This window comes from Abrus precatorius, unplaced genomic scaffold, assembly GCF_003935025.1.
Source record: "Abrus precatorius isolate BTA unplaced genomic scaffold, Abrus_2018 Scaffold8, whole genome shotgun sequence".
NCBI classification, from domain to species: domain Eukaryota; kingdom Viridiplantae; phylum Streptophyta; class Magnoliopsida; order Fabales; family Fabaceae; genus Abrus; species Abrus precatorius.
This window is the reverse complement of record NW_020874428.1, coordinates 15648068-15720156: the sequence shown is the minus strand read 5'-3', so window position 1 is coordinate 15720156 and position 72089 is coordinate 15648068. Positions and strand designations below refer to the sequence as shown.

General features: G+C 29.0%; 3 protein-coding genes and 2 non-coding genes across 7 annotated transcripts; 3 read left to right on the top strand and 2 right to left on the bottom strand.

The window, feature by feature from the left end:
- Window positions 1-11642: 11642 nt before the first annotated feature.
- LOC113874302 lies at window positions 11643-12659 on the bottom strand. Its single transcript, XM_027512537.1, has one exon. The coding sequence runs from the start codon at window positions 12657-12659 to the stop codon at window positions 11643-11645; it is 1017 nt and encodes a 338-aa protein (XP_027368338.1).
- Window positions 12660-13813: 1154 nt separating this feature from the next.
- On the top strand, window positions 13814-13920 carry LOC113848723. The gene has a single exon (XR_003501983.1). It is a non-coding gene; the product is annotated as a small nucleolar RNA R71 (small nucleolar RNA).
- A 4846-nt stretch (window positions 13921-18766) lies between these two features.
- Window positions 18767-24460, bottom strand: LOC113847196 (protein disulfide-isomerase-like). Of its 2 annotated transcripts, none has more exons than XM_027476143.1 (11): window positions 24153-24460; window positions 22944-22974; window positions 22562-22849; window positions 22297-22485; window positions 22080-22205; window positions 21025-21162; window positions 20814-20933; window positions 20511-20628; window positions 19442-19554; window positions 19050-19243; window positions 18767-18925 (listed from the first exon to the last, which is right to left on the bottom strand). In XM_027476143.1, the coding sequence occupies exons 1-10, from the start codon at window positions 24323-24325 to the stop codon at window positions 19055-19057; spliced, it is 1485 nt and encodes a 494-aa protein (XP_027331944.1). In that variant the 5' UTR covers window positions 24326-24460; the 3' UTR covers window positions 18767-18925; window positions 19050-19054. The 2 variants fall into 2 exon arrangements, with proteins under 2 accessions (XP_027331944.1, XP_027331945.1); XM_027476144.1 differs by lacking the exon at window positions 24153-24460 and adding an exon at window positions 23316-23434.
- Window positions 24461-36486: 12026 nt separating this feature from the next.
- Window positions 36487-36593, top strand: LOC113848731. The gene has a single exon (XR_003501991.1). It is a non-coding gene; the product is annotated as a small nucleolar RNA R71 (small nucleolar RNA).
- A 16490-nt stretch (window positions 36594-53083) lies between these two features.
- Window positions 53084-64551, top strand: LOC113846165 (aldehyde dehydrogenase family 3 member H1-like). 2 transcript variants are annotated; one of them, XM_027474124.1, is made up of 10 exons: window positions 53084-53305; window positions 60993-61061; window positions 61142-61238; window positions 61363-61569; window positions 62087-62202; window positions 62301-62405; window positions 62482-62654; window positions 62767-62857; window positions 63311-63460; window positions 64052-64551. In XM_027474124.1, the coding sequence occupies exons 1-10, from the start codon at window positions 53084-53086 to the stop codon at window positions 64283-64285; spliced, it is 1464 nt and encodes a 487-aa protein (XP_027329925.1). In that variant the 3' UTR covers window positions 64286-64551. The 2 variants fall into 2 exon arrangements, with proteins under 2 accessions (XP_027329925.1, XP_027329924.1); XM_027474123.1 differs by lacking the exon at window positions 53084-53305 and adding an exon at window positions 58631-59166.
- Window positions 64552-72089: the final 7538 nt, after the last annotated feature.

Genomic DNA, 72089 nt, shown 5'->3' with positions numbered 1-72089 from the left:
TAATTTCTTATGAGAGCTAGCTAGAACGAGAAATTGGAAGCGACTTTCAGGCTTCATCTCTTGAGGAATCAGGGTGAAAATTGGATTTTTGAAGATGTTCTTCTACTCTTCTTCTTATTCTTCTCTTGCGTTTCCTTCTCCACTTGTAATGTTGTTCTAAACCTTTTATGTTAGGGATTTATGGATCCATATTTGATATTGTGATTTAATTGTGGACCTAGACCTTGAAGTTTTAATTGATTTGAGCATTTGATTTTTTTTTTAATGCAATTGTTGGACTGATTAATCAATTGAATTAAACCTAGAGAAATTTTTATCAATAAAAATTAAGTTAGTTTCTCATATCTGAATCATATGCCAAGGTTAATGATATCTTAGGGATAAGCATTCATAACCTTGTAATCCTATAATTTTCAGAACTTAATGCAATGTTTAATTGAGTTACAAATAAGGAATTAGGATAATTTAGTTAGATATTAGGATCAATGAAGCAAGGAATTGTTCTTTAGTTAAATATATGAAGTTGACTATTAATCAATTAAAATTCTGAAGACTCTAAAACATGATTAGATTGCAATTGAAAATCTAGTGAAGTAATTCCTAACTACTTTTCACATATCATTTTAACACAAATTCGTAACTTTGTTTTATAGAACTTTTATAGCTTTCTATTGTTGTTATTTCTTATTTTTACATGATACAAATCTTCCAAATCAATTGTATGGCTCAACTAATTGTCAAATTGTGAAGTGATAGTTGATAAATAAGATTCTTAAGGACGATACTTAGGACTCAAAACTGAATTCCAAATTTTATTACTTTCTACAACTACCTAGTACACTTGCTAGTTAATTTACTTTAATGCACACACTGCGAAAAGGTAACATGTGCTTCATCATAAGGAATTAGCAAAGAAGTAATAGGTTAAAGTTGTAAACATTGTTTTCATACAAAACAAACTTCCTACATGTGCTTTGTAAAATCAAACTCCTTTTGAGTTTGGTTTAGTTTTAAAGCTCTTGATTTTTTAAAAGAATTTGGTTACTCATGTTACTCACATGTAACTCAGGTTGAGCATGACAAGCTTGACAAAAGGGCAGAGCATAGAATATTTACTAGCTACAACATAATCTCTAAGGCATATAGGATTTTTAAGCCTCAAATTGGAAAATTTCTTATAAGCAGAGATGTTAACTTCATACAAGATGAAAATTGGTGCCAAAATGACTTACAGAAGAATCATGTATTGAAGCTTGAAGATACAATAAATGATCCACCTATTTGAAACACAAGATTACTTACTTATATCTATCAAAGAAGCAACGTAGCAATATGCAATATAGTATGCATAGTAGTCAAAATCGAGATTCTACAAATGATTGCAAAAAGGGTTAAAGATCGTAAGTCGTAGAATCGTAACACAGATTGTAAGATCCTACAAAACTGTATATATGCATATGTAACAATATAAATGTGAAAATTAGGAAAGCTAAACAAAGACATATAAAGGAAGCCACTCTCAACTCAAAATGGAACATGCCCATCAAAACAGAGCAAAGATAGAGATGAGAAGGGAAGAAGGAAAAGATAAGTTAGGTGATGTATTTTGATGAGAAGACTATTTTACCCTTAAAAAACTTAAAATAGGGTCATTTTAAGGGTAAAAAAAGAAAGTTAGTTTATTTATAAAAAGATAAGTCTTTTTTACCCTTAAAAAACCCTAGAACATAAATGAAAATACAACAGTATTCTTTGCATAAAGTTCCTAACTAGCAAGTATACTAGGTAGTTGTAGCAAGTAATAAAATTTGGAAATCAATATGAGTCCCAAGTATCGTCCACAAGGATTTTATTTTCAATTACCAATTCATAATTCAACAATTATTTGAGTCACACAGTTCATTCAGAAGATTTGTACACATGTAAAAGTAAGGAACAAAAACAATGAAAGGTACCAATTGTGCTGTAAAAACAGAATATGAAATTTGCATTAAAAATGCTATATGAAAAATAGTTAGGAATCACTTTACCATATTTTTAATTGTAATGTAATAATGTTCTGGACTCTTAAGAATTCTGATTAATTGATAATAATTTCACTTCTTTAATCAAAGGACAATTCATTTGCCTCATTGATTCTAATATCTAATTAAGGTGAAATTCAATCACATATTGTATTAAGTTTTGGAAATTATAGGATTACTATATTATGATACTTATTCCTAAGATTCCAATAACCTAGGCATTTGATTCAGATCTAAGAAATATACTCAATTTCCATTGATGAAAACTCCTCTCAGTTCAATTGAATGAATGATTAGTTCACAATTGCATTAAGAACAGAATCACATACTCAATTCAACTAAAATCTCAAGGTCCAGATCCAAAACTACATCACAATGTCAAATCTGGATCCATACATCCCTAACTAAAAAAAAGTTTAGAATAACATTACAATGGAAGAAGGAGAAATAAGAGAAGAAGAAGACAAGGACCAAAAGAATATCTTTCAAGACCCAATCTTCACCCTGATTCCTCTAGCAATGAACCTCTCTCTCTGACTTTCCTTAGAAGTTAAAACAATTACAAAGTGAAAAATAACAAAAAATGGACAAAAGTTACAAATCTGAACTTTCAACTTCTATTTATAGTGTTTTTCTCGCCTTTTTCACTTCCACACATTATTCTCTGAAGATTAAAACATGAAAGGTCTTCTAGAAGTTTCTATAACTGAATTAGGAACTCAAATCGTCCAAAGTTGACAGTTAAAAGTGATTTTCAAAATTTTGTTACTTTTGTGTAGACACTCTAAGTGGTCAGAGTGTTAATGCACAAGTGTTTTCTAAGCTTTTGCCTTGCGTGTGTTCACTGTGAATGGTTAAGGTGTTAACGCACAAGGTTCCTAGGCAAATTAACCTTGGGCTTAACTACTCTGAATGCTTGGAGTGAACATGCGCAAAGTTTTATCATATTTTCTGCTGCTGGAGTGTTCACTTTCATCACCTAGAGTTGGTACTTACTTACTCTTCATGAACTTCTTCTTCAAAGTGTTAACTCTATATGCTCAAAGTGGTTACGCCCAACACATAACACTTGATTCTTCATCTTTAAAGCTCAATTCCTCTACTTTCTTAACTTCAATCTTCAACTCAAATATCTTCAGCTCAAGCTTCTGTACAGGAATTAAATCTTTTCAAGTCAAATTGTTCAAAATTAGAATAAAATCTAAAATTCTCAACTATTTACACAATTATGAATATTGATGCAATTTTTTAATTTTTCCAAGTTTATTTAACACTTTACTACTTATTTATTAACAAAAACTATACTAAAAATATTGTAAAATGTGGATTTATCACCATCCCAAACTTAGAATTTTGCTTGTCCTAAAGCAAATTAAATCAAACAAAAGGGAAAGTTCATCAACTTTTCAAAATTCAATCAGCAAGCTGCCTTTCTAAAAAACTTCTAATTTTCAATTCTGTGTTTTTCTGATCTCTTATTTCAATCAAGTTATTTATCTATTCAATCATCATGACAATCACACTAAATTAGACACATTATAAACAAGGTTCTCCATCTGAGTTCATGTATTTTAGTAAAGATTCATATGAGCAAAATTGAAAAACATGATCACAGCTCACAAGTAGTATTTCCCTCATCACTCAACAGTGTTTAGGTTCAATGTTTACTCTCAAATATCATCATTTTTATCACACTCTACCATAGGCTTGCAATTATTCTCAATCTCCTCTACAAATATACAATAAAACACATATAAAGAGGACTTTTTCAGGTGTAATTAAGGTTAATGGACATGTAGGTTTTCAATCAATTAGGAAATAATATGGTTGTTTCCAAACAGAAAAGATGCAATTCAAGTAGATGAAAATCAAAACTTAAATTCAAAATTGCATTCTCTTTCTCATTTATTCAAGTCTGAATATAATTTCATACTTTTTGCAGCATTTCAAGTACTATCCATGTATCAATTATGCACAAAATTCTTTTGTTTTTTACACTTTTTATTTCTTCTTTTTAACACTTTGCTTTTTATTTCTCTTTTCAAATAACTCAGATTATGCTGCTGCTCTCCACCCCAAACTTAGAACTTTGCTTGTCCTCAAGCAATGCAAAACAAGTTACCACTCCAAACTTAGTTTTAAAATTCATCTTTGATTAAACTCAAATTGCCTCTTTCCAATTTGGATAGGTCTCACAGTTTTTTGGTAAGGCTTATATTAGTGCTTTATCAAAGAAAAGGTTAAAGGCTCATAAGGGTGAACTAGGATTCTCAACATTTAGGGAGGTCCATCTAGGCAAGCTAAGCATAATTAAAGAAGGCCTCCATCACACTATGAGATCTGAAATTTACAAATTCAACCAAGAAACAAAGCAAGTTCTAGAGGTGCAGTAAAATATGAGATCAATTATCACACCACAAAGAATACATGAGCCTCAAGTCTCACCAATGAATTTAAAATGAACAGGTCAATCATTCAAGCTCACAGTCCACTATTTTTTAGAAATATATGCACAAAATGGTAATACTACCTCATTTTGAAAATTACAAGTGTGATCGTATATAAGAATGGGAAAAATAACTTTAAAAAAATTCAAAATTCACAGAATTTTTAATCAAAATGCAGTTAATTTACAGAGTGCAGCTCAATATCTAGACTAATATTTTTGTGTTTTTCTAAAAAAAATTTAGTGTATGTGAAGCTAAACTCATGAACAAGAGGTACAGAATTCACCCCCTTTCATGACAGCTTGTGCAAGTGTCAAAATCCATGTTTTTAGGTATTGTGTGATAGTGACAAAATCTGCACAAAACACCAAAAATTTTAAAACTAAATGAAATTGTACTTTATTACAAATGAAAAGTATTAAAATTGTTCTGAATAACTAACAATTACTAGCTAAAATTACAGAAAATAAAATTCCTAAATGTTAAAAATTACATAAACTGAATTTTAAAGAAGAACAACAAAATTAAAAATCCTAATCTAATCTTCTGCATCCTCTTCATCTGCACTATCCTCTTCTTTTTCTTCTTATTCTTCTTCCTTTTCACTTTCATCACTTGTATCCGAATTAACTCTTGGAGGAGTATTAAAGTAAGGGTTAAATAGAGAAAGGTTGTTGAATGTAGTATGTCTCACACATTGTGCATTTTTCACCTTTGATTCATAGAGCTGCTCCTTGGACATGCCCAAATTCTTACCAATATTCATCATGATGTTTTCCAAGAGCAGAACTCCAGCCTTATTGCTTTCATGTAAAACATTCTACCTCTCAGCCAAAGAGTCCTGTCTATCCAAAATTTTCTACAACTGTGTCTTAAGTTTAAAAGGAGAATCCTTCTTAAATTTTGTGGGTACTGGTGAGGCAGCAGTGACTGGGGTATTAGCATAGATTTCCTTGATCATAGCTGCTGTAATAGGAGCAGTAGCCTTTATTTTCTCATAGAATTCACCAAGATTTACACCTTCATCTTCACAAAGTAAAGTAATTAATCTTGTGAAAGCTAGAGAATCTTTCTTTGATTTCAGAATTGCCTTGATGCTGTTGTTAATTACTTCTCCCACATTGATGTAGAAGTCACTAACTATTGCAAAGATAAGTTCAGCTCTCTTCACAACAAGTGTAGAACTGTGCATCACTGGCATGAATGAACTAAGTATGAAAATACTCCATATTTTGGCAAAGGGCAGCAAATTCTTAGTCATAATATTCTTTGGTGTCAATATATTCTTAGCTTCATCCCTTGCATTCATTTTCCATGTAGTTCCAGGTCTACCAATTATGTGAAGGATTTCAGTGTAATCCTTATCCATGTTTCTCCCAAATTCTGAGAAGTCTTGTTGTCCTTCTTCCTTTTCCACAGCACTTTTCAGAACTTTGTTGATATTTTCAGCAGAGAAATTCACTGCAGTTCCTCTAACAGCAGTGTGATTGTAAGGTAGATGTTCTCCTTTGGTTCTCAAAGCATTGACATAAAATTCTTGAGTTATTTCTTTGGAACCTTTTCCTACAATAGAGGTGAAAATCTCTCATCCTCTTTTCTGAATTTGTTCAGAGAACTCAGGATGTTCTCCCTCTTTTAACTCAAAATTTTGATCATGCACAATCTTCCTTCTTAAAATGTTGGCTTTGAAATAATTTTTATGTGCAATGGTTCTAAATCTTGGATCATGGTCAGGAATAGTTCTTGAAGAGGACCAGCTGAATATCTTCCTCTTTTGGTCCTTGGAGTTCCCCTTAGTGTACTTGCCATGTTCTTTGCTTTAATTTCATATTGGAGTCAACAATCTTACATAAATTGCCCCCAATTTCAAGTTCCCAAATTTCCCCAAATTCATGCTTTGAAGAACCCTAATCATAAATTTCAAAATTAGAGAAAGAATTACCTGGAATTGAAGTGTAGAAATGATGTAATCCTATTCGCAGATGATGGAGAAGTAGATAATCAACAAAAACGTGATCAACAGTGAATAGGAAAACAAAGATTAAAAATGAGGGTTTTGAGATTTTAGGGTTTGAAACAGTGTGTTGTTACTCTGAGGGTTTTAAATAGACACGCAGAGCAAGTAATCACTTTAATTAAGGAAAGTAAGCACTCTTAAAGATTTTAATGAAATATAAAATATGGGTACTTACTCTAATCAGTCAGGGTGATTACTTAAAATGCAATGTGCAATTCATGTGACTACTTCAAGTGACTGAAGTTAAAACCTACAAATTCTCACCTATACGCGTGTTCACTGTAAATGACCAGAGTGATAATGCAAAAATTGTACTCAGGTGCGCGTGTTCACTGTAAATGACTAGAGTGATAACGCGCAAGGTATATGTGTGCGCATTAACACTCTATGTGATGAGAGTGTCCACCGCAATGCCTCTGTATAGATCCTTTGAAAATCCTTTGCACGTGTTCATTGTGAATGATGAGAGTGTCAATGCGCAGTTGCTCGTTTTAACTTTTGCTCCCAAGAGTGATAACGCCCAGTGCAAATCATTTGTGTGTTAACACTCTCATCACCTAAAGTGTTAATGCGCAAATCTTCAACTTAAAATCTAAGAGTAATGGCCTCTACGTACACACTTTATGCACTTAGAGTGTCAACCTGAACAATCAAATTCAGAATATAGCCTCTGCATTACAACTCTTCTACCTCACAGTGACTACTCATTTGCTGATCATCCTTAAAAACATGATTTCATCACTTTATTCTTACTTAACCAAACCCTGCAATCATTAAAATCTAAATTGTAATTCATTATTACTTATGAAAATTCAGAATTAATCACTACATTCAAACTAACAATTCAGAAAATGCAGAATTCTAGAATTCAAAAAATAACTAAAAAGTAAAAATTTCTAACTAATTTCTAACAAGAGTAAAAGGTTAGAAAATGTGAGTTGCCTCTCACAACCACTCTTTTAACGTCACTAGCTTGATGCCTTATGTTTCTCAATCAAGAGAAACCAATTTAACACAAGAAATATTCTTTGTGAATGTCTCTCCATTATAAACTTTCAACCTTTGGCCATTGACCTTGAACTCTCCCCCTGTCTTTTGATCCTCAATTAAAATTGCTCCAAAATTGACTTGCGCTTTCTATTAAACAACAAAACATGTTATCCAGGGTTAAACTCTCTTTTCAGAATGAACTGATCATGGATTCTCTTAGTTCTTTCCTTATATAATTTGGCATTTTCATAGGCTTGCTACTTGAATTCTTCCAACTCATGTAGCTGTAAAATCCTTTTCTCTCCAGCATTAATTGAGTCAAAGTTCAGTCATTTAGTGGCCCAATAAGCTTTATGTTCCAACTCCAAAGGTAAATGACATGCCTTTCCAAAGACTAATTGATAAGGTGACATACCAATTGGAGTCTTAAAGGTAGTTCTATATGCCCACAAGGAGTCATCTAACTTCTTTGACCAATCCTTCCTTGAATTATTCATTACTTTTTTCAAAATTTGTTTAATTTCTCTGTTTAACACTTCAACCTATCCACTTATTTGTGGATGATAAGGAGTAGTGATAAATCCACATTTTACTATATTTTTAGCCTAGTTTTTGTTAGTAAATAAGGAGTTAAATAGTAAATAAACTTGAAAATATCATAAAAATTGCATTAATATTCATAATTGTATAAATAGTTTATAATCTTATATTTTTGGTCCAATTCTAAACAATTTGACTTAAAATGACTTAATCCTTGTGCAGAAGCTTGAGATGAGAATTTGAGTTGAAGATTGAAGTGAAGAAAGTAGAGGAATTGAGCTTTAAAGATGAAGAATCAAGTGTTATGTGTAGGACGTAACCACTTTGAGTACATAGAGTTAACACTTTGAAGAAGAAAATCCATGAAGACCAAGAGAGTAGCTACTTCAAGTGTTCTGAGTAGCTACGCAAAGCGCGTGGACACTCCAGGTGCTGAGAGTAGCTATGCAAAGCTACGTGTGGACACTCCAGGTGCTAAGAGTAGCTACGCAAAGCTGCGCGTAGACACTCTAAGTGTTGAGAATGTCTACGTAAAAGTAACAAAATTTTAAATATCACTTCTAAGTGTCAACTTTGGAAGATTTGAGTTCCTAATTCAGTTATAGAAGCTTCTAGAAGACCTTTCATGCTATAATCCTCAGAGATTAAAGTGTGGAAGTGGAAAAGGAGGAAAAAATATTATAAATAGAGGTTAAGAGTTCAGAATTGGAAGTCTTTTGCCATTTTTGTTTTGTTTTCTTTTCATTTCTACACCTTAGAAGAGTTAGAGAGGGAGATTAGGGGTGACTTCCAAGCTCTGGACCTTGAGGAATCAGGCTAGGAATTGGATTTATGAAAAATATTTACAGCTCCTCTTCTCCTACTCTTTCTTTCTTTTTTTCTTTTAGGAACATGTTCTGATTTCTTTTTGTTATGGATTGATGGATCCGATTTTGATATTGTAAATTGATTGTGGATCTGGATTTTAAGATCTTAATTGTATTGAACATTTAATTCTATTCTTAATGCAATTGTGAACTAAACCTTCGTTCAAATGAACTTAGAGGAATCTTCATCAATGGAAATTGAGTTTATTTCTCATATCTGAATTAAATGTCAAGGTTATGGATATCTTAGGGATAAGAATTCGTGATTTTGTGTTCTCTTAATTTTTAATGACTAAGGCAATGTTTGATTGAATTACACCTAAGAAATTAGGGTAGTTTAGTTAGATATTAGGATCAATGAGGCAAGGAATTATCCTTTGATTAATCTAGTGAAATTGATCATCAATCAATTAAGGAACTTAGAGTTCAGATCTACTTCAGTTTGGCAATTGATAAATAGGTGAAATCAATCCTAACTTCATTTACATATCATTTCATTTCTAAATTTGTACCTTTATTTTGTTGTATTTTTCAGATTTATGCACTTTATTGTTTTTGTTTGTTAAATGATTCAAAACACTCCAAATTCGTTTGGCTCAACTAGTTATTGATTTGTGAAGTGGTAATTGGTAGAACTAATCCTTGAGGACGATACTTGGGACTCATTGATTTTCAAATTTTATTACTTGCTACAACTACCTAGTACACTTGCTAGTTAGTTCTTCAATTGTGTGACAAGTAGTAACTTTGTGTTTCACACCATACTTTGTTAATACTGATTCAAGATGCTTGTTGCCGAAATGAGCACCTCCACCATTTATTAAAAATCTGGGCACTCCAAATCTTACAAACATGTTCCTTCTTATAAAAGAAATTACCACCTTAGCTTCATTTGTCCTTGTTGGAATGGCTTCCACCCACTTAGAGACATAATCAACTACCACAAGAATATATTCATGAGAGAAAGACGTGAGAAAAGGTCTCATGAAGTCAATTCCCTATACATCAAATAATTTCACTTCCAAAATGGTTGTTAATGGCAGCTCATGTTTTCTAAAGATGTTGCCTGCCCTTTGACACTTATCACAGCTCTCAATGTAATTCTTGGCATCTTTAAAGAGTGTAGGCCAAAAAAATCCTGCTTGCAAGACTTTTGCAGTAGTTCATGAACTCCCATGGTGGCCTCTATATTCTGAATTATGACAATGCCACAATATCTCAACTTGTTCACTTTGTGGGATACATCTTCTAAGCAGAATTTTGAACAGATAAGGGTCTTCCCACACATAAAATTTGTTCTCATGAAGGAATTTCCTCTTTGTTGCCAAGTAAATCTCTTTCGAATGAGTTGAGTGGCCTTAAAGTTTGCAATATCAGCAAACCAAGGCAGATCTTCCACAACAAGCAATCTTTCATCTGAAAATTCTTCATTAATGTCTAAAGAATTAGAGGTTAAACTGTCCAATGGAAGTCTAGACAAATGATCAGCTACCCCATTTTTCTTTCCCATTTTATCTCTAATTTCCAATTCAAACTCCTACAGCAGTAAAATCCATCTCAATAATCTTGGCTTAGCATCTTGTTTAGACAACAAATATTTAAGTGTAGAATGATCAATATTGAGTATTACTTTTGATCCTATCAAATATCATCTAAATTTATCAAAAGCAAACAAAATAGCAAAGAGTTCCTTCTCAGTAGTTGTGTAATTTACTTGTGCAAAATTCAATTTACTGGAATAATAAATGACATGCAATTTTCTATCCTTTTTCTATCCTAGAACAGCACCTACTGCACTATCACTTACATCAAACATTAATTCAAAAGGTAAATTCCAATCAGGTTTTGCAAGAATAGGTGCAGAGATAAGCTTCTCTTTCAAAACAGAAAACGCATGCAAACAAGAATCATCAAATACAAAGTCAGCATCCTTAGCAAGTAAATCACTAAAAGGTTTTACAATTTTTGAAAAATCTTTAATAAACCTCCTATAAAAGCCTGCATGACCTAAGAAACTCCTAACTCCTTTAATATTAATTGGTGGAGGCAGTTTACTAATAACTTCAATTTTGGCCTGATCCACCTCCATCCCTTTTTTCAGAAATTCTATGGCCAAGGACAATTCCCTCTTGGACCATGAAATGACACTTCTCCCAATTTAAAACCAGGTTGGTGTCTTGACATCTTTGTAAAACAATGGACAGATTAGCTAGACAATCATCAAAATAATTACCAAAAATAGAGAAATCATTCATAAACACTTCAATAATTTTTTCTACTAAATTAGAAAAATGGACAGCATACATCTTTTAAAGGTAGCGGGAGTATTGCACAATCCAAATAGCATTCTTCTATATGCAAAAACTCCAAATGGACATGTAAATGCAGTATTCTCTTGATCCATAGGGTCCACCGCTATTTTCTTGTAGCCAGAATATCTATCAAGAAAACAATAAAATGCATGTCCAGCTAGCCTTTCCAACATTTGATCAGCAAATGGCAATGGAAAGTGATCCTTTCTAGTTGCATCATTTAATTTTCTATAATCAATACACGTGTACCAGCCCGTGACAGTTCTAGTAGGTATTAATTTATTTTTCTCATTAGGCACAACTGTTATCCCTCCTTTTTTAGGGACAACTTGGACTGGACTAACCCATTGGTTGTCCGAAATTGGGTAGATAATCCCTGCATCCAGCAACTTCATCACTTCTTTTCTTATTACATCTTTCATAGCTGGATTTAATCTTCTTTGTGGCTAAACTACTGGTTTGTAGTTGTCTTCAAATAGAATTCTATGCTTGCAAAAAGATGGATTAATCCCCTTTAAATCTGAAATATGCCAGCCAATTGCTGACTTGTGTGCTATTAGAATTCTCAACAATTTCTCTTCTTCCTTTCCCTTGAGATCATTATTAATAATTACCAGATTTTCATGTTCTTGGCCTAAGAAAGAGTATCTCAAGTGGGAAGGTAGTTGTTTCAGCTCAAGTTTCTCAACCTTTTCTTCCTTTATTTCCATTTTCAGTTCTTCCCTTACTGAATTTTCTGAAGAAGAAATAATTGGCAAGGTGTCAAGTTGTTGGACATATTTTCTCAAGTGCTCTTTTGTTTTTACAACAGCAGAATAATTCCCTATAACTATTGTTTCCTTTAACAATGAAATCTCATCAACATTATCAATAAAATGAGGGAAAGTAATAGAATCTAAGATATCAACCCTTATGCAAGTAATATAATCATTAGGATGTTTGAGTGCCTCAATTACATTGAAAATAACTTTCTCATCATGCACTCTCAACATAAGTTCTCCCTTTTGAACACCAATTAAAGCTCTCCCTATAGCTAGGAATGGTCTGCCCAAAATTAAAGGAATGTCGGCATCTACTTCCATGTCCAATATTACAAAATCTGCAAGGAAAATAAATTTGTCAATCTTAACTAGCAAATCCTCTACAATACCATAAGGATATGTGTAAGATTTGTTCGTGAGTTGCAAAGTTATGCTAGTAGGCTTGACTTCCTCTATTCCAAGTCTCTTCATGATAGCAAGATGCATAAGATTAATGCTGGCCCCAAGATCACATAGAGCTTTCCCCATAGTACAATTTCCAATGGCACATGGAATGCTAAAAGAACCTGGATCCTTTAATTTTTGAGAGAGCTTCCTTTGTAAAATAGCACTGTATTCTTCAGTCAAAGGGACTGTTTTATCATTCTCAAGCTTCCTCTTCTTAGATAACAGCTCCTTCATAAATTTTGCATAGGAAGGCATTTACTCAAGTGCTTCAGCAAAAGGAATATTTATTTGAAGTTTCTTGAAGACATCCAGAAAACTCTCAAACTGTTTTTCTTGATTTGGATTGGGCACTCTTTGAGAATAAGGGAGTCTCCTGTATTTTTCTTCATCAATGGGCTGATTTGCTTCTTCAAGTATTTGTCGCTTTATCTTTCTCACAACCCTTAGAGACTCTTCTTTTTCTGAATTTTCTATTTTTAGCAAAGTGAAATTTTCTTCATCTAAATCATATTTAAACTTCTCCTTTGCAACAGAATTATTCAACCTCATTTTAGCTGGTTTGGGACTTCCCACAATAGCTCCACTCCTAGTCATCATAGCTTGATATTGTTCTTTTGGGTTGACAACTGTATTGCTAGGAAATATTCCCTCATCTCTACTGGAGAGTTGTTCAGCCAACTATCTGATTTGAGTTTTAAGCTTTTTTATAGAAGATTTTTTTATTCTTGAAGCTTGTTTGGGTCACTTTCATAAATTGCAGCATGGTTTCCTCCATTTCATTCAACCTTTCAGTCATAGGTTTGGAAAAAATTTTATTTCCTTGAGGTTGAATGGCTGGATTCCTTTGAAAATAAGATTGTTGTGTTGCTGGACCTGCATTCAAAAAAGGCATACCAGAGTTAGAATTCTTGGCAACAGAATATTGAGTATTCCAATTAGAGTATTTGTGATTTCTGCTATTAGGATACTGAAAACTAGGTGGGAATGAAGGTTGTTGTCAATGAAAATTTTCCATGTAATTAACTTGCTCTTGTGGTTCAATTGTAGATGCATCACATGCACCATTGGTTCCTCCACAAAAATCACAAGTAAGTTGAATGTTCTAGATTGGAGCAGCTTGTAAGTTGCTTATTTGTTGAGTTAGTGTAGGAATTTGATCTGAAAACAATTGGCTTTACAGCTAGTTCTGTGCAAGGAAAGTCTCAAGAATTTTGGCTTCATATCCTCCACTCCTTGTAGGGTGTCTAGAATTAGAATTTTGGTACATAGATAAAGCCATCATCTCTATAATTCGCTGAGCTTCCTCTAATGATTTAGTATTCAATGATCTTCCCACAACTGCGTCAATCATAGTTCTAGTGACTGTACTCAATCCATTATAGAAAGTTTCCAATTACACCCATTTCGGTATGCAATGGTGTAGACACTTTCTCAACAACTCTTTATATCTCTCCCAAGCTTCATACAAAGATTCTTCTTCTTGCTGCACAAATGATGTGATCTCACCTCTTAATTTGGTACCTTTGGAAGGTGGAAAATACTTGGTAAGGAACTTATTAGCAAGGTCTGCCCAAGTGGTTATGCTTCCTTGTGGTTGAGCTTGTAGCCAACATTTAGCTTTATCTCTTAATGAAAATGGAAACAATCTCAATCTAATTGAATCCTCGTTGACTACATTCATCCTTATTGTGTCACAAAGCTACAAAAAGTTAGAGCTATGTAAGTTAGGATCATTTGAAATTGAACCAGAAAATTGATCTTGCTGAACTAAATGAAGTAAAGCTGGTTTTATTTCAAAATGGTTGGCTTATATGGTAGGTCTGACTATAGAGGAGTTATATCCATGCATATTAGGTACTCATAATCTCCTAAAGTTCTCATCATGGTCTGTTCAGCCATTTTCTTCTCTTGAGGAGTTAGTGGTGTAGGAGAAGGAATTTGAAGTTTTTCCGATTTAGGAGTATAAGGTGCAGATTCCAATTCTTCCTCCTTGCTTACTGAATTTTATACTCCTAAATCCGGATCAAACACAAGAGCAGCCTTGTTTTTGTTTTTTCCACACATAAAACACAAGAAAACTAAGCACAGCAAAAAAACTTGAAATTGATCAAAATATAGAACAATATAATGTAAAACAAATACTAACAGAATATCCTACAAGAAAGTAAGAAAGAAAACTAACATGTAAACATTTAACTGAATACAAAATATAATGACAAAGAAATTATACAGAACTGGACAACAACAATATATATAAAAACTAGTAAAAAGGTAATACGAAATTCAATTACTAAAAACAAAATTTAGAAAGAAAACAGAAAACAAATAGCTCAATCTAATTGTCTCCTTGCTACTAATGATATTGAGAAATGAAGATCCCTGGCAACGACGTCAAAAACTTGGTACACGTAAATTGGATTCAAAATACAGCAGTATTCTTTACTTAAAATTCCTAACTATCAAGTATACTAGGTAGTTGTAGCAAGTAATAAAATTTGGAAATCAATATAAGTCCCAAGTATCGTCCACAAGGATCTTATTTTCAATTACCAATTCACAATTCAACAATTATTTGAGCCACATAGTTCATTTAGAAGATTTGTACACATGTAAAAGTAAGGAATAAAAACAATGAAAGGTAACAATTGTGCTGTAAAAACAGAATACGAAATTTGTATTAAAAATGCTATATGAAAAATAGTTAGGAATCACTTCACCAGATTTTTAATTGCAATGTAATAATGTTTTGAACTCTTAAGAATTCTAATTGATTGATAATCAATTTCACTTCTTTAATCAAAGGACAATTCCTTTGCCTCATTGATCCTAATATCTAATTAAACCTCCCTAATTCCTTAGGTGAAATTCAATCATATATTGCATTAAGTTCTGAAAATTATAGAATTATTAGATTATGATACTTATTCCTAAGATCTCAATAACCTAGGCACATGATTCAGATCTAAGAAATAAACCCAATTTCCATTGATGAAAACTCCTGTAAGTTCAATTGAATGAAGGATTAGTTCACAATTGCATTAAGAACAGAATCACATACTCAATTCAACTAAAATTTCAAAATTCAGATCCAAAACTACATCACAATGTCAAATCAAGATCCATAGATCCCTAACCAAAAAAGTTTAGAACAACATTACAATGGAAGAAGGAGAAATAGGAGAAGAAGAAGACAAGAAGTAGAAGAACATCTTCCAAGACCCAATCTTCACCCTAATTCCTCTAGCAATGAAGCTTGAAAGTCATTCCCAACCTCTCTCTCTCTAACTTCCCTTGGAAGTTAAAACAATTACAAAGTGAAAAATAACAAAAAAATGGACAAAAGTTACAAATCTGAACTTTCAACTTCTATTTATAGTGTTTTTCCCGCCTTTTTCACTTCCACACATTAATCTCTGAAGATTAAAACATGAAAGGTCTTCTAGAAGCTTCTATAATTGAATTCGAAACTCAAATCATCTAAAGTCGACACTTAGAAGTGATTTTCAAAATTCTGTTACTTTTGTGTGGACAATCTAAGTGGTCAGAGTGTTAACGCACAAGTGTTTTCTGAGCTTTTGTCTTATGCGTGTTCACTGTGAATGGTTAAAGTGTTAACGCGCATCTGCGTGTGGCTACTCTCAGCGGATAGGGTGTTGCGCAAGGTTACTGGGCAAATTAGCTTTGGGCGTAGCTACTTTAAATGCTTGGAGTGAACACGTGCAAAGGTCTATCATATTTTCTGCTGCTAGAATATTCACTTTCACAACCTAGAAATTACTACTTACTTGCTCTTCATGAATTTCTTTTTTAAAGTGTTAACTCTATGTGCTCAAAGTGGTTACGCCCAACACATAACACTCGATTCTTCATCTTTAAAGCTAAATTCCTCTACTTTCTTCACTTTAATCCTCAACTCAAATATCTTCAGCTCAAGCTTCTGCACAAGAAATAAATCTTTTCAAGTCAAATTGTTCAGAATTGGAATAAAATCTAAAATTCTCAACTATTTACACAATTATGAATATTGATGCAATTTTTATAGTTTTTCCAAGTTTATTTAACACTTTACTACTTATTTATTAACAAAAACTATACTAAAAATATAGTAAAATGTGGATTTATCAATAAACTCGTAAGGTCAACAAATTAAATTGACAAGAAAAAGAATCTAGAGAGAAAAACAATAGCACAACATCACACAACAGCAGGACAAAACAAGCTGCAGGTTGTAGAACAAATCTTCACAAGTCACAAATGAAAGTTTCACAGGTTGCAAATTGCACAGTCGTCAGATCAAACCACAGTCGTTGAAGCAAAGCAAAACAGGGTTTTCTAAAGTGGAATAAAATTGCAAAGCAGAGGAAGGAAGGAAGTTTTGAATAGATTTTAGGGTTTTGATAGGTATTAAGCAAATTGGATAAAAAAAAATGCAAGTCACAGGTCATTGGGGATTTAAAATTGGGTTTTCTCAGCATGCTGGAGTTGTTCGTGCTTACCAATTTTACGATGCAGCACGACAATCCCACCTAATCCTAGTTATTTGTGATTTTGAGAGCAAGCTAACACATGTGATTTACGAGCCAATACACAATTTTGACTACCATAGTTGTATGCGAATCAACTAATTTTGAAGAAGCTACTACAGAGAAGAAATGGTTAAGTGCAATGCAAGAGGAGTTGTCCATGATTGAAAGAAATTAAACTTGAGAGTTGATTTCAAGACCTTATGATAGAAATGTCATAGGGATGAAATGGTTGAGTAGAACAAAACTCAACCTTGATAGATCTATAAACAAGCATAAAGTAAGACTTGTTGTGAAAGGTTATTTTCAAATATTTTGACTTGAAATCAATTACTTTTCTTCTAGTTGCAAAAGTCAACACAATGAGATTGCTACTTTCTAGGGTAGATAAAAAAAGCTGCCAAGTGTACACATGGACATCAAGTCACCTTTCCTTAATGATTTTTTGTAGGAGGAGATTTATGTGAAGCAACTTGAAGGTTTGATCAAAAGCCAAAGAGATAAAGTCTAGTTGCTAAAAAAAACCCTATACGACTTAAAATAAGCCCCAGGAGTATAGAATGATAGAATTAATGACCATTTGCTACACTTAGACTTACAAAAGAGTCTATTCATAGCTACATGTCAGGAAGCAACCTAGATTGATTGAATAATTCAAGTAAGAAATAAAAGTTGTCTTTGATATGACTGATCTTGATCTTATAACTTATTTTCTAGGCAACTGAGATCAATCAAAAGAAGAACGATATTTTTATTTGTTAGAAAAATCTGCAAAGAGATTCTCAAAAAAAAATAAAAATAGCTTGATGAATGCAAAACTATATAGCTCTTATGCATCAAAAGGAAAAGTTCATTTAGAAAGATGGAGCTGATAAAGTAAGTGAATCACATTTTATAAGGTTAATTAGGTGTCTAACGTATTTACATCTCTAAAGCTTAATATCTTATTCTTATTAGCTTGTTTTTAAGATTAATGCATTGTGTTAGTGAGCTAGACTTAAAAACTTAAAAACAATAAAGAAAGTTGTGAAATACATCAAAGAAAACCATCAATTATACTGTCAAGTACTAAAAGGTACAAGACTTTAAATTATTTGACTTTTCTAACAACGGTTAGACAAATAGCTTAAATAATATGAGAATTGCTTTAGAATACTGTTTTAAGTATAAGTTCAAGTCTTTTCTCTTAATGCTCCAAGAAGCAAGAAATTGTAGCTCAATCAACAACAAAAAAATGCGTTTGTGGCTACCACAATATCTGTAAATCAAGCTATATGATCAAGAAAAATTTTGGCAAATTTTAGCTTAAAGCAAGATCGAAGCACAATTTTTTTTTTGTTGATAATTAAACTACAATTTAATTCGTATAATTTTGTGTTTCATGGAAAAACCAAGTACTTTAATGTCAAGTTATTTTATTTAAGAGAAGTCCAAGAAAATGGTGATACAACTTTAGTTCACTGTAAAATCGAAGAGCAAGTTGTTGATATGTTTACCAAGTCCTTTCCATTGAAGAAGTTTGAATTCATGAGAAAGAAGCAAAGTATGTTTTTTATTTTCAATTTACTCGCAGTTCCTAAAATCATGAACCTGATCTCTTGTTCTGTTATTTTTTCTCAAATGTATTTAAATTCAAGTCGATATTCAATAAAGGAGCACACATATTGCAGCCAATACTCTCTACTCCCTTACAACTTAATACTTTCTTTCCTTCTGTTATTTTTGTTTAACAGTGACCAAGACTAATCGCATCTATTGATTTAACAACGATCCAAGGATTTTACAGCCATGGATTTTTTATTATTAAACTAAACTATACCAAGAAAAATTAATCTCGCATCTTATTCAGAAAAAAAAATGTATAAACGAAGACAAAATTGAAAGGGTAAAAGGTTCACAAAGAAACTCACTAAGATGGTTAATTTAAATGCTAAAAAGATTCGAGATCCTACATACAACTTAGTGTGTGTCTATATACTCGGAGAAACAGCTGCATTCCTGCAAGGGCAAAACAATTAAATCAAAATATGAATGAGGAACTCTGAAAGATAAATGTGAGGGTTGGTTAAAAAGGCAATCCAAGGACAAAGGGAAGCTGAACTAATGATATATACATATTAACCTCATTCAAAGCTCATCTTTTACTTGTTCTTGTTGATCCGGTTTATCCCGGTTCTTTTCAATGAAATCTATGATATCTTCCTTCGTCCTATTTCCATCATACTGTGATATCTTTCCACTTGCTGACCTGAAGTACAGAGTTGGATATCCTCGTACATCAAAAGGTTCACTAGGGATATCGTTGACAGTTGCATCCTGGAAAGGAGGTGCATAAAAAAAAGTTGAGCAACGTTTAATTATATAAAAGCTTTATACGTAGTTACAGTCATTTTGTGTCTGTTAGTGTACAAATCCATTTCCATTATTCTCTCATCAAGCTGCTTACATAATAGTGCAAAGTGATTGTCTAAAATAAATATAAGCACGATCCTTAAAAAAAGATACATTTCTCACCAGTTTTGCAATAACAACATCAGGATTACTTTGATATGAAACAGCAACTTCCTCCAATATTGGAGCCAACTTTTTGCAATGACCACACCAAGGTGCATAAAACTCCAGCAAAACTGCAATGTAGTTATGTTAATAGTTTTATAAATTCATTCTCAATAGTTAACAAATGAGAAGTATGCAAGACGATAGTTGGAAAAATGAGTTGAAAAAAGATCATTACTCCTACCCATGAAATGTCTATGTGACAGCTTTCTTTTATAATAGTAGTCATTAGGATAGTAACAGTAATCCTTCGACTTATAATTTTAAATACAAAATATCATACAAGGACTACTTCAACAAACAAACCTTAATCCACTAAACAAGATCAATTCTATTGATCACACAATGCTATTGAACTTGATCAAAAATTAAATTCTCAAAAATATTTATCAACAGATCTCTTTAAATAACTTCTTCTAAGTTTCTTCGAAGTCTTTTTTTACCCTTTTTAACCGAATTAAAAGTCATGTCTAGTGGATTGTTTATTTTAAAGGAGCTTAGGGATTCTAATGGGAGGGAAGAGAAAAATAAAATCTTTCCAACCAAGCAGTATGTAACTCTGGAGAGGTATTCATTATTTGAAGGCTTAAATATATTTTTTGTCCTCAAATTTTAGTGAATTTTTTGTTTTTGTCCCTTCAAACAATTTTTTTTTATTTTAGTCCCTATTTTTATATAAATATTTTTTTAGTCCCTAATGCTTATGTGGTCAAATAAAAAACTAACACATGGCAATATCTCAATATGGACCAAATCACTATTAAGGACTAAAAACAAAAATTTATAAAAAGTAGGGACTAAACAAAAAAATTTATTTAAAGGAACTAAAACAAAAAACTTACTAAAATGTGAGGACTAAAAACATATTTAAGCCTATTTAAATAATTTTTATCAGTGCATAGTTCTCTTATATGTGCAAGAAATAAAATCTACCCCAACAATATGATATTGAATTAGATCGCAGCAAAAGCCGAATTCTGGCAGAAAATTGACGGAATAAAATCAAATTGAAGCAAAACAATTATACCATTTTTCCCTGAGTTGAAAACTACGTCCTGAAAATTGTCTGCAACCACCACTTTAACAGGTTCATTGTTAACTTCCGGAATAGGTTCAGACTTCTTAAATGGTTCAACATTTCCATCCTGAAATTATACAGAGAAATAGTTTGATTAGATAAAAAGAAACAAACTGAATAGCAAATAATAGAAAGAATACAGTTAAGTAAAACTAAAGATATTACTAAACCTCAAACTACTAAAATAAAGATACCAAATTAAAGCAAATAAAAGATACATGTTATTAATTGAAATAAGCATCAATGCATCACCTTGTATGCCTTCAACCAAGTTGCAATATGATCAGGTTCCAAATTAGTTTTCAAAAATTTTGACCCGTCATTATGTTGAACGATAATTAGAGGCACTTGGTCCACCTTAAGGCCAAAATACTGCCAGGACAAGCCAAAGTCATGATGTCAAACTTCAAAATTAAGCAAAGCATAACTATAGAGTCAAAGCGGAAGCTTTTTTTATGCAAACCTGGAATGCACCTTGACTGGCCTCAACGTCTCCCACTAGAAAGCTTATGCCCTCTTTTCTATATTGCTCGGCAGTTTCATGGTATTTTAATTTCAGAGAATCAGCCGTGTCAGCAGTGAAGTTGATGAACATCATTGCCTAACAATTTCAAAATCTGAATTTAGAAATTTGGAACATCAGAGAACTAAAGAACAAATTAAAATTATCTGGTCCTAAAGTAGTCAAAATAGAAATCTAAATAAATATATGATATATTGGCAATAAAATAATACCAACTGGAATATTGCATTAAAAAAATGAATTTGATTATGTTGTTAAGCAATATGTATATATGGGAAATAGAAGGGTGAAAGAAGGAAAAAAATGATATCAATGATATAAATTTTTAATATCTAAAGGCCAATGGGTCATCTCACATTCTCATGAAAGGCAGTGTAATAAAAACATATTAATAAATCCATCTATAGACGTATATATATTCCTAAAACAAACAAATAAAGCCACAAGTCAATAGAAGATTTTTAGAACAAAAAAATCTTATTAGAGAGGCTCAACTATAGAATTCATACCTAACCATTCATAGAGAAGCAATGGTAACAACAGGACTTATTCATATCTAAGATTTAATTAAAAATAGATCTTAATGACTCACTGGTGAGATGGCACAATAAACTAAGATCAATCCTTTGTTCAGAAGTGATGGCCTAACCCTACATACCTTACATCTGAAATTGATAATGAAATAAGTATTCGCCCACAATAATTTGAATTTTATTGAATTTATAACTTTTTGAAAATCCAATATGATAAAAAAAAAATAACTGGATATCAAATAGGAGTTAGGGGAACAAAAACAAAAGAAAATAATAAACAATATGGAGAAGAAATGTCATGAAAGCAAGCAAATTATGGAATACAGAAGGTAACCTACAGGGGGATGATATTAGTAGAAGGGTGAACTCAGTGACAAATATAAAACAGTGCTACAATAGTATGATTACAATGAATCCTCGAGCTTAACATTGAGCAAACAAACGTGTTAGATAGAATATTACCTTTACATGGGGATTGTTAAAGAATTTGATAACAAACGGGTGATTGCTTGGGTCATTGTTAAAGATAGTCACAATAGGGACACTGGATTCTTCAACAAATTTTTCTAAAGCTTCCACATGGAAATCCTACAACCATGAGGCAATTATACACAACCAAATGAGATTAAATATGTTCAAATCACATAAAAGAAATCCATCTGCAGAAATCAACACTTGCCTTGAAGTCAATAAAAAGCTCATCAAATGGCTTAAATAATCTAATTACGGGCCCAGTCACTGATGATTCTCCCCGAGGAAGGTGTTTGGCATCCAAAGTGTGACCAAAATCGTATTCAGAACGCAATGTCTCTGCCAATGCAGTAAAGTTCTCAAACTCTTCCCCAGAAAATTTTGGGAAAATCCCAACCTGATAATAATGAAAATATAATTATACCCCAAAACAATTCAAAAACAACATAAAAGTGTGATAGAAGATCACTTACAATAACAACTTTATTTTCACCAATAATAACACTAGCATCATCAACAGATTTAATTTCAGTTGTTGCAGGACCACTTTGCTTTTTCAAATAGTCAACAATACCATTTGTTTCACGTGGACCTTTGTATTCTTGCACGACCTTACCCCCATTTCTCAGAATCTTAATTGTTGGAAATCCCTGAACTTCAAATTCGTTTGCAAGTTCTCTGTTCTTTTCATCATTGGCATCAACTTTAGCTAAAAGAACTGGAGGATCATGGCTACTCAAGATAGAAGCAGCTTTCTCATACTACAGGAACAAAATATAATAGAAAATTCAGAATTCACATAACCTTACCAGATGAACTTAATGGAAATCCTAAAATAAAAACTGAAAAAAATACCTCAGGAGCAAGCTTCATACAGTGGCCGCACCTAGAAAGAGGGGAAAAAACGAATTATAAAGAGTTGAGAAAAATAATTGTTAAAACTACATTAACAATGAGCCAAGAATAATCAGCTGGATGACTATGATCATAATTTATTGTATTGCATAACTGAAACTATTTTCACTTTTCAGCATGCACAGGTCTAACCCCTCTCCTTTCAGCAAATAAAAGCAAATATGTAACCCAGTGTTAATAGCACAGCGCAGCACAAATGCTTGAATCTCAAAGAATTTCATTCCAGCATAAAGATCAAGAAATTAAACAATCTGAATAATCTTAGGCAGCATTAAATTAAACACATTTTTTGGTTTCTCAGAGTATCCCCACCAGTAAATGAGACTAAACGTCCAAGTTATAGCCAGGTTAGTCAACCCAACCATATTTACTATTTCAATACTCATGGATCCAAGATCCAACCAAAAATCACATGTTGATTTCACCAAGACTAACACATTAAAACTAACAATCTATGGCCTGTTTGGGTAAATGTATATACGGTTGTGAGAAGTAGAAATTTACAATTATGTCATTATTCTGTCAACAAGGGTATACAAACAGACACTTAATACCAGCTTGGTTTACAGTTAAAAATATTAATTCTCGTGCTCTCCGATGAAAAAACTCTCTTACTTTCCAATAAAATTGTATGGCTAAGAATATTTTTGGCACATGTCCTAATTACTTTCACAACAACAACCAAGCGTTATCCTATCCCACTATTACTTTCAACAATTGAAAATTAATTCTACTCAATTTTTTATTCAAACAGGCCCTTAAGCTCTTTTCAGTCATAAGCAAATCAAGCCATAAATAACCAACTGGAAAGTGCAGCAAATTTAGCAGCAAAAGCCACAACTTCACCACTTCATGCCAAACGCAAACCAAAAGATGAGTACATAAAACGATGAATCAATCCAAAACACTTCGCTCACCATAACACTATCAAAAAAAACTTTAACATGACACTTAAAAAAACCTATCTAAGTAGTGACTCTACAAAAATTAAAAATAAGAAAACAAATAGTAAGTTTAAAAAATTAAATTAAAAAATCATATCAACGTCATTTTTAATAAATATTATTTATTAATTTTTTTAACTAACGTACGAGCATTGGTTGGCAAAAGAAAAACGAAAAAAAATAATAAAACGCAGATGGAAGATACCAAGGAGCGTAGAACTCGACGACGATGAAATTGTAATTGCTAACGGTATCGGAGAAGTTGGAATGATCCAATGTGAGAACGAACTCTTTGGCTTCAGTCTCGTTTGCGGAGATCTGAGATGCGAAGAGAGAGAGAAGGGACACGAAGAAGAAGAACCAAATTGAATGCGCCATTGCTAAACACAACTCTGAAGCGCGCTCTCAATTAAACAGTGTTTGGGAGATGCCGTTGGGTGTTTAAATTGAATGAAATGTGAACGAGACGAGAGAGGAACATGACAAACGCATGTGACACAGATTGATGCAGATCAAATGTTTATAACTTTCGCACTTGCACCGGCTCCAATTCTACCTCTTTGTCTTTTTTGTTATTTTTTCTTCAAGCTCTTAATTAAATTATGATATGATAAACAAAAATTAAAAAATGTATTATTATATCTTTTATAAAAAAATTAAACTTTAAAGTTTTTAATTAATATTTTGGAAATACCGTAATAGCCACTTAAGGATTTGTCCTGGAATTTAAAGAAAAGAAAGAAAGGTTGAAGAAAAAAAAAGAAAATTAATGAAAAAAATTTTAAATTAAAAATTTAAAAATATGTGATTACGAAATTTTCTAAAATATTTTTATTTAAAATATTTCAAATAATATAACAATTAAATAAATTGTTTTCCTTCCATTTCTCCTATAAAAATTAACTCACAAACATAATTCAAAGAATTTAGTTATTTAGTTCAAATCATTTCATCTTATCATCTTATCATTTTTCTAGAATAAATTTTTTTCAGTATTTTGCGTTATCATTTAAGCGGTTTGATTTTAAATTATAAGTTTTCTTCTTTTAAATATAAATTCAATAAAATTTAACGTAAAGCAATTTTGATTAAGCTTTTTAATTTTTTAAAATAATCTCTATATATAATTTATAAACATTTGTGAGTGTTTTTTCAAATAAAAATGCTTTTAGGGATAAATTTTCCTTTTTATCATTTCTAGTTTTTTTTTTTTTTGGATTAATCACTTTTTTAATTTATTTTTATTTTTTCATAATTTATTTTTAAATTTCATCTCTTTATTTAATTTTATTACATAAAATAGAATGTTTATTATTTTAAAAAAATCATACCTACAAATTATATACAGAGGTTGATATGTTTCAAATTAAATGCTATTATCTTTTTAATTATGTCTTGTAATTTTTTGTGCAATTATTATTTAGTTTTTTTATTCAATCGTTGATTTATTTTTTTAATTTAAAAAAGCCTCTTTTAAAGTTTGTCTACTATTAATTAAATATAGAAGTTTTTTTAAGTAGAAAATTAATAAAATAATAATAAAAAGAAAGCTAAAAAAGCCTTGTCAAAAAGCGAATAAAATATTCTAAAATTCTAAAAGTTGAATAAGCTCTCAAACTCATCGTAGCAAGACCGTTTATAATGATATTAACATATCTATAAGCATATTTAAATTAATTATCTAAAACTTTTTTTATAACACTCAAATGTTTCATATTAATTCTTCATGTGTTAAAGTTTTCAAGTAAATCTAAGTTAGCAATTAAACTAAGTTAGGTGAGTCAAATTTACAATAAATCTATTTGTACTCTTTAACTCAAATGAGACACAAATTGTTATAAATAGCATTCAACTAAGTGAATAATATGTTTCTTGTACTTAGTAGCTTAAAAAAATAAATAGCTACTTCTTAAACTTAAACATAATGCACCACCACATCCTATCCTTGTAGATGAGGGATTCTAATTACTAATTCACCATTGACATTAAGTTTGATTTCACTATTCATTAGTAGCTTCTATAGTTCTAAGTTTTCTTTGTTTTTTTTAATAATTTCTTATAAAAAAATATCAGTCTTGATGGTTATAGTTAAACATTGCCTTGTAACATAATCAATGTTTCATTTGATTAAGTTCATGCAAAAGTTGTTCCTCTAACACCAAATCTACTGCACTACAAAAGGCTACTCATATTATATGTAAGTAGACAAGTTGTCTATATTATCAATTTTCAATGCTTAGCCTTGTCAAAATAATGCAACGAACATAATTCTGGTATCAAGTGGTAAAAAATTGAAGAATCTACCGTTTTGAAAAAAAAGTAAAGTTGGATCTCATCTTCCTCTATATTTTCCTTCATTATTATATGATACAATAATAAGGAAAGGTAGAGAGAGAAAGAGAGAGAGGGAATAGAAGAAAATAGAAAGAAGGATGTTGATGACTTTTTTCCTGATTTTTTCATTCATTCTTCAATCATTACATTTATAGGAAATTCTCTAACAAAAAGTTGGTAAAAAGGCCTACATATCACACCTAATTCACATGCACAAACCAATATAGGAGAATATTTCTAAACAGCCTAATTTAGAAACTTAGCAGGTTTCCTAATCATTCTACCACTAACACATGATATGCCAATCATTTTCTTTCCTTTATTGCCCTTTTCATTAGTTGTGCTTACATCATTTCCTGGTCCTTAAGGTGAAAATCTGGAAAATCATAAGTGAATTCATGAAAAGGCTCCAAGTGGCTTTAGTGGTAAATTGGTTATTCCAACAGACTAAGATTTGTTGAATATGAGAGTCTTGAGACAACATGCATTATTTGATTTTTCATTCTTCAAGTCCAATTTTTCTACTTTCTTCTATTTTCTTCCTTTGATTCTCAGCCTCATAACTTCCAGTTCAGATTTTTTTTGCAAAACTTCATTCTAATTAGCAAATTATATAAAAAATTAGATAAAATCTAAAACAATTAAACTACTTAAGGAACATTGAACATTTAAGCATTTGTTATGTGATTTTCAACTTTACTAATCAACTTTATTACTTAACAACTACTAAAAACTGAACTAAAATACTAGTAAAATGTGGATTTATTACCACCCCAAACTTGAATTTTTATTTGTCCTTAAGCAAACCAAAACATATCAAAGAGCTAAATTTATCCACTTATTGAAATAAATCATGCAAAGGCTTTTTACAAAATTGAATTTCAATTTTTTTAAAGTTTCCTATTTCCTTCCATCCTAATGTTTTCTAATTTATCTTCTGAACAAGTCATTTATCTATTCAATCACCATGATAGTCACACCGAATTAATCTTTTGGCTGCAAAGTCTTATCATCTGAGTCAAATAAATCAGCAAAACTTAATGCAAACAAAGATTGAAAGACATAATCACAGCTCACCAAAAGTGTTTCCCTCATCACTCATCAGTATTCAAGGTCGGTGTTTGCCCTCTAAATCATTAATTTTACCACATTCTACCATAGGCTTGCCTACATTCTCAATCTCCTCTACAAATATACAGTTAATCATAGATCAAGAAGACTTTTTCCAAGTAACAATAAGGCTGAAGGATAGGTAGATGTTCAATCAATTATGAAAACAATGTGGTTGGTTCCAAACAAAAAAGATACAATTTAAGTAAATGAGTTCAAAACTTAGAATGGAACTGCATCATCTTTTCACTTATTCACCAATTATGTAGAAAAATTACAAAAAGTTATAATTACTCAAGCTTGCCATTATCGTATCAGTTATGCAAAAAATTTCTTCTAATTCTTTTCTGTTTTTCATTCACCAATTTCTTTTTTTTTTCCTTTTCTTTACAACACTTTGCTTTTCTTTTCATTTTTTTTTCTTTTTAACATAACTTTGCTTTTCATTTTCATTTTAAATAACTCAGATACCTTTGTTATTCTACTCACCCCTAACTTAGAATTTTGCTTGTCCTCAAGCAATGTAAAACTTGATGTCATCCCAAACTTAGTTTTAAAACTCATCTTTGACTAAACTCAAATTACCTCTTCTCATTTGGATATGTGCCATGGTTTTTCCAATAGGGTTGTATTCCAGTGGATCAAGAGAAAGACTAATAGCTCAAAAGGGTAAACTAGGATATGCAAGTAGAGGTTCATTAAGGCTAATCAGGTACAATCAAGAATAGCCTCTATCATATATATGACTACTGAAAAATTGCATATTCAACCAAGAAACAAAGCAAGTTCTAGAGAGTGCAGCAAAATTGAGATTAATCACACACCAAAAAGATAATTTACAAGGCTCGAGTCTCACCAAGAAAATAAAGTGATAACATTAATCGATCAAATTTACAATTCACTTTACAGAGTTACATGCACAAAATGGCAAGACTTCCTCATTTTGAAAAATACAAGTGTGATAATCATATGAAAATGGAAAAAATAATATTTTTATGTTTTTCTAAAAATATTTTTGAGCAACAATGAAGCTGAACTCATGAAATTAGAGGTACAAAATTTATCCCCCCCCCTTTCATTGTGCAAGTGTCAAATTTCCATGTGCTCCACTTCAAAAAATGAGAGCATGGTCTTCACAAAATGTCACCATTATTCATTAAATGATCAGAAAAAAGAATTCAATGAAAAATTGAAAACTAGTAAATATTTAAACTGTAAGTGCTTACAAACAAAATGTATCCAAAATATTCTTAACAACTGAAATAAAATAGCCAAATTGGAAATTATAGAATTCTTAAACCTAAGTAAAAATAGGAATTTAAAATCCTAAAAACTATTCTTTTGCATCCTCATTCTCTGATGTTTCTTCTTCTTACTCATCTTCATCTTCTTCCTCTGCTTCTGTTGGTTGAGGAGTATTAAAGTAAGTGTTAAAAAGAGGGAGATTGTTGAAGGTGGTTGCTCTTAGACATTGGGCATCTGTAACTTGAGTCTCATACATCTACTCTACAGTCGTGCCTATTTTCTTTCCAATATTCAGCATTATACTCTCCAAAAGCAATATTCCAACTTTATTGCTTTCACATAGAGCATTCTATCTCTCAGCCAAAGAATCTTATTTATCAATTAGCTACTGCAGTTGATTCTTGATTTGTAAGGGACGATCTTTGTTAAATCTGATTGGAATTGGAGAAGCTATTGTGATAAGTATAGTGGCATAAATTTCTTTAATCATTGCCACTGTGATAGGAGGAACTATCTTTATTCTTTCCTGAAATTCTCTAAAGTCAACACATGCATCTTCACATAACAAATTAAGTAGTCCTGGAAAGCCCACATAATCCCTCCTCCTTTTAAAATCTCCATAATACATCCACATATGACTTCTCCCACATTAATGAACATATCATTAACAATTGCAAAAATAAGTTCAGCTCTCTTGACAGCTATTATAGAGTTGTGTTAGACAAGCATGAAGGAACTAAGAATAAAAATACTCCAAACTCTGAAAAATGGAAGGAGGTTTTTGGTAAGGATGTTCTTTGGAGTGGATATATTTTTTGCCTCAGCCCTTGCAGTCATGTCCCAAGTGGTGCCTGGTCTTCCAATTCTATGCAAAATTTATGTGTAATTCTTGTCTTTGTCTTTGCTAAATTCAAAGAAATCCAATTGCCCTTACTCCTTTTCAACATTAATACTAAGGACTTTGTTGGTGTTTGCATCAAAAAAGTCAATTTCTACTCCTTTGACCATTGTGTGGAAGTAAGGTAGTTATTCCTCCTTTGCCCCTCTTCCAGTAATGGATGTGAATAAGCCTCAGCCTCTTTTCTGGATTTGCTCCATAAATTCAGGGTTATTGCCTTCATCTATTTCAAAATTCCTATCATGCACTATCTTCCTCCTTAATATATTTGCCTTGAAATAATTTTCATGAGCAATGCTTCTGAACTTTGGGTCATTATTAAGTGTAGGCTTGGATGAAAAAGCTCTTACAAATCTACCCCTTTTGGTCTTAGAAGTTTCTCTTAGAGTGCTTGCCATTTGGTTAGTGTTGAAACAAAATTCAGTATATGAATTTGTCGATTCATGCCTTGCTGATGTTGTACTAAAAAGCCAAACAAAAATGTACCATAGTTCCTCAAACTTAGAATACAACTGAGTAGTTTCAAAGGCATTATGTATCATTCATCAGCATAGGTGTGTTCAATCAGCAAAGTATCAGCAAGTTCTTAGTATATATAAACAAAGTTCACGAAACACAAATATCCCATCATATTGCATAATTTTGTTAGATCTTTCCTACTATCTAATATAGTAATTCAGGTCTCAAGGAAACATATGCAATATAGTCATGCAGTTTAATTGTTATTTAGAATGCAATTCAATTCAATTTTTAGTTATAGAACATGTGAGTTACAAGTCATTAAAATACAATGCAGTTGTATTAGTAGACCACAATGTCATGATCATTTTACCACAGCAATAGAATCACATTAATATTAACAAAATTTCACAATTAGTAATATATTCTTCACAAACAAATGTCAAAAAAATTTTAAAATTGTGCAGAATTTATTCTTATCAATATCCATCAGTAAAATGCAGCAAAATCCTATAGGAAAATTCAAAAATAGAACTGCATGTTCATGTTATTTACATAACAAGGTATTCATGCAAAAGCCCTAATACAGTTGTGAATCCCAAATGAAAAGATGAATTTCAACATGTAATCAACCCCATTATCCTTCAATTACTCATCTAGATCAATAAACTCAGAAAATAACTGCTAAATTCATATTCGCATTTTACCCCAATTTTTCTTTCAAAGGACCCTAATAAGAAATTACAAAATTGTAGAAAGAATTATCTGAATTGAAGTGCAGAGAATATGTAATCTTACTTGCAATAGGTTAGAATTCCACTTAATCAAGATGCAAAAAGTAAGAAATGATTAGCACAAAGTTTTCAGAATTAGAATTGAGAGAAAAATCTAGGTTTTTAAGGTTAAGGTGCTTTTTCACTTTGAATGCTTTAAATAGTTACACAGAGCACATGATCACTGTGTGTAAAAACTATGAACATGATGAAGAGATTTAATGAAATTCAGTTTGTGCGTATTCACTTTAAATGAACAAAGTAAACACTTTAGAGGCTTATGTATGGAAGTGAAATGCATGTGTTCACTTTAAATGCTCAAAGTGAACACTTCAAAGACTAATGTCCCTTCTTTTAACTGATAATCTTTTGCGCGTTATCACTTTGTATGGACAAAATGATAACGTCCAGCCTTCCACTGTTGCACATGTTCACTTTGAATGCTCAAAGTGTTACAATGGATTACTTTATCTTAGGAATTGTGTTTAGCTACAAAGTGTTAACTCTAGAGGGGAATTTCACTTCTGAGCATCTGCGTGTTCATTTTAAGCGTACAAAGTGAACACTTTAGTGAAGAACTTCATTTATACAACTTCTGTGCTTTTCCTCTGCATAAAACTAGTGAACACTTCAACACCCAACCTCCTTTAAACTTAGACCTCCTTACTTTGTGCATCCTTTGCTTTTTAATGATACCTTCAACACAGAATTGAGATTATGCAGAATTGTCTAAAACAAAAATAAAAAATGTGTAGAGATAAAATTTAAAGTTATACAAAAGTTCAAAATCAGAATTTAAATTTCAATAAAGAAAAGAAAAAGGTTCAGAAATATGAGTTCCCTCTCACAAAGTGCTCTTATAATGTCACTAGCTTGACGTTACATGTTTCTTAATCTTGAGAAGCCAATTTAATGCAAGAAATATTTTTGTGGACTTCTCTTCTATGATAAATTTTGAGTCTTTGGCCATTGACTATAAATTCTCTCCCTTCCTTCTGGTTTTCAATTAACACCGCACCAAAGGGAGATACCTTTTTTACAATAGAAGGTCTTGACCATCTTGACTTGAGCTTTCCTGGAAATAATTTTAATCTTAAGTTGAATAACAGGACCAGTTGTCTTGGTTTAAATTCTCTCTGCAAGATGAATCTATCATGTATTTTTTTAGTCCTCTCCTTATAAAGTTTTGCATTCTCATATGCAATTTGTCTTATTCTTCTAGCTCATGTAATTGAAGCATCCTTCTTTCTCCAACATTGGTAAAATCAAAATTTAACCATTTAGTGGTCCAATATGCCTTATGTTTAAGCTCTACAGGCAGATAGCATACTTTACCAAACACCAATTGGTAACACTAATTGATATGGTGACATACCAATTGTTGTTTTAAATGTAATCCTATAAGCCCATAAAGAGTTGTCTAGCTTCCTTGACCAGTCTTTTTTTGAGCTATTGACCACTTTTTCTAGAATTTTCTTGATTTTCCTATTAGAGATTTCAATCTGCCCACTGGTTTGAGAGTGGTAGGGAGTTGCTACTTTGTGTTTAACTCCAGACTTCTCCAGAACAGATTCAACATACTTGTTGCAAAAGTGTGTTCCTTCATCACTGATTAATACTCTTGGTACACCAAATCTGGCAAATATGTTCTTTTTTATGAATGAAATCATCACTTTAGCATCATTTGTTCTAGTTGGTATAGCTTCCACCCATTTAGACACATAATCTATTGCCACTAGAATGTACTCATAAGAGAAAGACATAGGGAAGGGTCCTATAAAGTCTATTCTCCAAATATCAAAAAACCCCACTTCCAGGATGTTGGTCAAGGGCATCTCATGACTTTGAGAAATGTTGCCTACCCTTTGACACTTATCACAATTATCCATATAAGCCTTTGCATCTCTGAACAACGTAGGGTAGAAAAAGCCTGCTTGGAAGACCTTGGCAGTAGTCCTAAAGCCTCTATAATGGCCTTCATAGTCTGAATTATGGCAATACCACAAGATATTAACTTATTCTTCTGTGGGAATGCATCTTCTGATCAGTCCATCTACCCCAATCTTGAATAGGAATGGCTCCTCCCATATATAAAACTTGCTGTCATGAAGGAGTTTCATCCTTTGTTTGTTGCCAACCATCCTTTTTGAAATATGCTGAGTAGCCTTAAAGTTTGCCATATCAGCAAACCAAGGTAATTTTTCCATAGCTAGCAACCTTTCATCAAGAAACTCTTCATTGATGTCTAGACAATTTGGTTTTAAAGTTTCTAGGGAAATTCTGGGTAAATGGTATGTAACTCCATTATCTTTTCCTTTTTTATCCTTTATTTCCAACTCAAATTCCTAAAGTAGCAAGATCCATCTCAGCAGTCTTGGTTTGGAATGTTATTTAGACAATAGATATTTCAAAGCAAAATGATCAGTAAACACTATCATCTTAGATCTAACCAAATACTGTATGAACTGATCAAAACCAAATATTATGGCTAACAGATTTTTTTCAGTAGTAGTGTAATTGATTTGTTCAGAATTGAGACCCTTGTTAGCATAGTAAATTACATGTAGTTTTTTTTATCTTTTTTCTATCATAATACGACTCATACTGCATTATCACTTGCATCACACATTAACTCAAAAGATAAAGCCTAATAAGGTTTCAGTAAAACAAGAGCTGAGATTAGTTTTTCTTTCAAAACTGTAAATGAATTCAAACAAGATTCATCAAAATTAAACACAAAATCTTTGACTAACAAGTTACTAACGGGTTTAGAAAATTTATAGAAATCTTTAATAAAACAGATATAAAATTCAGCATGGCCTAAAAAGCTTCTAATCCCTTTAACATTTACAGGTGAAGGCAATTTACTAATCACTTCTATCTTAGCTTGGTCAACCTCCATCCCGTTTGCAGAAATCTTATGGCCCAGGACTATCCTTTCTTAGACCATAAAGTAGCATTTCTCCCAATTAAGGACAAGGTTAGTGTCCTGGTATCTCTGCAAAATAATAGACAACTTATCTAGACAGTTATCAAATAAATCTTCAAATACAGAAAAATCATTCATAAATACTTTAATGATTTTCTCAATTAGATAAAAAAAAAATAGAAAGCATGCACCTTTGCAAGGTGGCAAGAGCGTTACAAAGCCCAAAAGGCATCCTTTTATATGTAAATATTCCAAATAGACAATTGAATGCAATTTTTTCTTGGTCAATTGGATCCACACCAATTTGGTCGTAACCAAAGTAACCATCAAGAAAGTAGTAGCATGGATGACCAGCCATCCTCTCCAACATTTGATCTGCAAAAAGTAATGGAAAGTGATCTTTTCTGGTCGCCTCATTCAACTTCCTATAGTCTATACACATTTTTCAGCTCGTAACTGTTCTTATAGGTATTAATTCATTCTTTTCATGTGGTACCATAGTCATTCCCCCTTTCTTAGGTACCACTTGAACTAGACTAACCCAACTGTTGTTTGAGATTGAATATATGATTCTAGCATCCAATAATTTCATAACCTCCTTTCTTACCACTTCTTTCATAGAAGGATTTAGTCTTCTTTGAGGCTATATAATAGGCTTAAAGTTTTCCTCAAACAGAATTCTATGTTTGTAGAAAGCTGGGTTAATGTCTTTCAAGTATGATATACTCCATCCAATTGTTGACTTGTGAGCTCTCAAAATTCTTAGTAATTTTTTCTCCTCTTTTTCCTTGAGATCATTGCTAATGATGACTTAATTTTCATGATTTTGGTCCAAATATGCATATCTCAAATGAGAGGGTAACTGTCTAAGCTTCAATTTCTAAGTATCCTCTTCTTTTACTTCCTCTTTTAGTTTTTCTTTTACTAATTTTTCTATAGGGGAAAGAACTGGCTAAGCTTCAATTGTTACACATACTCCATAAGATATTCTTCCTTGTTAATAACAGATTAGAAACTACCAACAACTATAGTTTATCTCAACATAAAAATTTCATTAGATTTATCAAAATAAAAAGGAGTAATAAGAGAATATAATACATCAACTCTCATACATATGCTATCATCACTAAGATACTTAGTGCTTCAAAAACATTAAATTTCACATTTTCATCATGCACTCTCAGCATGAGCTCTCCCTATGGCTAGGAAGGATCTGTCCAATATGAGTGAAATATTTGCATCAACCTCCATGTCTAGAATGACAAAGTCTACAGGGAAGATGAATTTGTCAACTTTAACCAATAAGTCTTCCACAACTCTATAGAGATAAGTGTATGATCTGTTCACAAGTTGTAGAGTAATTCTAGTTAGTTTGACCTCTTCAATTCTAAGCTTTCTCATTATAGTTAGGGGCATAAGATTGATGCTTGCTCCTAGGTCACAAAAAGCTCTCCCTACAATGCAATTCTCTAAAAAAAATGGAATACTAAAAAAGCCAGGGTCTTTCAGTTTTGAGGGAGTTTTCTCTTCAAGATAGCACTACATTCTTCTGTGAGAGGTACTATTTTATCATTTTCTAATTTCTTTTTCTTTGATAATAGTTCCTTCACAAACTTGGCATAGGATAGCATTTGCTCCAATGCCTCAACAAAAGAAATGTTTATTTGTAACTTCTTGAATACATCAAGGAATCTCTCAAATTGGTTCTCTTGTTTTGGATGCTGCACCTTTTGAGGATAAGGAAGTCTCTTGTGTTTTTCTTCATCTATAGGCTTACAATATTCCTCAAATAATTATGTCTTTTTTCTTCTTTTAGGCTTAGGAGATGATTCTTTTTCTGAATTTTCTCTTCTCAACAATGTGAAATTCCCTTCTTGCAGATTTGTATTTAATTTCTTCTCTTCTGTAGGTTTGTTAACTCTCTTCTTTGCAGGTTTTGGGTTGGTCACCACAGCTCCACTTCTAGTAATCACAACTTGACACTATTCTTTAGGATTAACCACTGTGTTACTAGGAAATCTACATTAATCTCTATTAGCCAATTGTTCAGCTAATTATCCAATCTGAGTTTCTAACTTCCTCATTGATGCTTCTTAATTTTTAAAGCTAGTTTGTGTAACCTTCATAAATTGCAGCATAGTTTCTTCCATTTCACTCATCCTCTTAGTCATAGGTTTTGAAAAATTATAATTCCTTTGAGGTTGAGCAAAAGAATTGCCTTGAAAGAATTGTTGTTGTTGTGAAGTTACTGCACTTAAAAAAGGAATAGATGAGTTAGTATTCTTTATAGTAGGATTTTGGGAATTTCATTTATAAAACTGTTGATTTCTGTTGGTGGGTTATTGAAATCCATGAGGAAAAGATGGTTGCTTCCTTTGATAGTTTCCAATGTAGTTGACCTACTCCTGTAGCTCTAGTGTAGGTGTATCACATGTACCATTAGTATGATTTCCACCACAGAAATCATAGATTAATTGAGTGTATTGTACATGTCCAACTTGTAAATTGCTTATCTGCTGAGTTAGAGCTGCAATTTGCTTAGAAAATAACTGGTTTTGCAGTTGATTCTAGGCAAGAAAGGTTTCTATGGCTTTGGCTTCATATCCACTGTTTCTTCCAAAATGTCTTGAATTAGAATTATGATACATAGAGGAAGCCATCATCTCAATAATCCTTTGAGCCTTTTTCTAAAGATTTGGTGTTTACAGAGCCTCTTGTAGCTGCATTTACCATGATTCTAGTTGTTGCATTCATCCCATTATAGAATGTTTCCAGCTGCATCCACTCAAGAATACAATGGTGAGGACATCTTCTCAACAATTCTTTATACCTTTCTCATGCTTCATAAAGTGATTCTCCTTCCTACTGCACAAAAGATGTAATTTCTCCTCTAAGTTTGGCAACTTTTGATGGAAAATATTTAGTTATGAATTTTTTCACAAGGTCTATCCATGTGGTAATGCTCCCTTGAGGTTGTGCTTACAACCAACACTTGGCCTTATCTCTCAAGGAAAATGGAAATAGCCTTAACCTTATAACATCTTCACTTACTCCATTTATCTTTATTGCGTCATGTCAAATAACTACAAAAAAAAATTAGAGATATGCAAGTTAGAATCACCACAAATTCCACCAGAAAACTAATCTTACTATACCAAATGGAGTAAAGTTGGCTTAATTTCAAAGTGATTGGCTTGGATAGTAGGTCTGACTATTGAAGAATTGTATTCTTGCATATTCAGTATAGCATAATCTCCTAGAGTTCTCATCCTATTTGGATCTGGCATTCTGGTCTCCTAAGGTGTTTGCTGTGGAAGAGGAGTAAATTGAAAATCAACAGATTTCTGTAGGAAAGGTGTAGATTCAAGCTCTTGGTCCTTGTTTGCTAAATTTTCTGCTCTTATCTTATTTCTTAATCTTCTTAATGTTCTGTTCTGTCAATGTCTGGATCAAATACAAGAGTAGCCTTGTTTTTATTTTTACCTCGCATAAAACACAAAGAAACACAACTTGAAAGTGATCAGTTAAAAAATTCACGTAATGCAAAAAGCTTTTACAGCAAAATATTCTAAAGAAGAATTAAGTAAGTAAAGTAAAATAAAGTATAGATATTTATACAAAACAAAATACGATACAGAAATATAATGGAATATACAGGAACAATCAAAACAAGTGTGTAGTATTACAAAAAGAATTATGTAGAACTAATATAAGAAGAATGAACACTGAAGAATTTAACTTTAGAACAACATACAGAACAAGATGCAGAACAAAATTATAAGAAACAGAAAACAAAAGCTCAATCTAATTGTCTCTTTGCTACTATTAATATTGAAAATAACTAATCTTTGGCAACGGTGCCAAAAACTTGTTACTAGATATACTCAGAAAAGTAAACCAACTAGCAAGTATACTGGTGTAGTTGTAGCAAGTTAAAATTTTTGGAATAAAAGTTAAGTCCCAAGTATCTTCCTCAGGGATTGGTTTTCTCAATTATCACTCCACAATTCAACAACTAGCTGAGCCAAACATGTTTCAATTGGATTTTGTAACATTCAGAATCAAAATTAACAAATGCAGAAAGATAGAAATTGTAACAGAATATAACCACCAATTTTATATTGAAATGAAATGTATGAATGAGAGTTAGAAAATTACTTCAACAAAACTTCAGTATTAACTCAACATATTCTGAACATTCAAGCATTTAAATTGGTTGATAATAAGTTTCACTAAAACATTAATCAAAGGTTAATTCCTTAACTCAATGATCCTAACATTCAACTTAATCACCCTAATCCCTTTGGTGTAATTCAATTAAATGTTGTCTTAAGAATTAGAAACCATAGGATTGCAAGATTATAATAGCTTATCCCTAAGAAATCATGAATCTTGGTAGCTAATTCAGATTTGAGAAACAAATCCAACTTCCATTGATAAAAGTTCCTCTTTACTTAATTAATTGAATTCTCATTCAAAAATTATTTTATTAACAGGATTAACTACTCAATCTAATCAAATACTCAAGGTTCAGATCCACAATCAAATTAATACTTCAATTTTCATTTCAAATCTATAAATCTCTAACTACAAATAGTTTAGAAAGTCATTACAACATGAGAAGAGAAAGAAAAGAAGAAGGAGATAAGCAGAGAAACATCTTCAATCTAAGTCCTCAAGATGTGAAGCTTGATGTTTGTCCCCAATCTCTTTCTTAGACTCTCTCAAGATGAGAAAATGAATAGAAAAGAAAAATGACAAAAGATTCTCAATTTCTGAATTGAATTTGTATTTATAATTTTTCCTGCCTTTTTGACGTGTTCACTTTGAAAACTTAAAGTAAACACGTAGAAGGTCTTCTGGAACATTCATAGGCTTAAGTGATCACTATGAATGCTTAGAATGAACACTTTATGTGGTTTTCCCAAGTTTTGCATACGTGTGTTCACTTTAAACTCATAGAGTGAACATACGTAACCTTCTTCAAGCTAAAGTTTCTTTAAAGTGAACACTTTATGTGTAGAAAGTGGTAGTGTCCAGCTCATGTTGATGCGTGTGTTCACTTTGAACACTCAAAGTGTTATCACGCAACCTTCTTATGTAAAATAAGCTTGTGCGTCTACACTTTGAGTATTCAAAGTGTTTACGCGCAGTCTTCACTTAAATTTTTGCCTCTGCAGTGTTCACTTTGAATGCTTAGAGTGAACACTTTCACTTCTTCTTCTGGACTAAGGCTTTGAAGTGTTCATTTTGAGTGCTTAGAGTGAACACTTTCACTCCATTTTGCTGAGTCCACTCCAGAGTTGTCACTTTATGCGCCGAGAGTGATAACTTTCAGAATTTATTATTTGATTCTTCACTCTTCAAGTCTAATTTGTCCATTTTTTTCTATTTTCTTCCTTTGATTCTTAGCCTCATAACTTCTAGTTCAAATTTTCTACAAAAATTCATTCTAATCAGCAAATTATATAAAAAATTGGATAAAATCTAAAACAACTAAACTACTCAAGGAACATTCAATATTTAAGCATTTTTATGTGATTTTCAGCTTTACTAATCAACTTTACTACTTAACAACTACTAAAAACTGAACTAAAATACTAGTAAAATGTGGATTTATCATATGTGTATGCCTTTCCAAATAGACATGGACGCACCCTTATATTAGAACTATATGTAAAGAGCTTTATAGTCAAAGAGAACGAGCCCCAATTCTGCTAGCCATTAAACTGCAAGAACCAAGTCAGTCCCATAGATTGGTAATATGAGCAAGTCCACCACAAAAGTTTCAAGGCCCATATTGATGGTGACATTGGTGCAAGGACCCACGCAGCCCAATGAATCCCCATTGCCTATAGTGAATTTGAGATGAAGGGATGATTGGGTGATGAGGCCCAAAAGAGAGACTAACTGGTTTTGGATGAAGTTATGGGTAGATCCTTTATCAATGATAATTGTAACCGGGTACCCATTGACCCGGCCAAATATCTTTAGGGTCGACAGAATGAATTGTCCTGTTATTGCATGGAAAGAGATCGACATAGGTATGGGCTCTGAATCTGGTGTCTCTAGGTCAGGTTGATCCTCCATTGTACAATGAGCAAAATTCGCTAGTGAAGGTAGGTCATCAATGTCAGCCAAAAGGCAGAGAAATTAAACCAATTTGTGGCATAGACCAGTAATGAATTTCTCGTCATAGTTGAAGTAAAGGTTCTTTGACCAGCATTCTGCCATTTCCTCCAGGGATGAACACCTGATCAATAGTGGCGATGGCTAAGGAGGTTGGAAAGTGACAAAAGAGCTCGCTGACTTATGGAATGGAGGAGATCAAGGAAAGGAATTATGTGAAAAGAAGCGCGTGACGCTACGATTTTATCCTCAACCAACTTGGCCCTTCCCACCACATCTGCAAGGCTTTGCAATTTCAAAAGAAGCAGCTCACGTGTGCTTTCTTCTTTGAGACTGGAAATAAAGCAGTTTAAGATATTCTCGTTATAAAGCCCCAAGATGCAGTTGGAAATGCTCTCAAACTCAGTCATAAAGGGGGTAACAGTGGTTGTTTAGCAAAGCTTATAGAGATGAGCCTCATAATTTTGGAAAGAGGACAGGTCAATCGACCGATGAGATCAGAGGAGAAGGACTCCCAAGTGGGCAATAGCTCATGGAATGCATCCACATGAACCACTGTAACTCTACCTCAGTCATGTAAAAAGAAGCAATCTAGAGTAATCGTTGAGAGTTTGGTGGTATTCAAAGAAATGCTCATTTTGAAAGAGCCATTCCAGAACACCGTCACTATCAAAAAGGAAAATTTCAAGTTTGGGATGGCAGAGGGTACAATCAGTGGAAGAATTGGTGAGAGCAGGGAAGGGTACGAGAGGTTTTTGTTTTTCAAGATGGTTTTACTTTAAAAGGAGATCATGAAGTACAGCCTGTTGGGTTTGGAAATTTTTTGGATTGTTTGACAAGTTTCAGAGAGTTGGTTAATAACAATGGTATAGGAAAGGAGTTGATCGAATAGGGTGGAAAGTTGGTGGAGGTGGAGCTATGTTGGTCGATGAGTTTGGTGAGAGCATCTTTAATGGCTTTAGAATGAGTATGCATGCCTTCAGTCATAGAGCAAGCCCAATGAAAACACCAATGATATAATAATAAGGAAAGGTAGAGAATGAGAGTAGAGAGAAAAAAAGAGGGAGAGAGAGAAAAAGGGAATAAAAGAAAATAGAAGGAAGGATACTGATGACTTTTTTTTTTATTTTTTCCATTCATTCTTCAATAATTATATTTATAGGAAATTCTCTAACAAAAAGCTGATAAAAAGTCATACACATCACACCTAATTCACATGCACAAATCAATATGGAAGAATATTTCTAAATAGCCTAATTAAAAATTGGTAGGTTTCCTAACCATCCTACACACGTGATATGCCAATCATTTCCTTTCCTTTACCACCATTTTCATTAGTTGTGCCTGCATCATTATATCTCTAACTACTGGATGATAAAAAGGCCTACACATCACACGTAATTCACATGCACAAATCAGTATGGGAGAATATTTCTAAATAGCCTAATTAAAAATTTGATAGGTTTTCTAATCATCCTACACACGTGATATGCCAATCATTTTCTTTCCTTTACCACCCTTTTCATTAGATGTGCCTGCATCATTATATCTCTAACTAGTGGATGTTTATTTACTTTTGCTTGCTTTTAACATTATTTTATATTTAGTATTTACTGTGATAATACGTTTGTGTGTAAGGATGATACGTCTAACATTCACTCCTAAAATATGTATATATAACCCCTACTTCCTACTTTTTTGTATTTGTATAAAGAATTTACTATGGATGCTACATTTGATCTTATCTTCCTTTATTTATGGCTTTTTCCTTAGTTCAACCTTTTTCTTTCTTTTTTCTTTATTACTTTGTATTCATTTGTTCTGAGTTGTATAATATTCCTAAAGCAATTATTTATTAATTATTTATTTTTCATTTGCTTGAAGATATTATTTTATATTTACTATTTACTACTACAATATATTTATGTGTAAGGATTATACATTAAATATCACTGCTAAAATATGTTTATCTTATCATTATTCTCTCAATTCTTTTTTTCTTTTGGGTAAAGAATTCACTATAGACGCTACTTTCAATATTTACTTGCCTTCTATATGAATTTACTATACACTAAATATTTTCTAAAAAAAATCATAATCATATTGTTATTTCTATAGAAGGAGGAATTGTGGAATTTCAACAACAAAATGAGTTGAACTAGATAATAGGAATATTATTCCTTACAGTCCAATCCTTTTAATGAGGTATCAAACACATATCAACATAGAGTGTCATAATAAGTCAAATGTTATTAAGTATCTATTCAAATATGTAAACAAAGATTATGATAAAGTTACATTGAAAATATCCAATAAATCTAAAAACTAAAGAAGTGTGCTTTTTGTTAATGAAATCAAACAATTTTTTTATGGTAGATATCTTTCTTTGTGTAAAGTTGTCTGGAGGATTTTGACATTTGATATTCATGAAAGATGGCTGCAATACAAAGATTAAATTGTCATTTACTGAATTATGAAACTATTTTTTTAGAGATGATGAAAGAATAAAAGATGTTCTTAATCTAAATAAAGATAAAGACACTGTTCTTAGCTTGGATGCAAGCAAATAAGGAGTACCCAAAGGCTAGAGAGCTAACTTATGTAGAATCTCCAAACAAGTTTGTTTTTAATAAGGAAAATGTGAAATGGTAGCCCAAAAAGCAAGTTTTTTTTCATTGATAGGCTTCATTATATCCCTTACACGCACAATCGAGTTTTATTACTTGCGATTACTTTTAATAATGCAACATGTTGGTTTTGACTATGATAGTATCAAAATAGTTAATGAAGTTACACTTAATTTTTTCCAAGAAACATGTTATTTATTGGGACTTTTATGTGATGATAAAAAGTGTCAATAGAATAAAAGACAGGTGAAATTTAATCAGTATATCAACTACAGAAATTATTTGTCATATTACTTATGTTAAATAGAATGAGCAAACCAAATTATGAGTGAGAAAAAAAAATGAATTTTGCTATGTAATAACATTTTTTATTATGAGATGGAGAAATTTAAGAATCCAAGTGTTTGGTTTATTTAATTTAATAGTTCTTTTATACTGTTAAAGCATTATATATATGATTGTGATATATTATATGAAATTTAGTTGTATATATGAAAATTATGACAATTTGTGATTATATGTAGCATTGTATTTAAATGATAATTAAGTCATTTTACATTTTTTTTAAGGAGTCACTTGCAAAGCAAAATAATATAACTGCTTTCTAAAGTTAGTTTTGGAGAGTGGTTATGTATTAACTGCTCTCATAAATTAAATTTTTAAAAATTCCTAACAACTTCTAATTTATAAATCCATGTAAGGATGAAGCGCCACTCAACTCATAACAGCTCCATAAATCTCTTCTTTTTCATCTTCTTTATCTTCTCTACGCCAACAAAGTTAGCTCCTTCCACATCTGTAGGTACTTTTCTCACACTTCTTTCTTTATTCTTTCTTTCTTTCTCTCTATTAATAATGAAACCTCTTATTATTTTGATCCTTTTATTCTTATTTATCGGTGTTTCATTTATTTAGATATAGACTATTTGGTTAATACAACATACAAACTCAAGTTTCAATGAAACAAAGAATTGGTTTTGGTTTGTGATAAAAAAATTAACAAATGAAGAAATTTTAAATTTCAGACGTATAAATTTAAGCTTAAACTTAACAATAAGTTAATTTTGGTTTGTAATACAAAAACCTCACAAAGGAAGAAATTTTAAATTTCAGATTTATGATTCAAACTGAATCTGAAATTTGAAATTTCTTTTCTCGTGAGTTTTCTATTACAAACAAAAATTTATTGTTAAAGTTAAAGTCGAGTTTGTATAATTAAAATTCAAAATTTTTTCTTTGCCAGTTTTTATCATAAATCAAAACCAATTCTTTGTCTCATTGAAACTTGAGACTATATGTTATATTAACTAAATAGTCTACATTTAAATGGATGAAACATTGTTAAACAGAAAAAAAAATCAAGGTAAAAAGATGTTTCACTGCTAATAGAAAGAGAAAGAAAAAATGAATAAATAAATGAAGAGAGAAATGTGAAAAAGGTATCTACAATTGTGGAAGAAGGTAACTTTGTTAGCGAAAAAAGATGAGTTATGAAATGTGGCAACTTTGTTAGTGTAGAGAAGATGAAGAAAAAGACACATTTGTGGCACTGTGAGTTAAGTGATGTTTCATTCTTAAGTGGATTTATAAGCTAGAAGTTGTTAGAGTTTCTTAAAATTCTACCATATAAAAGTGGTTGGAACATAACTGCTCTCTAAAGAGTGGTTAATATGTAACTACTTTCTAAAGTCACACTTCATATAGTATATACTAATCATTCTCTAAAGTCACTTTTAGAGAATAGTTACTCATTGCTCTTTAAAGTTATCTTTAATAATCATATTATTTTACTTTACAAGTGACTACTTTAAAATATGTATAATGAAATAGTGTTACTTCTAATAAAAATAAATAAATTACAAAAAAGACATTTTACTTTAAAGCAATGTACATATTTAAAAGAGTGATAGATTGTCATAGAAAGTATGAGATTTTCTTAAAAAATACATGTTAATTAAAAGAGAACATTATGTGTCAATAATAATTTTAAAACATCTCTAAGTATTAAATGTTACATAGAACATTCATTTCCAAGACTTTACTCATGACATTCATCACTCTCAAGATCTATACAGAGGTTTGTGTATAGATAAAAATAGAGACTCAAGCCATTATTGTTACGCTCTCATGTTGATACACTATTTTTCATTTATTTTTAAAGAGTATGTTTTTTTTTTTATTGTTAAACACTTTATTAAAATTTCAAAAATATTTTTAACTATCATTCATCTTTATTGTATACCATTTCTAAATTTTAGTTGTCTAAGAAAGAGCATAAAGAGGCTTGTCAATAAAGAATATTAATACTTAATTTTCTATCGGTTGCTATATAGCTTTGTTAAGAATTTTGGATCATTTTTTATAATTATGGTTGTTAAGGACTAGTCTTTTGGCTCTCCAAATAGCTTGAAATAAGCATTTTAAGATAGTCCAGATTGAAATTGACTATTGGATAGCAACTCACTTGGTTTTACATGGTTGTATCTTCTCTCTTTTGTGTAAGGAATATCAACTCTGCTCAAGAGCTTAGACAAAGAAATTGATTGGTTTTGCAAGGGAAATATGGTGCCAACTGTGGTCATTGTCAAGATTTTAGATGGCTAATGATAAACTTTTTTATAAACGATATTGGAAAGTTCTTTTGGAATGATCTTTAGCATTTCTTTTTTCTGTAGAGTTCTTGTTTAGTTTGGAGCTTTAGATATAATTCCTCTAATAAATCTATATATATATGTAAAATTGACTTCACCTATTTATTACTGAGTGTATTAAATTTTGAAATATAACTTCATTTATTTATTACTCTATACCTTAAAATTCAGAATGTATAAAGTCATTCGCATTAACTCTACTTACTTATTACTCTGTGCAAAAAAAATCAAAATGTATAACTTATGAATTAAAATTATATTTTATCACACTTATTATGTTTTAATTACATTTAAATAATATTTATTAATATTGATAGTTATATTATGTTACGAACGGCAACATAAATATTTATACTATAAATTAGCTTAAATTACCGTTATTAAAATTAATTATAATATTTTTCATAATTTATGAATTAAAATTATTATTTTATTTTAATATAATCTATATTTTATTATGTACTTCAAACACTAAAATATATTTTAAATTAAAAAAATTAAACTTACAAAATTATTAGTTTATAGTATATATTGTTAAATTAAATTTATAATAAAAAAATTTGCATATTTAAATTATTTTATTAATTCATTAAAATAATCTTCAAATATTAAAATGTAATTTGAATAAAAAATACATATTTAGAAAATTATTTATTTATATTATATATTGTTAAATTAAATTTCTAAAGAAAATACAATTTTACATGTTTAAATTATTTTATTAAATATTTTAATATAATCCATATTTTAATATTTTTTAACAATACTAAATTGTAATTTAGTTTAAAAATACTACATTTATCAAATTATTAACTTATAATATATATTATTAAAATAAATATCTAATGAAAAGACAAGTTTACAAATTTAAATTATTTTATTAATTATTTTAATATAATATATAGTTTAATATATATTTCAAAAACTAAAACTTACTTTAAAATTAAATAAATTATACTTACCTAATTATTAGTTTATATTATATATTGTTAAGATCAAATAAAATAATTTAAAATTACTTTCATAATTTGCATAATTTATGAATTATAATCATAATTAATTCATGCTTATTATTTTTGAATTGTATTTAAGAAAAAATTATTAGAATTGATAATTATATAATGTTAAAAATATCAATAACAAAACTACTGTAAATAATATTTAATAAAAAATATTATAATTTATTATAAGTAATTTAAACAAATTTCAAAATTTTCTATGTTAAATGTTGAAAATAGAAAAAAGAATATTAATTAAATTGTACAAAAATACTTTTAAAAATTTTTTATGAAGTTTTTAATTTATCTTTTAATTATAAATAAAAATGTATCTTTGTTTTTAACTTCTATTTAATATTTGAATGTTAATTATTGTTTTATATTATATATTATTAAATTAAATTTCCAATGAAAAGATAAGTAAACTATCATACAAATGAAAAAATAACTTTTATTATATTAATTTTTTATTTTTTGACTTTTTATATATCACTGAGTAGGACTTCATCTCTATTTATATAAGTCATGTTTACACAAATTTTAAAAACTTGCTCACAGTTCTTTCTATTCTCATCCTTTTTCTTTGTATTTTGCAATCATGTCAGCTGTTAAGAATTACCTACCCACGTAATTTTTTATTTTTTGACTTTTTATATATCACTGAGTAGGACTTTATTTCTATTTATATAAGTCATGTTTACACAAATTTTAAAAACTTGCTCACAGTTCTTTCTATTCTCATCTTTTTTTTTTTGTATTTTGCAATCATGTCATCTGTTAAGAATTACCTACCCACGTAAGTACGTGCATTTTTGAGTTTGATATTTTTTTATTTTATTTTACTAAATTGTGTTATATATTTCAATTTAATTTTTTAAGTAAGCATAAAGATGTATTTTTTTTAAATGATATCATGTATTAAATTTTATTGTTAACTGATTAATTTGTATCAAATTTATCACTATTTTTCATGCTTTTGTAGGAGAACAACAAGTTACAATGAAGATAAATGGACTTTTTTTAATGATTTGAATTCAACAACAGATGATTGTATCAAACCTATATCTCCAACCATAGAAACAACAAACTAAAAAGAAAGAGAAAATTAATGTAAAAATTATAAATTTGTAATGTATTGTTCAAATTTCTTAGATAATACAGTAATTTATGTTTGATATTTTCTTTTAGGTTACAACTTGAAGAAGATGAAGTAAAAAATGAAAAATAAAAGGCAACAATAGAAGATTTAGAAGATTGAACAATTTTTATTGTAATATTGTATAAATACTTTTAATATTATGTAGAATTTGAAAAGTAAAATGTCATCAAACATTTAAATTTTTTATAAAATAATTTTGTTATCTTATTATATACATTTCTCTTATTTTATTATTATTATTATTATTATTATTATTATTATTATTATTATTATTATGTATTGACTTTATTTTTTAACATAAAATTTGCCTAGATTTTATATGTGACTCATAAACTTTATATTATATCAACTTCTATAATTTTAATTTATATAAAGATTAATATTTATATTAAATAAAATCATTCTTTTCTTTTAGTTTCTACCTAAATCTTAATTGAAAAAATTTTAACTACTATTTTTTTCTCTTCTTCTATTATTTTTATTTTTTTACAACTAATTTAATAGAAATTGATATATCATAATTATGTATAACTTATTAATGTAGACAATATTTTATTTATATTTTATATTTAATAATTATGATGATAATAATTGCTAAATTGTAATTAAGGAAAATTTATTAAAAATGATGGTTATATTATGTTAAAAATGGCTATATTAATATTATTGTGAATGACACGATACTTGATAAAAAAATTATTAAATTTTTAAATGTAAAAAATTTTAAAAATTTCATTGTGAAATAAAATTATGCTTAATGAACGAAAATAGTTAAATAGTAAAAAAAATCTATAAATTTCTTAAGTAACATTTTAATTGATATTAATTTAAAATATTTTATTAAATACTATATATACAATCTATATTTTAATTTGTACTTCAAATACTAAAATGTACTTTGAATTTAAAAAAAAACTACGATAGTAGTTTTATATTACATGTTGTTAAGTTAAATTTCTGATGAATAGACAAATTTATATATTTAAATTATTTTATTATTTAGTTTAGAATAATCTATAGTTTGATATGTATTTTAAATTCTAAAATTTACTTTTGCACTAAAAAATTTACACTTACAAAATTATTATTTTATATTATATATTGTTAAATTAAATTTCTAATGAAAAGACAACTTTATAAATTAAAATACTATATATAAAAAAAAATTAAAATTGTTAAAATAAGTTATAATATTTTGCATAATAAAAATAATTAATAGAAAAAAATATCTATAAATTTGTTGAGTTACCTTTTAATTAAAATAACATTGTTTATTTACTTTAAGTTATGTTAAAATTTAAATGATATTAATTTAAATTATTTTAAAAATTAGTTTAATATAATTTATATTTTATTGTGTACTTCAAACATTAAAATATACTTTGAATTAAAAAAATTACACTTACAAAATTATTAGTTTAATATAATTTAAATCATGTATTCAATTTTATTTTTAATTGATTAATTTGTATCAAATTTATCATTATTTTCTTTAATACATTACAAGTAATTATTTACTTTTATGTTTTTCACGCTTTTGTAAAGAATAACAAGTTCTAATAAAGATAAATAGATAACCGTTGTGAAATACACTAAATATATATAACAAAAAAAAGTTAATTAGTATTGATACAGTACTAATTAATAAAAATGTATTAGTATTTGTATTTTTCTGATTAAAAATTTATTATTTTTAATAAATTATAATTATGTTATTTTTATATATTGTTGTATAATAATTAACTAACTTAATTTATTTTTAAATTTTCTAATTGATTAATTTTTTTCTTTCTACAAAACAATTACATACATGCTTCCATAGTATGAGGTATTTTTCAGTGACAAAGAATAAAGATAGATTTGCTGCTGTTGAAAACAATTCTTTCATTTTGTAATTCTATGTCACTAATTGTTATTAAGGAATTAAATGATGATAACATAATTCTTTACTGTATTTTTGAGTTTGTGAACTTTGAAGATTTGAAAATTCGTTGTGAAAATAACATCTTAACAGGTATTTTGCTGTAAAATTTTACTAAAATTGTTATATAATTTGTATTTAATTTATCAATTAGTTTTCTAAATTTATTTATTTTATGAATATATGTGATTAGAGTGGTCATGCACACAAGTTCTATTGAAGAAAAAATAATTACTTAAGGTAAGATAAAAGAATGAAGGAATTAATGTATAAATTATAAATTTGTAATATATTGTTCAAAATTCTTAGATCATATAATAATTTAGAAGATTATATTTTCTATTAAATCACAACTTGAGAAAAATGAAACAAAAAATGGTGAACAAAAGGCAACAATGGAGGATTTAGAAGATTGAACCATTTTTATTACAATATTGTATAAATACTTTTAATATTGTGTAGAATTTGAAAAGTAAAAATGTCACCAAATATTTTTATCTTTTATAAAATAATTTTATCTTATTATATATATATATATATATATATATCTTATTTTATTATTATATATATATTATGTATTGAGTTTGTTCTTAACATAAAATTTGTTTAAATTTTATATTATATCAACATCAGTAATTTTAATTGATATAAAAATTAATTTTTATATTAAAGAAAATCATTATTCTCTTTTAGTTTCTATCCAAATTTTAATTAAAAAATTTTTAACTACTCTTTTTTCCTCTACTTCTATTATTTTAATTTTAAAAAAAATTAATTTAATAAAAATTAATTTATCATAAGTATGTTTAACCTATTAATGTAGATAATATTTTATTTATATTTTATATTGTAATAATTATGATGACAAATTTAATTTTTTAAATTAAAAAATTAACAATATTTTTACTTAATAATTTTGTTGCAATTTTTTCATAAAATGTTATAATGATAATGATAAATTCAAAAATTTTAAATTAAAACTAATTAATTATAATAATTGAAATAAATTAAATATTATTAAATATCATAACAATGAAAATGAGTATGATTTGATATTTAAAACTTTAAGTAACTGTTGGTTTTGTATATATAATAATTTTATATTGTAATGAACAAATATGTAAAAAAAAAATATAAGTTTTAACTCTATATTAAGTTCAAATTTTAGATTTAATTTATATATATATATATATATATATATATATATATATATATATCATTTGTTTCAAAAGTTAACAAGCATTTTTCTTTACGTACTTCTAAAATTTGATGAGTATGAAGTTTAAATTTTTACAATTACCGAAAGACTTACAATTTAAGAAAGATTGAGATTAATGTTTAAAATATTATAAAAATATTCTTTATATTAACATATCAAATTGTATTTATTTATTAGAATTATATATTCTCATTGTATGATTATTTAAAATTTTTAAATTGAAATACAAGTTCTAATATTTTTGAAAATTTTACTGAGAGTATTCAATTACAAACGCAGAGAACCATGCTTTCTAATGAAAAAATTTATTCATTTTGTGGACTTAAAGTTAATTTCCAATATGTAAATCAAAATACAGGTATTATACATAAAAATATTAATTTAATACAAATATTTTTTATTAATATATGTTTATTATGTTATATTCTTAAAATTATAATTTTTTAATTTTAAAAAATATTTAAATCAGGTTCACTAAATATTAACTTTTTGTTTTTGTAAGACTATGTGATATATCAAATATTATACTATAGAGATAGAAATTAGGACATCACACAAAAATTATATCTGAAAGCAATTATCAAATTTCAAATACACCGGATCTGCGTCAAAATTATTAGAACATATCTATTTTTTTAATGATGGTATAATATTTTAATGTGTATATATTAAATTTATATTTATATTTTTAAAATAATTACAGACCTAATGAATATTTTAATGACAGTATAATATTATTTAAATTAAAATTTTATTTAGTTATTTATTACTCTTTTATAAGATGCAACATATTATTAAATCTATTATTATCTTAATAAATATTATCTTAATTTTATTAATTCTATTATTATTACATTAACAAATAATTATTTAAAATTATTTCATATTTTAAAATTAATTTACTTCTTTATTTTAATTAGAGAATAATAATAAAAATTTATTCATGCATGTATTGGTATTAATATTATAAACTGCGATAATATTTGTTTACTTATTTATTAATATAATTCAATTATACACTTATAGAGTTTATTATAACTACTCTTATAATTAATATTTTATCATACAAATTATAAATTAAAATATATTTACTTATTTGTTAATAATTTTTTAAAATTATTGGTGATAAATCAAATTAAATTATTAAATAAGAGCTTATGTATCTTGTAAAATTATTGAATATTTTAAATTTTAATGGATTTACTCTCCATTGCTTGCAACTCAAAGAATGAATGTCAATTATGCTACTTTGGAACATTAATTCGATATTAGAAATGTGCAATGGAACAAGACTCCTTATTAATGACAATCATTAAATTATGTTGAATTATATTTGTCAAAACCTATATTTAATTATAGTCAATTATATGTTGCATTGTCTAAAATAATGTCAATAAAAAAAATAAAAATATTTATTATTAAAGAAAATAAAAAAATATATCAATACAAAAAATATTATATAAAAAATATTTCATAATCTTTCTTACTATAATTATATTTAATATAATAATTTTTTTATCATATTAATATATTTTTATATTTAAATTATATATTTTATATTTTAAAATAAATTAATTTAATAAAAATAAAACAAACCCGTGCGTGGCATATATTTACTAGTTATTTACTAGTTAAAAGATAAAACTATATCAAAGTTTAAATTTGTAAAGTTCAATTTTACATACAAGGAAAGTTTAGGTATTAACAACTAAATAATTTAAAATTAATTGATTTTAAGTAATCATGAATTAAATTTTAATATATATATATATATATATATCTATTTAAAGTTTAATTTTATTGTATTGATAATTATTACAGAAATTAAATTATTTTTGTTAAAATAACAAGACATAGTATAAAAAAAGATTTATACCGTTAATCCATTTTTTGTGTAGACCACAAGTTAAAATCTCCCTCCGACTCTGAATATTAACACAGCTGGATTTACAAAAACTTGAGATTATACGCTAAGTTGGAACAATCTCATACTAATTAATTCTATGGTCAATGATTTACATTGTTATTCTATTTAAATTAAATTCTTATAAATAATGTAAAAAAATTGACACTAAAACCTTGAAAGAAAGAATAAATTAAAAAATTTTCTCATCCTCAAAAACTCAAAATCTAAATACACCAACAACGACACGACATGAGTAACTAATTACTACTTCAACACATAATATAACATTTCAATTTTAGTTGTCACATTTCAATTTTATTCTTAATTTTTTTAACTTTAATTTTTTAAAATTTAACATTTTTAATTTTTAATAATGAATTGACGCAATAAATGGACGCATAACAATCTCTTAATTACTCATATTATTACTAAGACTAAAAGCATTAAATTCCAAAAGAATACAACTATAAAATAAAACTAAAAATAGAAATCTCACAAGATTATAAGAATTAAAAATATATTTAAACTTATAAAATATATATATTTCAAGATGAGGAATCCGACGTACAGAAGCAAAAGACAACAGAACGTTGGAAATATCCACAGTATTAACATTATTATATAAAGAGTGAATTGGACATTGTCGCAATAATAAGACCCAATGGCAAAGCATAAGACAACAATAATCTGAGACTTTGACAACGCATATATGTCTATGTATATGTTCATGAAACCTTCACAGTTCCCCACAGATAGAACACTTCTCTGATCGGCATAGATGGCATCTACCATCAACAAGAAAATGTTTGATTCAGAAGAAGCTTCAGCAATGGTTAAGGATCTAAGAGGAACGTTTGATTCTGGCAAGACTAGGAGCTACGAGTGGAGAACTTCCCAGTTAAAGGCACTTGTCAAACTAACTGAAGAGCATGAGCAAGAGATCGTTGCAGCTCTTCACTCTGACCTATCAAAGTCTGAAACTGAATCTTTCATCCAAGAGGTACTATTCTCCTATTCTTCAAACTATAATTTTACCATTTATTGGATCTTTTGGCTAAATTTTCAGTTTCTACCGTTTTTTTAACCAAAGTTTTTATAACTGTGTTTGCTTTAATTTATACTTTAATCGAATTTTATGTGGCATTTTTTCTTTTGGTTTAATTGTATTTTTAATTAATTGAATTGTCTACAGTTCAAAATTAACCAATCATAATATAAAATCTTAAAATTTAAAGTTTTTAAGTAGAAAAATTAATAAAAACTAAATTTGCACAATTACAAAATAGAGTGACTTAATTAGTTTAAAAGAACTTAAAAGACTAAAATTGAACATAATTTAAACTAGAAGGACTACCCTTTTATATCCGAACTTAGTGAGATTAGTGAAGAATTATTTAACATCTGATTCTGAAAACTCAGAATAACTTTGAAATATATGCATGTAGAATGAGAAAGAGAATTCAATTAAAACTAAATTGAGTTTTATAAACAAAGAAATCAACGGACGAATAACATAAAATGTATATTTTAACACTGTTTTAAAACATGAAAAAGAATATATATTAATTTATGTTTTTGCATGTTATTTTAATACTTGTGATTCCCATCCTGAATAAATTAATATAAAAGTCGAGATCCATGGCCTTAGGGACCACTCCGTCCTTTTATAAGTTCTAACTTCTAAGTATGATCGATCGATTGTGATATTAAATAAGTCGTGGCACTCAAAACGTTACTAAGAGAAGTGTTGATTTTGGAATAAATACTATCATCTAATACGATATTATTCTAAAAGCATGAATAATTAATTTTTATAATAATTAATAAAAATGTAATACAATTAATTAATACATAAAAATGTATATTAACAATGCATTAAAATTGAATTCATATTGTTTTCTTATTGTATTAAATTTCAGCCATTATTTTTAAAAAAGAATTTTAAAAATTATCTTAAATGAGTGTATTTTTAGAAATTAATATTCTCTCTCTTCTTATACCATAACTTCTTCAGTATTGAAATCTTAATTGAATCTCTTAATTTGAATTTTAAGCTCTCTCTATTTTAAAACTTACACCTCCACCCCCACCCATTCTTAAAATACACACACATATATATATATAAATCATTTTAGTCTAGTTTTAATATTGTGTTTAGTTAATGGTTGTTATCTTTTGCATTAAAATTTATCTGTATTATTTAATCATTCTAATTTTTTTCTAGTATTTTATAAATCTCTTACAATTAAGCGCATGTTATAATAAAAGTTTGGAGTGATCAATTATTTTTATATCTATAAAATAATTAAAATTATTTAAACTACTTATTATCAAGAAGGGATATTTATTAAAAAAATATTTTAAAATACCTATGAAATCATTCGAGAGCGCGTGAATATATTTGAGCATTTTAATTATTTTAATGATATCGTTAGTTAATTTTATTACTTATTTTCTTATACTACTATAATATTTTTTAAACAATGTTCACCGTTTAAGTATTTGATAAGTTTTAATTTTTTATTACAACAAGTTTTAATTATAAAATATAAATTAAGGATAGGAGTTTTTGTGATGCTTAAAAAACAGAATTTTTTGTGCAATGAGTCCAAACTTAAATCGAGGACACGTTTAGTCGTTTATCACTTTCATACAAAAGATAATAGTTGCAATTGACTAATAATTTCCTTAAATACAACATTAAAATTTGGATTAAATGTAATATATCTTTAAAATAAAATAAAAATATGTCTGTTTTAAACATAAAGAGATTTTTATTTTTTATTTTTTATTTTTTGTAATCAACGTAAAATAGAAGAAAGATTGGGCTTTAGAGTAATTTACTCCTTTTAAATTTTGACATTACACAACACATTAATATACGCAGACATAATATATCTTAACTTGAATACTTTATTTTTGTAATTTTATTCATCATTTTAAAATTTTTTCTATCTTTTTATCTAACAAAATAAATTCTTCATTATTAACCTTAAATATATCTCATATACTTTTTTTTTTCAAAATACATAATACATAATACGCTATAATTTTAAATTTTAAATTTTAACTCAATCAAAAAAATTCTTGAGGTACTTGTTCTAAATTTAAGGAAGAAACTAAAAGATTTTTAAGTCAAATTATCAAGAAATATAGATTAAAAGTGAAGCAGAAGTGTACATAAGTTCATGAAAGATAATTCAAAAAAAAATTCTTAAATATTTAATTTTCTAAGTCCTTATACACAATTATCTTTATTTTATCAATGATGAGATATTAGAATAAGAAAATATGCATTTACTGAAAAATCATAAGTCTTTATTTATAATAGACAAATATATAGTTTTTCAAGAATAACTATATTTTTGAATATTATAAAAATTAAAAATTATTAAAAAATATATTTGTAATTTATCACGTTATCAAAGTTAAAATAAATTTAATAGCAAAAAAAAAGAGTTAAAATTAATTTTATGATATAAAATTCACACTAAGTAAAATATTATAAATCTAAACAAATTTATCCTTCTAAATTTACTTTAAGAGGATAAAAACTTTATACACATAATTAATAATATATGTAGGGTCATGTATTAAAAAATATCTAACATTACTGGAATGCTTTAAATTTATTAGTAAATATAAAAAAATTTATTTAATAAATAAATATTTGATGCATATTTAAAATAGAATGTTTTGTAAAAATATATAATATTGTCTTTTAAAAAATAGCATGCATCCTTAAAATTTGTAATACAAAATAAATGAATATTTTTACAAAAGAAGTTATAGGGAGTTGAGTCTTAGAATTTATATTTGTTTAAAATATATCGGTTCTTTTTTAGAGTTTAAAGAAAAAGAAAATAAAAAAATTAAATATTTTATTTTAATATTTAACATTGAGTTATTATTTTATATTTTTTATTTATATATTTTTTTCTATTTTATTTTTAAAAAAAATAAAATTAAATATTTTTCTCTTTAAAATTTAATATTTTTAAATTTTAAATTTATATTTTTATAATTTTTTAAAAAAATTCTCACTCTAAAACTAACATTTTTAATAAAAATATTTTTTTATTATTTTAACTCTAAAACATACTAATTATTTAATTTAACAAATAAAAATATAAATAATAAGTTTTACTACATGAATCACTAAAAATTTTTAAAATGAAAAACTTAAAAATAAAAAATATACAATTAAGAAGGTTTTAGAAGTTTAAAAGAACTCTCTAACTCTTTCCCTCATATTTAATTAACTTCTAAATTAAGATTAGTGATCACTAACTCTTTATTTCTCTTTATTTTTCTTTTATTTATTTTTGTTCGACCAGTGAGTAATTGACATTTAAGAAAAAATTCAGATAAAATATTAAAATTAATTAAAGTAGGAATTTGAAGAAAAATTTAACATAAGAAACAGAAATAATTAATATTTTTATAATTTTAACTAAATATTAAATAGTAGTAAAATTGCATGTCCTAAACATATTATAACAAAAGATTTTATCTTAAAGAAAGATTACTGAAGTTGATATAATTTGTCACATTTTAAACCTAAAATAAAATATGATATGATCTGTACTTAAACCAAAAATACTCCTCAAACCACCCTCCCAACAAGAACAAGAAAATAAAAGAAAATGACTCACAAGCAATCGGGTTAGGAGCACCAAACTTGTCCAAAAGTCCAAACTCCGCCAAAGACCAAACATGAGCAGATTCAGATGGCCACATGCAACTTGCATTCTGTCATATTAACAAGCAACATTTTTGTCCCGCCACGCGCCTCATCATCGTGTAATCAACACTCTCCTCATTTAAAACTTAAGCCAATATCAAGTAATTTTTATTATTATTCGAGAATCAATATCATTTATTTTATAATTTTACTTTGCTTTAATATTATATTTTTCGTCAACTTACAAATATATAATTTCAAATAAATAAATATTTAAATACAGAATCACTCATATCTTGGGTGTTTTTAGAAATATTTATATTTTTTTTATATCATTGTATACCAATTATCTTAATTATATAAAATATTAGTGATTATTTGGTGTATGTACAGTTTTTTCAAATTTAAATTTTTGCATATTAAAAAAGTAAATTTAAAATGCATACCGTACATAATTCTTTAAAAATTAACAAAAAGTAAAATTGAAAAAGGATTATGTTAAATAAAAAAAGAACATAATCACAAAATAAATACAAATAAATAATTAAATATTAATTATGTTTTAACAAAGAGTATAAGACAAAGTTAAACACCATCAAAACATGATAACTTTATTTTCACATTAAAAAAGAGAAATTAATGACAGCATGCCATCTTTCCAAAACATAATAAAATGAAATATTAAATTACTTTTGATAAAAGCTATTCAAATTTTACAAACCGATATTTTTATAAACTAACAAATAGATAAATAAATTTATAGTTTAATATTATGATAAACATATAAATTCATTATATCTGGCAATGTATAAAAACTCCATATTTTTATTTGATTAAATAATTTTATATTATTTAATGAAATTGTCATATTTAGATTTATTAGCATAATCACAAATTTGGAATTATGTTGATTATACTGTTATTTCAATTTTTTCTTCAAGTATTTATTTTATTATTTTAAAATTTTAGATATCCAATTTAACTAAAACATAATTTTAACATTAACATTGTATTAAAATTAAATGTGTATTCTGGTTTCCGGAAAGTTCCAAAGCGGTCGTTTTGACTGAAGTTTGCCTCTCTTAACTTTTGTAGGCCTTCATCCTTTCTTGCATATTCCTACTTTTTTATTTGCTTATTTAGAAAGGAACAATTTTATCCTTATTTTATACGTTATTCTTTTAAAATAAACTACATAAAAAATAATGACGGCTATTGAGTATTATTAATTATTCAAAAAGATAAATATTGTACAATTAATTTTATAGTTTTAATCCAACAAAAATAATGTTATAATATTTTATATTTTTAGAATATTAATTAATACAATTTCATTATTTAAATCACTAAAAATTAATACTACATATTATTATTATTATTATATATCCAAAAATTTTCTTACGTAAGAACGAAACACCGTTAAATATCGACTCTAGTAATCCACAAAATATCCTATTGGCTTTCATTAACCGGTCTTGTTTTTGTATAAAGCGTGATTTGGTTTATAATTAAATTCAATGATTTAATAACATTAAATACTATAATTTAATAAAAAAATATTATTCATTAATTTCTTTCTCGAATACACGTTAAGAAAAGTAATAACGTTTGCTATATATCTAATAGCATTTTTAATTCCTTAAGCAAGGTAGGGTAGCGGTTTGGAGGAGCCTTTCTGTTTTCCTAAATCTAATGATTATCATTAATGGGTGGCATTTTGTACAAAGCGTAATTTCGTTGGGCTTCTGAAATGGAAACCCAAACAAATTATAAATATACTTATCTCAAATGAAGTACGCTAGCTGCCAATTTCACTGTTCTTTGTATTGCAAGTTATCGCGATCTGTCACACACCTCTGCACCCATAGCAACCTCTTCTTTTCCTTTTGCTTCTCTTTGAGTTCGCCGTGTCGTTTTCAATTTCGCCTGCAACATACAAAATAATGTCCGCGCAAGACAAAACGACGTCCAAGAATGAAGCGTTTGACGCCGACGCTGCTTCGATGCTCGTGAAGGAGATGAAGGGAACCTTCGCTTCCGGCAAAACACGCAATTACGAATGGAGGGTGTCGCAGCTCAACGCACTAGCCAAACTCGCTGACGATCACGAGCAACAGATCGTTGACGCTCTCCTAAACGACCTCGCCAAGCCACCACTCGAAACTGTCGCATACGAGGTCGCTCCCTTCCGCTCTGCGTTTTCTTCTTCCTCTGTCATTTATTGATTTTCAGTTTAGAGTGTTTATTTTTTTTGTTTTATTTTTGGTGTGTGTGTTTGACCTCAGTGATTACAATATTCGGAAAATCGTTCGCAGGTGGATTTTGTTGTGATGGAGATTGGGAAATTCTGAAAATAGAGATTTTGTGCGGTTCATTTATTACTGGGTCCAATTTTGCGGGACAAAGTGATGTGTGTGTCATCTCTAAAATTCTGAGCGACGCTTGTTCTTTGCCCAGTGTTGACTTGTTTTGTTGTAGTATTGTGGCTGTTTTCGGGATGTATAAAACTCAGTTCGTGCTGTTTAGTTCATTTGAGTTTTACATGATAATTTACGATAACGTTAAATATAAATAATTTATTAAAATTAAATTCAGATTTTAATACATGATGAAGAATATTAGAATAGTACGCAAGTTTTTTTTTTTTTTTTTTTTTTTTTTGTTGAGGGGGATTAGTAGGACATATCTCTCTGTGCATTGCTGTTCGCGTTTCATTGCCTGTGGTAGGGGAAACGATGCCGTTTGGTGGCTGTTGGTTTGGTGTGAGCATTAATGGCGCTCTTCCCACATTAGGGTGGGCCAATGTTGTGTTGTGGTCCTCATAAATTTGCCTGTGAATCTCTTTTTGGTGGCTTTGGTTCTTTAATTCATGAATTTAGTTAAAATTAGCCTTATTAATTTTTTTTTATATTGAAAAAGTAAATTTATTGTTGAAAATTTGTTAACAAGTGCCTTAAAATACTGGTTAAGAAATAAAAATTGAAAAAAATTTATTGAAGAGTTTGTTGCTACACTCCCCTCATGATTTTAATAAGATTTTTTTATTGATTGATTTCTTAATTAGTGTCTTTAGGATATTGATCAACAACCTTCAACTTTTAAGGATTGATGTTAATAAAACTGTTAATTTATTGGCGGTGTCTTGAACTCGAGGGTGATTAAAGCTTAAATCACTGTCACGAGATTTGTTGTTGCAGTACACCTCGTCCTGGGTGTTTGTGATCTGTTATTTAGGTGTTTGTGCTTTAAGTGTGTGGTTTCCTTTTTATTGCACTTTCATTCTTTCATGCGATTGACAAATAGGATTTCGTTTAGGTGTTGGATGCCACTGGCTAATATAGTAGTTTATAATGAAGTTACTATATGACACATGCCCACCTAATATGGCACTATCCAAGGACAATTTATTCACACATTCTGTGCTTGTTTAAACAGAAACATATGACCAAATTAAGGTTAGCTAAATTGGAAAGTTTTTGCTACCAATTAGCTTCTTGCTGTATTTAACTGTTATGTTTTTATAGTAATGCCAAGTGTACAGCTGGCAGTTCATAATTGCCTCACTCAAAATTGCAAGAATAATTTTCATTAAGTTTATGCATATTGAATTGGTTATAACTTATTTCGTATTTGAAATTTTTGGTATCTTAGCCTGCTCAGCCCTTATTGTTTCTCCAAACTTCTCCACTCATTTTTTGGATGGTGTTGAAGTTTATAAGATTTCATTATGTTGATACGTCTGTTTAAGGATTTGATGGTAAACTAATTTGGAAAAGACACTAACTCTATTTCAACTAAAATACTGAAAACTCTGTTACAGATTAACTTAAGATGTATTATTTGCTACCAAACGAACATTCAGAGCTTTTAATAAGGCCACTAAGCTGAAAATGTGAAATAAAAACCTAAATCCTTGACTATTGCTTATTAGGTGCTTGATCAACAAAACGGTGTTAACTATTTAATTGGCCATCTTCTCTTAACTAGCGGAACTGTGTTGCAGATTGCTATGTTGAAAAACTCATGTAAAGTTGCACTTAAGGAATTGAAACACTGGATGACTTCAGAAAAGGTATAATTTATGTGAAGTTCTTTCACAAACATTACTTGATATAATTCTTTTGATTTACACGCAAATTTCCCTTTATGCAGGTGAAAACTTCACTCACAACTTTTCCTTCTTCAGCTGAAATAGTATCTGAACCACTAGGTGTTGTGTTGGTCATCTCTGCATGGAACTATCCATTTCGTATGTTAATATTTAGTTGACCTTGTTTAATATGCTTTTGAGCTGTCATATCACCTTTCTCTCTTTTCCAAGTCCTCAAAATGTATAGTGATGATAATATTACATTCTCTATTTGTCTTTCCAGTGTTGTCACTTGATCCAGTCATTGGAGCTATTGCAGCTGGTAATGCTGTGGTTCTAAAACCATCAGAAATTGCTCCTGCGACATCATCCCTTCTGGCAAAACTGTTGGGAGACTACATGGATAACTCATCTGTAAGAGTTGTTGAGGGGGCAGTTGATGAAACATCTGCTTTACTGCAGCAAAAGTGGGACAAAATTTTCTATACAGGTTCTTGTTTGTCACTCTTCTGCTTCCTCAATGGTTTGTAATCCTGAAATGATTTTGTTTTCCTCATCATTAAATTTTTCCTTTTGGTTGGTCTCCTTTTTAAGATGTAAGCTGCATTTGGATACACAAGTTAATCAACCGCTTATTTTATAAGCGCTTTTCAAATGATGGTTTATATCATAAATTTAAACATGAAACTTATTGTAATAAGCTGAAACAACTTATTTTGATAAGTTATATCTAGAAGCTTATTGAAATAAGTTAAAAAGAGTTTATGGGATCTCCCACTAAGGTATTGTCCGAGTCCACCTTCGGTTGCATTGACTGTGCTTGTATCTGTGACGTATTGTTTTAGATTCCTATTGTCAATCTTATATAAAAATTCATTTTGTTATAAATATACAAGGATCTAATGCTAGTTGTTCTTGAATGTTTGCCTGTAAGTTTTATTACAATGATACTTGTGTATTAGAATATTGTTTACTTAAAAAAATAAAAATAATCTTTCGATTTATAGGTAATGGACGAGTGGGACGCATTGTGATGGCAGCTGCTGCAAAACACCTTACCCCGGTTGTGCTTGAGCTTGGAGGAAAATCTCCAGTTGTTGTTGATTCAAATATCAATTTACAGGTATACCTTTGCCCCTCTTATTTTTAACAATTACTTGTTATTACCTGATCTCTTGTACCTCACCTTTGACCTAAGTTAATTTGAATTTGAATTGCAAGGTAGCAACTAGACGAATAATTGCAGGAAAGTGGGGTTGTAATAATGGACAAGCCTGCATTTCTCCCGATTATATTATAACAACAAAAGACTATGCTCCCAAATTGGTAACAAGTTTTTCCTAAGTGTATTTAAATTCTAGATTTGTCTGTTTGTTTAGTATTTAGTTCCTCCTATTTCTAGGTGGATGCTCTTAAGACTGAATTGGAGAAATTTTATGGAAACAATCCATTGGAATCAAAAGATTTGTCCCGTATTGTGAACTCCAACCACTTTGCTCGCTTGACAAAGCTCTTGGATGATGATAAGGTTTCTGGTAAGATTGTTTATGGAGGTGAAAAAAATGAAAGCAAATTGTAAGCTCTCTGTCTTCTTTTTGGAGTATATGTGTGTGAAATCTTGATTTAATGATATATTGATATATAATAGATCTTGACTCTAGCATTTCTCTTTTTCCTCAAATTGCAGGAGGATTAGTCCCACTGTCCTATTGGATGTCCCGCGGGATTCACTAATCATGAGTGAGGAGATATTTGGTCCTTTACTTCCCATTCTTACGGTAGGAATTAAGACACCAGTAGTACACCACAGTAAATGTTTCTGTGAACTTTTCTTCAAATTTTGATTAGTTTCTTTGTGTTGCTTACTTGCTTTTACAATAGTATAATGAAAACAAATTTGCAGAGTTCTTCAAATGGTTTACACTTTACAATCTGCAAGAGTAATTGATGTGTTCTTCATGTGGGAGTCAAAATATCAATTTTCACCTTTAATGTGAAATACAAGATATTGCACTTTTCTATTAAGGCTTTTGGGAGGAAATTTTAATTGTTTATATCACATCCAAAAATCTGATAAATCAATAGCCGGTAATATTTTGAAGACATTTGAAGAAGCCAATTGTTCATCTAACCTGGAAACAGGTGATGGTAAATTGTGAAGTGTTTATAAGTAAATTAAATCCAGAGTGATGAATTATAATGCTTTTCTCTTTTTCCCTTGCTTGACACAGGTCGATAAATTGGAAGAAAGTTTTGATGTGATCAATTCAGGACCAAAGCCTCTTGCGGCATATATATTTACAACCAACAAAAAGCTCAAGGAGCAATTTGTTATGACTGTTTCAGCTGGCGGTTTGGTTGTTAATGACACTACTCTACATGTAATTTTTATATCTATCCTTGAATCTCTGAGCTAGTATGTTCCTCTGTTTGTGGTTCTTATATGCAAACAGTACAGCAGTATAGGTGATTAATCTGCTTCAAGGTTGTGCTTGTTGCCGTCAATTCCTTGTTATGTGATAAATTTTGTTATAGAAGATTAAAGAAAATGACGTGAAAATTATTTCTTAAAGGTATAGTTTTTTCAGATTTCATTTGCTACAGTAAGGAGCATCCTTTGTGAGTCTATTGTCACTCGAAAAATGTTTATTGTCACTCCTTTTTAAATAATTTTTTTATAAATTATTTTTTCATTGGTTAATTAAATTGATAATAATATTATTTAAATAAAAAATATTAAAAATGGAGTGACATTAGACACATAGGAGTGTTAATTTACACTTCCTAAAATTAAGTGTTTTTAGTGCCCCATATCTTTGCTTTTATTGGTTCACGTTGAAATTTGAGTTTCTTTAGATAAAATGTAGATTTTGCATCTATATATGCTCACATTTTATTGTTATTATATAATTTGAAATCTGAACGCTCTTCGTCTGTGTTTCTGTTTACCGTTTGGCCCTGTCACATTGCAGCTTGCAGTTCATACTTTGCCGTTTGGGGGAGTTGGTGAGAGTGGAGTCGGTGCATACCACGGGAAGTTCTCATTTGATACTTTTAGCCACAAAAAAGCAGTTCTTTATCGCAGTTTTATGGGTGACGCATCAATAAGGTACCCTCCGTACACAAATACAAAGATGAGATTGCTGAAAGCTCTCATTGGTGGTGGCATACTTGGTATAATTCGTGCCCTGTTTGGATGGTCCTAGGTTATGATTTTAATTGTCTTGGATTCTTGATGCAATTAATACATTTTTCATTCTGGTTTCCTTGTATTATAATTTCGATTTTTAGTTTTATTTAATACTCAATAACCATGACTTGTGGTTGAGAGTAAATTATGTATTGCTATTTATTTTGGTACGATTATTTTAAGATGCACTATAACTTCCCTACCAGATGCAATACTGGTTGTGTAACAGGTCTCTTGAAAACAGTGTTATTAATAATCAAATTGGAATTGAAGTATGAATTCGTATTTCGTTGGGACCGTTCCTTTCTTCCTGTCTTACTATAAAGCTGCACTAGTTGTTAAACAGGATAACCTGTACAAAGGATTAAATGTGCAAGTTACTGAATTGCGTGGCTTGAGACTGGGGACACAATGCTTTTAAATGTTTTTCATATGCAACCAAAGTAGCTTCAGTATGTATGCTTCTATGAAGTGACCAGAAGCTAATTTTGAGTAAATAAATTTATGACATGTATGCTACTGTTGTTGTGATTCTTATGCTGCCAAGACTACAAATGCAAGTAATCCTTTAGACCCAGATACACTTATTTGATTGAATATAAATCTTTAAAAAAAGAAGAATAAAAATAAGGTGACAATTTTATTAAAAATAAAAGTAGAAAATATTATTATCCTGCGAAGTTCTTGGGATGTTTTGTTGGAAATTCAACTAGAATGATACGTCAAGTTTCCTCCTAATTCTTGGGAAATTGGCACGTGCTACGCTGGTGACCATCTCACAAACAGAATGGATGATATCGTTCCGTGTCCACAATTTTACCACAACAGTGACATTTATATATGGTGGGTGGATTCTAAGATGCACCCTGTATGTATAGTTTGGTGCATCCATTCTTGCTCACAATAATGTTATCATAACATTGTTTAGATTTTCTCTGGCCATCTACTGCGCATGGCTCAAACCTTGCAGCAATATATCGTTGTCTGATAAAGAAAGCTTCTGAAAGAAACTTCCTCTCATCAGAATTTTAACAACGTGATCACTTTTACTTCCAACAATATATCATTGGATGATCCATAGGGGATTTACTTTCCCAACCTTGTTTAAGGATAGTTATCTCTTTTTTGAAGTTTTATTTATTCAACCGCTAGCCTTTAATAACTTCAACCGTACCTTTCTCAGGTGTAGAAAATTGGTCCTGTTAGCATGCACTGCTCTTTTTATTTAGAATACCTGTAGGTAGATACTTGATTATAAAATTTCTTGTTAAATGAATTTTTCTAGTAACATTTAATATCACTAATACATTGAATTGCATTAAATTCTGTAATTTTTAATAAAAATTTGTTATACATAACTTATTATTTTGTATAATATTGTAAATATTAGAAAAATCTTTTATTTTAAAAAGGTGTTTAGAAGAATTTATAAAACTAATTTATAAGTCTTATAATTTTTTTCAACTTATTTTAACAAGGGTTTTTCTAACTATATTGCATAGGATAATAAGTTATATATGCTAAATTTTTATTAAAAATTATAGAATTTAATGCATTAATAATTTTAAATGTTACAACTCTATATAAGTTTACCATTTATCTTATTATCTTTTGTAATATTGCATAAATTAAAATTTTTTTAAAGAAGTTCATAACTCATGGGTGAAAAGAGGTAAAAAAATGAAAACAAACTTTAAATTGAAACTTATATTCTACTGTGTATATGCGAAACTCAAATTTCATGATTACATGTTACTTTGGAAATTATGTCAATCACCGCTTTTTTACAAAAGAAAAAAGAAAAAATAAAAGAATAATTCTTAAATTAATACTAAATCCAAAACTTTTAGATTATTTTGTCGCATCATATTAAATATCGCACCTATAAAAAGTATAGTTTTTTATTTATTTTTTAAAACAAGTATCATATCTTGCAGCATGATAATTTTTTATTATATTTTTAAAGAATTAACCCCCAAAGGGCCAATATTCTTTTTAAAAAAACAAGACAGCTTGATGTGGGTTCCTGCTCCACCCAGAGCAGCTAAACAGGTAATCTTTTTTCTCCTCTGAAGAGCCCATGAATTCCTTCTGGAAAGAGTGGATGACAACTCCTATTAATCTTGAGCTTTGAGATCCACTCTTTCCTATTAAGAATTTGTTTTGTTTTGTTCTTTTTTGCAAATGAGCCTAAAAGGAGGAATATGTTACAAAAATTTTGGTCACAATAATATAATTTTAATAGGATTTTACAACTCACATGAAGAAAAAACTACCAGTCTTAGAGAAAAAAGACTGAAGAATTTTTATTTAAAATAGTGATAATTTATAAAATTAATGTATTTTTAAAAATTATTTTTGAAAATATTTTCTATTTGAGATTATTTTCCGAAATACACAAATTTATAAATATAGTAAGAAGACGATTTCAGAGAAACCGACTTTCCAATTCAATTTTATTTTTAACACTGGGGTTATGATGTTGGTTTTTCAGCTCTGAAACTAATTTCCCAGCACTGTAATTTTTTTTTCTTCAAACTACATTGCAAAGTTCGTTCTCCCCAAAATCGATTTCTTAATGAGTTTTTTCAAATAACATTTTGTTTAAAATTTTAAAATAAAACATGAATATAAAATTAATCATTATTTATTTTAAAATAAAAATAAGTGATAATATTATTATTAGATATAAATATAAGAATTATTATTATTATTATTATTAATATTATTATATAAAAATGAAAAATTATTGAAAAGAAATAAAATATCTAAAAATATTGTGATGTAAATTTACTTTATTAATTAATAAACTAAAATACTTTACAATGAAACTTATAATTTTAAGTAACAAAGTTTATGATACAGTACTACATAAAAAAAAAAATTTTACCAAATTATTTTACTTCATTAACATTGTGAGTTTTTTTAAAGGTACTACCACGACGAGGATATTTATGACATATAGTTTTACATAAGTTACAATATTTGGTTGACTTGTCTTCCTTAAATATATTATACATCTCAATCCAAATGTGTGACACTCACTTATTCAAAAAGGGTTGTGTATTGACAAGATCCAAAATGTCTCCCGTTTGCGAGGAAATTGGACATCTAGTCGATATGTTGTTTAAGTGAACCATTTTTGCTTAAGCAAATATATGTAATTTTTGCTTAAGCGCGTTACAAAATGGCTTGAGCAAATTTTTCTCTAAGAAAAGGAAGATATTTAAACTATTCACTTCAGCAAAAATAATTGGTTTAAATGAAACATAGCTTAAGAAAAAATAATAGACTTAAGTGAAAAATTGACAAAGAACTATAATTTTCAAACATGCATCACGCTTAAGCAAATAAAACTAGGTTAAGCGCATCCTTAGTTCGTTTAGGCAATTTATAATAGCTTAAATAAAAACTGGACAGAGAGCATCCATTTTCAGCGTTTGAATTTGTTTAAACGACTAAAAATAGCTTAAGCTAAAGCATTATTCGCTTAAGCAATTATAAATAGTTTCAGCAAAAATTGGACACAGATCACCAATTTTTAGAGTTTATATTCGCTTAAGCATGATGAAAATAGCTTAAGCGAATAATATTAGCTTAAACAAAAGTTAGAAGGTTTAAGCAAATCTTGTAGAATTTGGAAAAAGGAAAGCATATAAAAAAGTAATCATTAAAGCAAAACATAACAGAAGTAAATGCAATATATTATATTCATCAGATAATGTTAGAAATTGCATGTACAAGGGCAATTACATATGATTACAATGAACATTGTACAAGAGTTTGGAACACATATCTCATGGCCTAGAGACACCCCTCCATTCCTAAATCAACCCAACCAATGTGAAGTGTTTCCTACACATTAACAAGGGTAACCAAGAGTTGATGAAGGGGTCACAAAAGAGCCTTAAGAGGAGGAACAAAGTGAAGAGGCAAAGGGTCATCAAGAGCAGCATAGCATGGAGCAAGGAGGTCAAATGCGTGATGATGTTGTTGAAGAATAACCATTTCTTTTGTTTTTTAGTTTCCTTGTTTCATTAGGTATATATAACTTGATGTTTAATTTAGTTTCTTTTCCAATGTTTTTTGTTTCAAGGAATCTATTATAAACAATTTGATGTTTGAAATTTCCATTTATAATATAAAAATATCATTATCTCTTCAATTTGACTGCATTTACTTTTGTTATATTATAGCCTTGATGACCAATTTCTAATATGTTTTTTTTTTTTTTTCAAATTCTGCAATATTCACTTAAGTCATCCAACTTAAGCTTAAGCTAACATTATTCGCTTAAGCTATTTTAGGTTCGCTTAAGTTATTATAAATTGCTTAAGCAAATCTGATCTTTGAAAATGAGTGTTCTCTATTCACTTTTTGCTTAAACTATTATAAATCGCTTAAACGAACTAAGAATTCACTTAAACTAGTTTTATTCATTTAAGTATGATACATTTTTTAAAATTATAACTTTCTGTCTATTTTTACTTAAGCGAATAGTTTAAATGTCTTCCTTTTATTTGAGCAAAATTTACTTAAACCATTTTGTGACGCGGTTAAACGAAAATTACATATATTCACTTAAGCAAAAAAATAAAATAGACGTCCAATTTTTACACAAACTAGAGACAATCCGGATCCGTATTACCCAAAACAAAAAATAGTCATGTGCTGTAGGCCAATTTTTGCCAAGCATGAAATATATAATTTGGTATATCAATGAGTCACGACCCATTTTATCACCACCAATACACTTCCAAGAACCATGCAGTGCGCCTTTTTCAGATGTTATCTAGTTTGCCAATGTTACTCCACATTTGTAGACGTATCGCTGTGAAGCCTACCATGCAACAAACACTACATGACTTGTTCCAATATATAATGATTTAAAATATTAATTTTGTAATTTAAAAGATACAAATTATAGTATATTATTTTTATCTATCAAGGAGTGAAGTTAGATATATGTACCATCTACTAAATTATTAGATTCTTTTGTTATTCTTTTTGTAGTATAAATACAAGACGGAGATAATAGATAAATATTCTTTTTCTAATGAATTAAAGAATATATATATATATATATATATATATATATATATATATTTATAATAGGAAAATAATTACTTAACTCACGGTATTAGACCAAAAACCTTCTTACTTAATCCATCACAACATTATTCTTACTGAAGCCTAATAATAATAATAATATATTTGTTAATTGATCTTATATAAATTTAATAAATAATATTATATTTGATATTAATAATTTAAAATATATATTCTAAATAATTGATTAATATTAATCTACAATTAAAGAAGATATTAACATTAATAAAAAAATTAATATAATATTCTTCTACTTGGATAACATTAATCAATTATTAGAAATATTTATGTTATCAAGAATAAAATATCAATTATGATCAAAGTACATATTGACTAATAATTAAAAAAATATTAATACTACAAGATAAAATATTTAATAGGATATAAATCATATGCATATATTTCATAAAACATGAAATATCAAGACCAAACATCTTAAATGTTACGAGAGATATGCTAATTTGGGTAACACCAAATTCATACATATTTTAAAATAAAATAAAATAAAGATGAAAAATTTACAATTTAAACTCCACTAATCCAATATATTAAAAGAGTTAACCAAACTCACATGAGTTACATGGGCCTTGAAAACTTCAACATTCAAATCTTTGGTTAGTGAGTCTGCTAACATATTTTTTGTAGCAATGTGCTTAATGCAAGTCTGAAACTTTTTTATCTAACAAATAGGTATTTAATATCAAAATGCTTTGTGTGAGAAGAACTCCTATTATTTAGAGAGAATTGAACAACAAAAGTATTATCATAATATATCACAAGTGTTCTAGATGTACTTTCAATAACATGAAAGTTAGAAATTAGAGTTTCAAGTCACATAACATGACAAGCAGCCTCATAGCAAGTGATATGCTCTTCCTTCATGGTAGAAGTAGCTGTAAGAGTTTATTTGATACTCTTTCAAGAGATAGCTCCTCCTCCCATCATAAATATATAGTCAGAAGTAAATTTTCCATTGTTAGAGAAGTAAAATTAGAATCAAAATAGCCAACAACATGAATTTGATTAGACTTCATATATGTCAATATATAGTCTTTCATATTTTGCAAATACCTCATGACCTTTTTAATGACTTTCTAATGGCCCAAACCTGGGTCGCTTAAGTATCTCCTTAAAGCATTAACAACAAAAGCAATATTCAAACGAGTACAAACTTAAGCATGCATCAAACTACGAATAGAAAAAGCATAAGATATTTTACTTATCTCATTTCTTTGATTGTCATCTTAATGACTTTGAGACTTTGAGAGTTTTTTCCCTTTTGAACAGGTGAACACATGAAGAGTAAGAATGCATGTTGAATTGTTTCAAGATCTTTTCAATATATCCTCTTTGAGAAAATCCTAGAGTGACACATGAGCTATCTTGATAAATTTGGATGTTGAGTACTACTGAAACATCACCAAGATCCTTCATATCAAAGTGGGTTACTAAACATTAATTTTGTCTCAGTCAAAAGTTTAATACAATTACTAGAAAGGAGAATATCATCAACATATAAGATTAATTTTTAAGTAAATGCACTAATGTGAGGTATTTTCTTTGAAAACAAGAGAAGTGATCACGTAATCAAATTTCAAGTATCATTTGCTTAGAGGCCTATTTTAATCCATAAATAAATTTTCTCAATTCACAGGCCATGTGTTCTTTGCCTTCTTAAGCAAAACTCTTTGGTTCTACCATGTAGACATCTTCAACCAAATTTCCATTATGAAATTTTTTTTATGTCCATTTGGTGAAGTTTCAAATCAAGGTGAGTTACTAAGGTCATAATCAATGACTTCTTATTGTAGCCTTTAAGTACAAGTTTAACGTTGTACCTTTCAACTTTACCATCTAGATGACACTTGGCTTTAAAGATCCATTTACATCTTACCGGTTTGCATCTAATTGGTGACTCCAAATGATCTCAAACACTATTATGATTTATAGAGGTCAATTCATCGGCATGGGTATCTAGCCAATTAAAAGCATGAGAACTACAAATGGCCTCTCAAAAAATGGTAGATCATCAATGTCAGTATGATCAAACTCATACTCTTGAAGATATACTATATAGTCATCAGGGGTGGAAGATCTATATACTCTAAGATCTCATTAAAGGAACTTCTTCAACAATGTCATCATGTGTCTGTTTAATTATCACTAGTACTGTATTATCAATGTTATTTACAATAATATGATCATTGTATGCAAAAGGAATCACAATATTTGTTGAAAGTGTAATAGGTGACATAGGTCTACACAAATTAGTATGAATCAATTTCAATATGTCAATACATCTATTTAGTATAGTATTTCTAAGTTTAACAGTCATCTTACCCTTAATATAATCAATAAATGTATCAAGATACCATATTTAAGAAACAATACACATTCAATAAAAACTAAATATTTAATAAATAAATAAAAATGTTAAACATATTATATCTAATTATAAATTAGTTTAAATTATAAATCAAAATAAATTTAATTTTAAAATTAGTAATATATTTTAAGATAATATTTAATATTTATATAATAATAAAATAAATAATTTAATATAAACTTAGTATTAATTCTGAATATAAGAATTAAAAATCAAATTAAACTATGTAAAAGATATCATTAATAAGCTCACGCTAATATATTTAAATAATTTATATTAATTCTTTAATATTACTAATTTGATAATGTTGAGTTTGTTAAAAAAA

Bases quoted from the DNA above. Each gene is read 5' to 3' on its own strand.
- LOC113874302 (XM_027512537.1), bottom strand. From the start codon at position 12,659: ATGCCTTCCTATGCAAAATTTATGAAGGAGCTGTTATCTAAGAAGAGG.
- LOC113847196 (XM_027476143.1), bottom strand. From the start codon at position 24,325: ATGGCGCATTCAATTTGGTTCTTCTTCTTCGTGTCCCTTCTCTCTCTC. The intron at 22,206-22,296 runs GCAAGTGTTGAT...TCATGGTTGTAG, and splicing joins AGCTTTTTATTGACTTCAAG to GATTTCCATGTGGAAGCTTT. The intron at 21,163-22,079 runs GTAATATTCTAT...TGAAATTGTTAG, and splicing joins TTAACAATCCCCATGTAAAG to GCAATGATGTTCATCAACTT.
- LOC113846165 (XM_027474123.1), top strand. From the start codon at position 58,933: ATGTCCGCGCAAGACAAAACGACGTCCAAGAATGAAGCGTTTGACGCC. The intron at 61,570-62,086 runs GTTCTTGTTTGT...TTCGATTTATAG, and splicing joins GGACAAAATTTTCTATACAG to GTAATGGACGAGTGGGACGC. The intron at 62,203-62,300 runs GTATACCTTTGC...TTGAATTGCAAG, and splicing joins ATTCAAATATCAATTTACAG to GTAGCAACTAGACGAATAAT.